Here is a 72,089-nt window from a genome sequence, read left to right as displayed (position 1 = left end):
GCAACTCTACAGAGATTGTTAGGTTTCCTGGGGAAGCACTTGCTGATATTTAAGGCTGAAGGGTATGTTGCCAAGGGGTCTATTATGGAACAGATTCCTGGAATATCTGCCGCAGCTCACCCTGGAAGTTTTCTCAGTGCTGTACCTTCTCTTAAAATTAGGATATATCTTTAGTCTCAAGTCACCTCCAGCAATTATTCCACATTGTACAACCTCAAAAATATAGGCTTTAGTTTTAAAAATGAGGTGCAGCAGCAGTATAGAGGTCATAAAGATTAGAAAAATAATTTGTATTTTCCAAATCTTTTTGTAGAAGTTATTAAAAATAGCCTAGATTTATATTACAAGTTTATTCTGTGGATTTAAAAATGTTATATTTGATGTCAGTAAATACAGCAAATATACAAACAATGGAGCTCAGTATATGAGAGGCTTCTCCAAACAAATCAGCAAAAAAATTCAGAAGTGCAGCTACAAAATTATGTCATACAAGCAATGATTTGATAATTGGGTCAAATGTGAATTGATCCTTGACTACAAAGGGACATGAGAAGTTAAATATAATTACAGCAAGAGATTCACTCTTGCTGCTGTAGGCAGTTAACGCATTATTATTTTTTTTGTGTGTGTGGTAATTATTTCTTACATGATAGTTGACATGGAAGTATGCAGGGATTGCAAAAACAACATTCTGACAGTCTGCTATTACAAAGCATTCAAAATACTAATGATAAAGCAAATTCTAAAAGGTCATGAACAATAACTAGAATGTGAATTGTCAATTTTGCCAGTAAATTAGTTTAAAATGATTTAGAGGTCAAACTTCTCCTTTTCACTAATCTGTGATTTTTACACACTTTGAATATAGAATCATAGAATATCCCAAGTTGGAAGGGACCTACAAGGATCATCAAGTCCAACTCCTGTCTCCACACAGGTCCACATAGGAGGAGCAGCTGAGGTCAGTCACTTGGTTTGTTCAGCCTGGAGAAGAGAAGACTGAGGGGAGCTCCCTCACGAGGGGAGGGGAGGGGCAGGTGCTGAGCTCTGCTCTCTGGGGACAGCAACAGGACCTGAGGGAACGGCATGGAGCTGGGACAGAGGAGGGTCAGGCTGGGTGCTAGGGAAAGGGTCTGCACCAAGAGGGTGGTTGCACTCCCCAGGGAAGGGGTCACAGCACTGAGCATGCCAGAGTTCAAGAAGCATTTGGACAATGCTCTCAGACATGCAGTTTGACTTTTGGGTGCTGCTACGTGGAGCCAGGAGTTACTCGATAATCCTTGTGGGTCCCTTCCAACTCGGGATATTGCATAATCTTAACTATATGCTAATAATTACTGTATACTGTGCTCATGCAACAGGTATTTAGCACACTTCAGTATGCCATGGACAAATCAGGGCTTGAGAGTATACCCAATTTGTCAGTGCTATGGTAAATTCCTGTTTTAGAGTGTTTTTATATTAAGTTAAAGCCCTTTCCATCACTTATAAACCAGTTTTGAGTATATACCAAATCTGCCAGTGCTAGGGCAAGTTCTAGGACTGTAGCACTTATATCAAACCTAAAATGTATCTCATCAGTCACAGACTAGACATATTCTCAAAGCAGAATTTATCACTTATATAACCATCAGTTTCAGTGGCTTTACTGACCGTGAATGAATTTGGTCCAATGTTCTTACTAAATTCAAATGTTAACAAATAAATGCTATTTGAGAGGTAGAGCTGAGAAAGTGACCTCTTATTCTCTCAGACTGATAGTGCATGATATCAGTGAAGAGGGATCAACTATTGTCCTCATCCAAACTCAGATAAACTTCTTGGATTAAAATAACTCCAATCCAACAACTCCAATTTAAGTAATATGTAATTTTTTTTTTCCAATACCTCTCACTGAACTCCAGTTTAAGACATTTTAAAAAATTAAATCTGATTATTTATAAGTCCAAGTAAAAGTAAGCATATATTTTATTACTATGATTGACAAAAATAATAATAACAGTAAAAAGGTATCAACAATTTAAGCCTTGTTCTAATGGGCTCAGCTATTTTCTCAGCAAAGAGCAAGGCAAGCAAATGAATGAATGATTTACTCCTGAAATAACTAGATGTTCTCAATTTAAGCAATACAGCAGTTTTCTAAGTTTAGAAACATTTAGAAGTCACCTTCTTGATATGCCTTATATAGCAGAACCAGCTAACACCCCGGTACCTTTTCTTGTTCCTTCCCCTTTATTACCTGCATTTTTTGTTTGTTTCTTTGTTTTTGCTCTCCATTTAAGAACCTTGTCAATACTGCTTGTATGTGGCTTCACAGTCAGATGTAGCATGCAAGATGCTGCCCTACTTGGATTGTGCCACATTTTGCTTATGGACATGAAATGCTCTTCTGTGGAAAAAAAAAAAAGAAAAAAAAGAAAAAAAAAGTCTTCCCAAAACAGGCACCACCACCTCCTACTCAATGAAGATCAGTTCAGATCAGCCTCTTCCTCTTCACTCCTTCTCTTTTTGTTAACACACTTCCTCCCCTCCATTCTCCCAACCATTCAAAGAGCATTTGTGGTCCCATCCAGCCCAGCCCTGACTCCCGTCTTTCCCTCTCCACTTTTCTACTGTTACCTGCTACCATGCAGTTCCCACTTCTGTAATACCAAACATGGGAGTGTCTATTGGGCAATGATGGCTGAAGCTGCAGAAATAGAAATACAAAGACCATTGCTTATTTGGGAGATAAGGACAAAAAGGCATAGGATGAACCATCTCCCTTCCAGGAAAATGAAAAAGGTATATGTACGGATCTAAATCTTAAACTCTACAGAAGTTGAATCATGCCAAGTCTGCTGTGAGTATTGACAATATGTTACCTGGCTTCTCAGGGAAATAAGAAATATATGATTATTCTGGATGGCCCTGCTCATAACTTTTGAATCTATTTTCCAATTTTATAAAAACTTGGCAAGGGGTGAAAGATCTGAACAGTTATGTATTTTTTTATAGACATTGTGAAAGCAAATGGCCAGATACATAAATTCAGCTCATTTCTTATGGCCAACCTCTTTTCATTGGTCTGTGGGGACAGGACAAGAAGCAATGGCCACAAAATGGAGCACAGGAAGTTCCAAACCAATATGCGAAAGAACCTCTTCGCAGTGAGGGTGACGGAGCACTGGAACAGGCTGCCCACGGAGGTTGTGGAGTCTCCTTCTCTGGAGATATTCAAGGCCCGTCTGGACACCTACCTGGGCAACCTGCTCTAGTGAACCTGCTTTGGCAGGGGGGTTGGACCCGATGATCTCTTGAGGTCCCTTCCAACCCCAACAATTCTGTGATTCTGTGATTCTTGGAGTGACTATATGTGCATGTTGGCACAGTATTAGATATTGGAGAGTCTACCTGTATGAGAGAGAGACTGCATGATTTGTTAAAGATCTATCTTTATTAATTCTGGTTCCTACAGAAAAATAAATAAATAAATAAATAAATTATATATATATATATATTTTCCTTTGGACATACAGCTTATGATTTTGCAAGCAACAGCTATAATACAGAAAAGATATGCCAACAAAGCATATAATGTGTCATGTGTAAGAGCTTGTTCTAGAGCAATTTGGAAAATCACAGCTATTGCACTCCGTGTTGTCATGTCGCTTTTCATTCCTCAGACTGGACATGAAGAATTGTAAATTAAATGGAGGCAAGACCATTTATGCAGAAAGACTGAGCTACAAATCTAAGATGGTTGTTTATCTATTCTCTCTACAACAACTTATTCTTTTTATTTGGAAGGAGTAATATAGTTTACAGTATAAACAACAGCATAAATGCAACAAGTAATGTGACACAACACAACTTTCATAGGTAGGCATTACATTTGGTTCTTTCTATAATAAATGTTGAGGTTAACGTCCTTGATTCTGGAAAACTTTCTGATTTCCCATTTTTGTTTCCAAAGAGGATTTCCTAGATCAGCCCTTGTTGTCTGAATTCAGTGGGAAAATAAAAGTATATAATAAGATTTTCTCTTCCTTTATTTAACCTCTACTTCTTAGATAGGACCTATATTAAGATAGGCTCTTTTTTTTTGTTTGTTTTGTTTTTTTTTTTTACTTTTTCCCCCAAAGTTGAATGGAAGTAGTGAACAAGTAAATAACATCAGAGACACTAGAATGCACCAGCATGACAGAGAAGTTCACAGGGTGTGCAAAAACAGTATGACAGGAGGCAAGTCTCACTCATTCAGAACTTTGGGGCATAACTTGAGGATATTTTTTTCCTATAAACTACCATTATGTTTATTTAATTTTAGTTCATTCCATAAATACACAGAATGTGTCACAGTAGATAAGCATATTTCAAGAATGCAATCTTGAAGATAATTACAGGTATATCTTAAAGACACAAATATCAGAAATTGAGCTCCCATGGATTTCTCCAAGTAGGATTGGAGATGTATAACAAACACACTTCGCTTGCAATGAATATCTAAGTAGTTGTAATTGAAGTTCAAGATCCTTTAATTGTTTTGATGTGGGAAAGCAAGGAGTTGAATAACATAAGAAACAAAATATGGCTGATATATTTAATGAGAGACCTCAGTCATCTGAGAGACTAATATGTAAAGGAAGAAGTCAGTAAAGAATCACTGACTCATTTAAAGATTTTTTATAAGAAACAAAGTCTGGGAACAAATGAAAAAGGGAAAATAGAAATACTTGGGGAAAAAAAAAAAGAGAGAGGAAGGAATGCTAACTGGGGAGAGCTAGAGTTATGTAGGTACAGAGAATATTTTTTATTTGTGCAAATTATCTAGCTTTTGAGCTTACAAATCCTGTAAGCTGAGAAGTCAAAAGCTGAAATGAGGCAATAAACTACAAACTGCATGCAACCCAGAGAATTTCTCTGCATTTTCAATTAAGTGTGTATCAATACAGCAGTATAAGTGGGTTAATCAGATAAGCCAGGTATATATTACGTCACATTCTTCCTGTACAACTTCTCATATCTTGGACCCTGAGAAAAAGGACAACCGTACTGGGTCTGGCTGGGATGCAGTAAACTTTCCCCATAGCATCCCGTATTATGCTATGTTTTTGTAGCTAAAACAGTATGGACAACACACCGTGTTCCGACTACTGCTGAGCACTGCTTGCACTGCTTCAAAGTTTTCTCTCCAACCACCGCACATACCCTTACTGCAAGGCCAGTAGGCTGGGGGTGGGCAAGAGTCTGGGAGGGAGCATAGCCAGAACAGCCTATCCAAGCCAATGGATCCAAGCCTCCTTACTATATGCTGTGCTCAGCAATAAAAGCTGAGGAGTATGAAAGGAGGAGGGGACGTTTTCAATTTGTCTTCCCAAGCATCTGCTACAGGTACTGAGGCCCTGCTTCCCAGGAAGTGACTGAACATGTAATTGTGGATAGAAATTAGTTTTTACTGTACTTCTGCACGCAGCTTTTGCTTTTCTTACTAAACTGACTTTATCTCAACGCACAAGCTTTTCTGTCGTATTTCTTCCCCATCGTGTTGTGGAGGGGAGTGAGAGAAGAGCTGAGTAGGTGTCTGGCAGCCAGCCAAGGTCAACCAACCACAACAACTTTTCCACTTCAATTCATGGAGCGATTAAAATGGATGCGTGTAACAAGAAAATAAATACTGATCAGCTAATATTTTAATTACTAAATAAGAAAAAGCTCAAAATTGATGCATGTAAATGGATAACAAAGTCTGGAAAAAGCTCAAAATTGATGCATGTAAATGGATGACAAAGTTTGGGACATTAATTAGGCCATGAAGCATGAACAGTATATACATAACAAGTTAGGGCAGATTAAGAAATATTTGAAAAATCTGAACAGATAAAAATACATCCCAGGAAATATAAATAATTAGCAGAATAGTTAATAAAACACTCATTTATTGTTGATGGCTACTTTAAATTGAAGGGATATCACAATAAATGAAAGACATGATAAGTAAATTAGTAAAAAAAATCTTTCTAATAAAGATTATTACATAAAACAAAGATTATTCGAGGTCAGTAAAAATGTTCTACCCATGTTATTAAGCACATGTGTTTTAACAATATCAGTAATATATAACTACATTTATATACTAGACTATATAACTACACTGTTTTGAAAACTTTCCTGAAGAACTTTCAAATTTATTTATTAGGAAAAAAAGTGTTTGACTATAGTCAAAAAGAAACCATTGGTTACAATGAGAAGTTACAATTAACACCACTTTGCATCAAATATGACATTTCTGCTTGTGATTTGATGTTCAATGAGTTATTTACTCAAGATGCACTTATGAAAATAAAATAGTATATATCAACAGTAAAGCAATTATTTGCTCCTTCCCCCCCTTCCCCCCCAAAAAAATAAAACATCATAACCATCATATAGCATCATAGCAGGACTAGGGAAGTGCTTGTCCCTCTGTACTTGACTCCGTAGAGGCCGCACCTTGAATACCTCACTACAAGAAGGACATTGAGGTGCTGGATCATGTACAAAGGGCAACAAAGCTGGTGAAGGGTCTAGAGTACAACTCACTAGGAACGGCTGAGGGAGCTGGTTGTTTAACCTAGAGAAAAGGAGGCTCGAGGAGACCTTATCGTGCTTACGATACCTTAGAGGAGGCTATAGCAAGGTGGGTATTGGTCTCTTCTCCCAGGCACCAAGTGATAAGACAAGGGGAAATAGCCTCAACTTGCACCAAGGGAGGTTTAGCTTGAATATTAGGAGAAATTTCTTTACTGAAAGGTTGTGTGGCATTGGAATAAGCCGTCCAGGGAAGTGGTTGAGTCACCATTCCCAGAGGTCTTCAAGAAACATGTAGATGTAAACTTAGTAGCATGGCTTAGTGTTGAACTTGTCAGTACTAGGTTGAAGGTTGAACTAGATGTTCTTAGAGGTCTTTTCCAACAAGAATGATTCGATGATTCTATATTTTTCCATCCATTTTGAAAAGTACTAGAGACGATGATGCCTACTAATGTGTACAGTGCAATGAAAATCACTTGTAGATAAAGGAGCCACTTCTGATAAAAACTCACAAGTTTCAATGTCTGTGAACTAGCATGGAAGCCAGAAGACAGTATATTATCCTGCTGGAAAACTCCAGGAGCAAAAAGAGTATAGTCAGCATTCTTCATTTTAAGTTAAATATAACCTCAGGGTAACATGCAGGGATTACCGTTTGCCTGAGAGAGGAAAAAAAAAAAAAAAAATACTCTTTCTCCAATTATAAGACAGCATTGAAAATATCACTGCAAGCTGGAGAAGAAGTTGTGGTTCTAGCTGTTGAACTTTAGGAGAAGAAACTAAGCAAGTTCTTGTGCTTTTTCCCGTATGTATGAGGAAGCAGTAGAAATAGAACCCCAGAAGTAAACGTTAGTACATATAAGGAGTTTGATTTCCACAGTAAGATGTGAAAAGTTGAGTCTGGAAAAAAAAAAAAAAAAGTGGAAATGAAAAGTATTCATAGTTATTAAGTACAATTTTTTTTTGTTTTTGTTTTTGTCTTTTTAATCTGTGTACAGTCATGTCTGAAACTCAGCGAATGAATGAAGGTGGGAAAAAAAAATTAAAAATTGCCTCCAGCCTTATTGAAATGTTTGCATTCAGACAACATTTACAGAAAAAATTGAACTTCCTCTGTTGCTACAAAGGCAATATGTAAATATACTCGCTTAAGTTTAGTCTCACTTTTAACACATAGCATACTGCATGAAATAACTGGGAGATCAGTTTGCTTAGAAGTATTCTGAATAAGATAGAAGCCAATTTTCCAGGTTAAACACAGGTGAATAAAAGGGTTCTGATTTCTCAACCCTGCCACCTTTATCCACAAAGTGGAGTGTGTATGTCTGCTTGTCTGCACGTATGAATATCTGTATATATACGTATATATATATAAGTATATATTTATATGTAACTGTATTTGTATGGGTTTCTGTCATATTGAATATCTTTCTAGGGATGTATAAACATGAAGGTGTTCAAGACTAACTGCTTCTTGTAGTTTTTTGTTTCTTAACATAGGAGGAGGTTCTTTCCTTTCTGTTTTAGACTGGCTTAGGTGAGTTATTAAAGAGAATCAGCAACTCATAACCACTGCAATGCACGCAGCTAGATACTATTGTTTATGGAAGTTGAGTGGACTCCTGATTTAATGCACTAAGTCAAGCAAACAAATGGAAAAAGTGAATCAGCATCACTGCCACTCTCAGTGTGACCAGTCAAAATTACTTTACAGTAACAGAATCTTCCACAGTTTTTAAAAATAATACATAACTACAGATACAACAGGTTTTAGGTACACAACTGTTGTCTTCAAAGCACATAGTTCTCATTACATATAAAGATGCAAACAAAAATATGATATAAAGTATTACATCCTATACATTATATATTTTATCCTGTGTCATTTTAATTTATTTCCATACCTGCAAAGATGCACTGTGGATGAAAGATAGATAGGGAATTTTCAGCAGAGCTTCAAGCATGGGTTAATTTACTGCAAGATTTAATAACACAGGCAATATTTTTATTTTTTTTTAATACAACACTTTTTTTTTCCCCCTGCTGACATAAATTGTTCAAGCTAAGGTGTTTCTACAAGGTCACAGAAGTAAAAGCTTGCTTTATTCGAGCCTTCATATATCTAAAGAGAAAATTCCAAGAAATTCCCTAAAGGAAATAATTACTTTGATAAACAACCTTTATTGAATATAGTTGGAGGAGTATTTCTTCAGGGTGCGTTGCATTTGAGGTATTTTTCAATGGAATTAATTAAAGCCCTCTTCAAACCACCTTTCTCGTTGCTAACCAAGTCATTTGCTGTCTAGCAGAAAATCAAATTGAGTGTAAAACAGAATCAATTTATCTGACAGTAAAATCATGAAAACTTGTAATTAATTGAGAAACTTTAGTTTTATTTACCTTAAGTAAAGGACAAACAGTGAGCATGATGCACTAAATTAGGCAGGTAGCAAATTTCATGAAACACTGGTTTATATTTGAGCTAAATCACAATGAAAAAGTTGTTCTTAATGTCCTTGTACGTTGTTCAGAAATATTTGTGTCCTTTTCATGCATCCAGGGACAGAATTACAACTGGTTTTAGGTGCTGTCTGGGGAGCCAGATCCTTGTATCCACATTAAATGAAACTTAACTAAAAACACCTGAAGACCACTACAGTGACTAGACAGGACAATTAACACAATTCTACAAATAACTTGTCTCTAGAGCTGAACAATGGAGATTTTCCAGTATGGGCAGCTTGGGATTTCATAGTGAGTGTAGTTCCCTGTATGCGTGTATGTGTGTATATATATATATGCATGCACACATATGAATGTCATGTAATATAAAAGTATCTCATATAATATTAATTTACATGCATATAAATGCAATTTTAATTCATATGTGTAAATATTAATCAACTATTATTACTTAGATATAATATTTTCATGTATTTTTCTAGTTTAAATGTATGCAAAATAAGCATAAAATATAGTGATAAATATTTAGAGATTAATAATTTGTAAATTTAAAGGCAATCAATTCAAAATGTAGAATCGACTATTGAGCTCTCTAAACTTGTTGAAAGAATAAAATACTTAGACATCTAGTGTAGTCTGTGTGTACTAACATTATATATAAATACAACAAATACATAAACAAATCTTTACAATTTCCTGAAAATATCACAGACTCACAAAATAGTTGGAAGGAACCTCTGGAGGTCATGTGGTCCAACCCTCCTGCTTGAGCAGGGCCTGCTTGAACAGGTTGCCCAGGACCGTGTTAGTTCTCTATTCTTGGTAAAGTCAGGAGGAGGATCAGTAAAACTACCACCTTGGACTTCCGGAGGGCAGAACTTGAATTGTTCGGGGCACTGGTAGGGAGGGTCGCTTGGGAGTCAGTCCTGAAGGGCAGAGGGGTCCAGGAGGGCCTGATGCTCCTCAAGAAGGAAGTCCTAAAGGCACAGGAGCAGGTTGTCCCCGCGTGCCATAAGACAAGCCGCCAGGGAAGAAGACCGGCGTGGCTGAACAGCGAACTTTTCCTGTGTATTCGGGAGAAAAAGAGAGTTTATGTCTGGTGGGAGAAGGGGCAGGCAACTTGGTCAGAGTACAAGGAAGCTGCCAGCATATGCAGAGAGAAAAAATCAGGAAGACCAAAGCCCAGCACGAGCTCAACCTGGCCACTATGGTCAAGGATAACAAAAAAATGTTTTTATAAATATATTCATGGCAAGAGGAGGGCCAAAGAGAATCTCCATTCTTTACTGGATGCAGGGGGGAACATGACTACAGAGGATAAGGAAAAGGCTGAGGTTCTTAACGCCTTCCTTGCATTTGTCCTTACTAGCCAGACCACTTATGAGGGGTACTCATCCTCCCGACCTGGAAGTCTGGGACGAGGAGCAGAAGAAACCCCCCCCATAGCTCAGGTGGAAACAGTTAGAGACCTGCTGCTCCACCTGGACTGTCACAAGTCCATGGGGCTAGATGAGATCCACCCAAGGGTGCTGGGGGAGTTGGTCGGTGTGATTGCTGGGCCTCTTTCCATCATCTATCAGCAGTCATGGCCATCTGTAGAGGTCCCGGATGACTGAGGATTTGCTAATGTGACGCCTATCTATAAGAAGGGTCATAAGGAGGATCCAGGGAACTACAGGCCTGTCAGCCTGACCTCGGTGCCAGGAAAGGTGATGAAACAGGGCATCTTGAATGTAATCACACATTCAAGATCACGCAATTCACATATATTCACAATCATGCAATGTATGTGGGACAACTGGGGGATCAGGCCCGGTCAGCATGGGTTCATGAAAGGCAAGTCCTGCCTGACCAACCTCATCTCCTTCTATGACCAGGTGACCCGACTGGTGGATGAGGGAAAGGCTGTTGATGTAGTCTACCTAGACTTCAGTAAGGCCTTTGACACGGTCTCCCACAGTATTCTCCTGGAGAAGCTGGCAGCCCATGGCTTGGACAAATACTCTCTTTGCTGGGTTAAAAACTGTCTGGATGGCCAGGCCCTGGGGAGTAGTGTCGAACGGAGTGAAATCCAGATGGCGACTGGTCACCAGTGGTGTTCCCCAGCGGTCGGTGTCGGGGCCCATCCTCTTTAATACCTTTATTGATGACTTGAATGAGGGAATTGAGTGCAACCTCAGTAAGTATGTAGACAAAACCAAGTTGGGGGGGAGGTATTGATCTGCTGGAGGGTAGGAAGGCCTTGCAGAGGGACCTGTACAGGTTGGATCGATGGGCAGAGGCCAGTGGGATGAGGTTTAACATGGCTAACTGCCGGGTCCTGCACTTTGGCCACAACAAACCCATGCAGTGTTACAGGCTTGTGGGAGAGTGGCTGGAAAGCTGTGCAGAGGAAAAGGATCTGGGGGTGCTGACTGATTCTCACCTGAACATGAGCTGGCAGTGTGCCCAGGTGTCCAAGAAGGACAAAGACATCCTGGCTTGTGTCAGAAATCGTGTTGCCATCGGGACCAGGGAAGCGATTGTCCCCCTGTACTCAGCTCTGGTGACGTCACACCTCGAGTACTGTGTTCAGCTTTGGGTCCCTCAGTACAAGATGGACATCGAGGCCCTGGAGCTTGTCCATAGAAGGGCTACGAAGCTGGTGAAGGGCCTGGAACACAAGTCCTATGAGGAGTGGCTGAGGGCCTTGGGGTTGTTTAGTCTGGAGAAGAGGAGGCTCAGGGGAGACTGTATTGCTCTCTACAACTACCTGAAAGGAAGGTGTGGGGAGCTGGGGGTCGGCCTCTTCTCGCAGATAACCAGTGCTAGGATCAGAGGGAATGGCCTCAAGTTGTGCCAGGGATGGTTCAGGTTGGAAATTAGGATACATTTCTTCTCAGAAAGAGTATTCAGACATTGGAATGGGTTGCCCAGGGAGGCGGTGCAGTCACCGTCCCTGGGGCTGTTTAAGGAAATGTTGGATGTGGTGCTTAGGGACATGGTTTAGTGGCTAATATTGGTGGTAGGGGGATGGTTGGACCAGATGATCTTGGAGGTCTTTTCCAACCTTAATGATTCCATGATTCTACATTCATTTCCTGCGACTTGGCACCACTGAAAGTAGTGTGTCTTGGTCCTTTGCACCCTCCCTTCAGGCATGCACCAAATGCTCCTAATCACATGATCTAGAGTTATTGTTGGTTATATTCTGAAATAGTTTCTATCACAACAGCATTTAGCATTTCATTTTGTAAAATGTTTCCAGTCTCCGAGCTGTAGGATTTTGATAAGGGTTAGAAGCAAAATGCTGGAGAAGGAACATTGTTGTGGCCAGTCATGTTAAAAAATCAGTAGCTCTCACAGAATCATAGAATCACAGAATAGTTTGGGTTGGAAAGGACCTTAAAGATCATATAATTCCACCCCCCTGCAATAGGCAGGGACACCTTCCACTACACCAGGTTGCTCAAAGCCCCATACAAACTGGCCTTGAAAAAATCCAGGGATGGGTTACTGTATCTTGATTGTGTATTTAAGGTCAAGAGTCTGAGCCAGGTGTGGGATGAGGAAGGAATTTTCCCCAGTTCACATTGCCAGGGCCCCCATTTTTCCCTGTTGAGCCTGAGATTAGCCTATTTTGTAAGAGTATATATTTGCCCAAGAGTCTTCTGGCTGGAGTATGAAGGGATTTTCCCCAATATGCAGATAATTAATACATATTAAATCTTTTACCCGAAATTCAGAATCAGGAAAGAATCCCTTTGTGACGTATATATATATACTTTTAATCTTGGGAAATTCTGCCAAAAATTAGATAATTTAAATGCTTTTGAAAAATCCCTGCTCATCAGATGTGCTGAGAATTGTTGTTATACATTTCAGCAACTGTAACCTCTTAAGAACTACGTATATTACACATGATAAAAAAGAGATGTGGATCTGTTCAGTTCAGGGTTTCTGGGGCTATTTGAAACATAGAGATTATGAACAGGGAGCTTATATTATGGCATGAGAGAGCTGCTGAAGGAATGGCTCTTTTTTATTACCATAAGATAAGGTGATGTGGAAGACAAATTAGATTAGGACCCTCAGGTTGGTTTCCCAGAACCACTGGGAAACATTGGCAAGCTTTAGTGGGCAGAAGTGGTAAGAGGAAAATGTAGATACAGTATGGACTTTAAAGAGAGAATCAAGGACTTGAAATATATGAGAAAAGCCTGTCTGTCAAGAACATAGGCCAAGAATGGAAATACAATTACAGAATGGTAAAAAATAAACATTTCTGGAATGAAAAGCCTGAAGTGAGGTGTTTAGAATTGTTGAGGCAGGAAAAACGGACAGAACAAATTTCTTAGAAGTCACTTTCTGATTTTTTGAAAGTGAAATCCATAGTTCCTGAGTCTGGTTCTTTCTTATGTATTATAGGAAACTCATTAAAACGTGTACCTCAGGAAAGTGTCTTTGATTTCATTAGTTTTATCACTTCATTTATTCATTGTATATGGTATAAAGTTGTTTGATATTGGCTAATCCATTAGCTTCAGGGATCCAGAAAACATGTATTCTGTGGTGATACTTGTAGGGACCACCATGATAGAATTTCAATTTTCAAGATACAATTTTGGTCTTTTGTATTTTATTTTTTTTCCTACCTAGGGAAATTACAGCCATGGCAGCATGTACAGCTGCATTTATACCTATGCAAAATATTTGTAAAAATCGATGTCTTTACAGTTGAAACGTCAAGCACTTTAAAATTAGAAAATATCTGACTGTGAGATGTCCATATGTGTGCATATGACTTGACCTCCCTTCCACATTTTGGGTGGTATGGTTTCTAGTTTCTATGGTTTCTAATGACAACCCAGGCTCTTGTGATTTCAGAGAAAGCTTCAGAGATACAAAAACAAAAGCAACTGTAACCTCAGTTCCATAGTATGTACACTGTTTACCAAAAGCCTTAAAATTTGTGCCACACAGACCAATACAAAATACTCCAGATGAAACAAGGAATAATAATTACAGATGTAAAAAATGCAGGTCTTAAAATTAGGCGTGCAGAACAGTCAGTAACCTCTCTCTCCTCTGTAATGTTGCCACCAGCTTTGTGTCCCTGACTACAGCATATGAACAGCCACCACAGCTTGGAGAGCAAGGAAAGTGGCTACAATAGTAATGAAAGAGACTGCATTCAGTCCCTAGCACTAATTGAAACCTGTGTTCAGTAATGGTTCTGCTGTATTTCCATACCCAAACTTTTGAACCATACCCAAACTAATGAAACTTTTGTTTCATTAAGACGGCCATACTATAAACCTTTTAAAACCTGATGAGAGAAAAGTCTGAAAGTGCTTAAACATGAACTAATTTTGAGTACATGGTAAAGTTCCCTGAATTTAAATTCCTGCCCTGTGGAACTGAATCTTAATAAGAGATACAAGGTAGCTGAGAATGGAGGTACTGACTTTTCCACACATTTCAAGGGCAATCAGACAACATATACAGGTTATATTTAGGCAGACTAAACCAATCATTCCAAGTAAAAAAAATTACCAACACTTTCTTAAATGAAACAAAACAAAGCACTCCTTACTTGCAGTGGTATTCATCTCTTTTCATTTTAGACACATACAATCTAGGCATTTAGTAGAAACGATTCAAAAATTCAGCAGAGAAAGGTACCTTCTCAACTGTGTTGAGAAATGTATAAACATCTTTATCACTCTGGTGACTAAAAAGCAGCCCAGAAGATGGGCCTTGACAGGACAACTAGCTTAGATAGTTAAAACAAATTGTCATGAACCTCATTCTTGATGTCCAGTCATCAATGTGGAACTATATTCTAAGAATAGATTCTCAACATTAACATCAAATCTGTCAAATCGACCTGTAAATGTAGACATTGACATTCATATTGTCTGAATAAATTCACCCCAGCTCTAGATTATAAACTGTGTATGCAGGATAAAATAATTCAGAATTTGTAATTAATAAATGCTATCTGAGTGGTACAACTTGATATCTGAGTGAAATACAGATAATCCCGATCACCATAGGAGTTACTGACTTTGGTCAGCACATACAGCAATGTGTGTCCTGACAACAGCTCAGTGATTCCTACCACTGCATGTAGGGACATACTAGAAGTCTGTCCTCTTTCTTCAGTTTTGTTGATTCAAAGATTGAACTGTACACAAAGTGTATAACTGCTTACAAAATAAATAAATAAATAAACAAACAAATAAATAAATAAATGATTTAGTACCTTCCCTAATTTCCTTTTTTTTTTTTTCCCCCTTTTTTGTTTCTTGTGATTCCTGAACTTCCTCATTATTGCATCACTTTGCTGCTGCCTGTTTATTTTATCACTTGCTAAACCATGAATTACAGCTTTAAAAGAACCTGATAATGACTGCTTTGGTTGCATGAAACATATGATATGCTTAATATCAGCAGATAATAACACTGGAAAACCTGTGAAAGTGCCTACCTAACTTGATCCCAAAGTGAAAATGAAGAGAAAAACAGGTATTTAAAGGTAAAAATGAGTAGTACAGAAACATATGGGTGATATACTTTTTTTTTTTTAGTTACTCAGCTTTTAAAAACAAACAAACAACAACAACAACAAAAAAATATATATATGCCTATCACGTAAATGAATTAGTCACTGAAAACAATGTCACATGGTTAGTCTGAAAAATCCAAATGTTCAAAACAGCCCTTTCTGCCTGTTTTGGTCCTTGTTGTTATAACTTAAATTGATCAGTCATAACTAGATATCAACTTCTTTTATGTGAAAAATAGGAAACATGAAGAGAGAAAACCTAAATCAAGCCAACAGATATGGATATAATACAGATTTTAATTTATTCCATCTTTTCTCTCACTTTGCCATCAAATGGCTATCAGAAAAACAGTAAAAACCTTCATTTACAGAAAAGCTAATGGATTGGGTAAAATTATATGGCAAGGTTTTGGTAGCAGGGGCTGCAGGGGTGCCTTCTGTGAGCAGAGCCCAACAGCTGCCCCATGTCAGATCAGAGCCAGCTCCAGCTGGCTCCAAAAGGAACCCACCACTGGCCAGAGCCAAGCCAGTGAGCAACTCTGGTTGGGCCTGTGTGAGAGCATATGTAAGAAAAGGAGAAACAAAACAAAATAAAACAAACAACAACAACAAAACTGCTGCATAAAAGCAGCTGGGAGAGAGGAGTGAGAACCAGCCCTGCAGACACCAAGGTCAGTGCAGGAGAGCAGGAGATGCTCCAAGCACGCAGCAGCAGTTCGCCTGCAGCCTGTGGAGAGGCCCCTGGTGGAGCAGGCTGTCCCCCTGCAGCCCATGGGTCCCACATGGAGCAGATCTCCACGCTGCAGCCCGTGGAGGAGCCCCCGGTGGAGCAGGTGGATGTGGCCTGGAGGAGGCTGCGGTCCATGGAGAGCCCCCGCAGGAGCAGGCCCCGGGCTGGAGCTGCAGCCCATGGAGAGGAGCCCACGCAGGAGCAGGGGGTCTGGGGGGAGCTGCCGCCCGTGGGGGACCTGTGCTGGAGCAGTTTGCTCCTGGGGGATGGACCCCGTGGTACGGAGCCATGTGGGAGCAGTTCTTGAAGAGCTGCTGCCTGTGGGCAGCCCCCGCAGGCTCAGTTCGGGAAGGATGGCATCCCGTGGGAGGGACCCCATGTGGAGCAGGGGCAGACAGTGACCATGAAGGAGCGGCAGAGACGAAAAGTTAGGGACTGACCACAGCCCCCATTCCCCATTCTCCTGTGCCACCTGGGGGGAGGAGGTAGGAGAGGGTGAATGGAGGAGAGGTGGTTTTAGTTTGTTTTTTAGTTTCTCACTTCTCTACTTTGTTAGTAATAGGTAATAAATTACTTAAGTGAATTCTGTTTTGCCTTTGATGATAATTGTTGAAACATCTCCCTGTCCTTATCACAACCCTTGAGATTTTTTTATTTTTTTTTCCTTTGAGGAGGGGGAGTGAAAGAGCTGTTGTGGTGGAGTTCAGCTGCCCAGCTGGGTAAAACCACCACAACTGGCATTTATGAGCCTTTTTTAGCAACTGATAATGGAAGAAATACAGGGTAAAATACTTGTGTGTCTTCAATTTAGCTCGAAGGAGTGGGGTTTTACCTTGTTAACTGATTTTGATATTATTAATAATTAATACTTTCTGTGACTACTTATCTATGAAGGGAGCCAAATGGCTTCCCCTTACTTGCAAGGATTTTTTTTTCTTTTGCTTCTTACTGACTGATTGAGTCTCTCTTTCAAATAGCCCTTTCTGCTGTACTTAATTATTCTTGTTTTCTGCCATTCTGACCGTATTATGACGATCAATCTTCCTGTGGTCACTTACCCTCAAAATCACCTACGTGAGCTATCTGATAGCTAGCGTACAATCACAGACATTCTGCAATACGATTCCTCATCAGCGTAGTGACTAAGAAACAAACTCTTTGCAAGAGCTGTTGGCTACATACATTAAATATGTCTGGGGTTATCATTTTGCAAAGAGCCCATCTGACAAGGATGAGCTGCATCCATAATACAAAACTCTCTTATTTCTAAAAATAAATAAATAATTAAAAGTGGCTTCACAAGGATCTCTAAACAGGCAGATCATGAAAAGCTGTACAGGAAACAAGTGTCTCCTTACTTCTCATCTGTTAGAAATATGTTAAGAATTATTGTAACACTTCATCATTGTAGTTCATATTTTCAGTTGTCCAGCTGAGTAAAACCACCACAGCTAACAAAAACAACAAATGTGTATGTGTGTACATTTAAGTACCTAATCATATTTATAATGCTTAGAGAGCAGTTTGAATAAAACTTTAAGTGCTGCTTAGTTTTGGATTAGTTTTTGTAAGTCAGGATTCTTATATATTAAATGCTGTGTAGAGTTATATAAAGTTAGTTGCTATTTAAAACAGTTAATGATCTCTGTTTAATATGAGAGATAGCAGACAACATACAAAGTAAGGAAGAAAGTAGAATGGGATAGTTATTGTGGTAATGGTCACAGAGAGAGGTAATCATCAGCTACTATCTAAAAATACCTATTGAGACATCACACCCTTTCAGAAACTGTAGTTCAGTTGTTCCAGTAATTGAAGATGAAAAATATGAGCTTAGGGTGGTAGTAAGTATCAAATTCTATATACGCACATATGTGATTGCATCTCTCAGTTCCTTTCTCCTTGCTTCTTGTGTATCTGGGAGAAACATTCTTTTTTTTTCTTTTCTTTTTTCTTTTTTTTTTTCCAAAGTATCTTCATCTGCCTAGATCTGTTTCTATGTAGGTATGAGGTGGTTGAAATATGACAAAAGAGTTACTGATAGACTTCAGTTTTAGTTTGTAGGTTTTAGGGTTGCTGATCTTCAAGAGTGCTTTTAGGACTGCCGATCTCAATTACTGAAGAAAGCAAAGGAAAACATTCATGGGATGTACTACTTTTTCTAAAATTTAACACTTAGTCTGTTATTGGGAAAAAAAGTTTTAACTTTAAAATATATTCAAATCATAATCTTTTTATTGGCCCAGATGGACAGTGATCATAATAGCAAATATTCAGTAATCGGGAGAACACTTAAGTGACCTGATTAGAAGCAGTTGTTTCTGAAAGTTGTTTTGCTCATATAAAATGGGGTTACAATGTTTGTGGGAATATGCCAGTCCACTACCAATTTCTGATGAGGTAATGCAATGATGTGAAGCATAAGAAATCGTTCAGGTCTGGAGATGATCTCTCTGAGAAGCAGTTAATGGTTGCATGTTTTATTTAGTTCCATGTACACTAGTGTGCACTACATTGTCAAAAATGCAGTCCAAGTGATGACTGTCACAGAGACTTGAGAAAAAATGATGAATGAGCCTCATTTAGACATCAACATAAATTTTCATGTCACTTTTTTTCTCTCTTTTAATTTCCCCTGAGTTTTCTACTCTGTAAAGCAATAAGCTAATTTTCTTTTGATATGCAACTCTGCAAATTCATTCAGGAAACCAAAAATATATCTATGGATAGTGTTCTGGTAAAAAAAATATATATATATATATATATATAGTTTCTGGAAACTTTTGTGAACATCATTTGTATTATTTATCCCCTCTCCTTATTTATATGGAATTTTACATTAAGAGCTGCTATTGGAATTGCTTTAACTTTACATTTTTCTCCAAAAATTCAGAGTTCGTAGTCATAATTCTCTGAAATCCAGAATTTTGAGATTGCAGAACTTCATATGATAACTTAATGTTAACATAGGGAAAAAAATAAAAGTGGATATATAAATCTATAATACCATGAAGGCAAATAGTGTGCTAAATCAAATTTATTTTGTACTATTTAGTCTTTGGCTTAAACAAAGTAATTGATATTCTTGTATTTCTTACACTTAATTAAATCAAGTCTATTAAGCCAAGTTTAATCAGTAGAATTCAATGCTTATGTAATTCAGATAGTCAGAGGCAAATGAGAAGCTACTCATTTATCTTCTGCCATTATTAGCAAGTTTATTTTTCTTTTAAAACTACCAATACTTTATTGACAACAGATTGTTGTACTTAGACTTCATTGGACTATTATTATCCAAATTATGAAGAGATAAAATGAAAACCCTCCATTCTGGAGGACTATGAAATCCACAAGGTTAAGGTGCTGACAGCAGTTCAAGCTTTCCATTTTCTGCATTAAATAAATCTAAAGTTTGTACTGTCTCATAGTTGATGCATATTTGCAAGCAGTCAGACCTCCCCAGCAATTTGGATCTACAAAATTTGGAGCTTACATAAAGCATGAGAAATGGTCAGCTTGTATTTTTGGGGCTTCAGGTATCTACTTGCAGAAAGCATGTTTGTGCTGGAAAAAAAAAAAAAAGGAAAGAAAAAAAAAAAGTAAAAGCACCACCACCACCAAAAACACAAAGAAAAGCCCCACCTCTTCAATGCTTTGTGTGTCCAGTTCTTTCCCAATCCTTATATTCAAGGAAGTGTTCCTTGAAACCAAGGAAGTAGGGAAAAGACTAAACTTCTGACACCTGGGATATACTTGGATATACTCCCCTAGAAATATCTAAGAAACTTGTTTTTAACTCTTATAATTGTAAGAAACTTGTTTCTTGTTTTTTAAAAGAGTCGAGTACATGAGTCATGATTATTTATCATAACTGAAAAAAAATATTATTCTGAAGAAAAAATAATTTTACTAAGCTTATCCTGTGCCTTTTAATTTTCATTTACATATATATATATGCGTATATATGTAAATGAAATATATATATATATAACTTGTTAATGAGGCTGCAGGTGTGGTTGGCAAGTCAGCCTGTGCACTACAATTTTTCTGCTGTCATCCAAACAGACAGTTGTATTGCTGTTACTTGGTGTGCACCCTTTGGACAGGTGTCCCAACTTCATTATTGATGGCTGTATTTTAAACTTGCATTTTGTTTGCCTGACTTTTGAGCATTATCCCAGTGGAAGATGTGTTGTAAATCTGTGAATATGATCAGTTTAGGGAATGATTATGACATTCAGATCTGTATTTATTATTTGTATTTATTAAATTTGAAGAGAAATTGGTATTAGAGGCTTACCTCTAAAATCAGAAAATTGAATTGCCAGAAGTAGACTGAGCCTAGGTAAAATGTAGTAACGCTCTCAAAGAAATAATCTCAGTAGTTTAAAAGTACAATAATATACAAAGTACCCAAATGAGTAAGAAGAAAAAATAATACACTAAGATTCTGTTTGCACAATAGATTGCACAATAGGTTTTGGTTTGTTGTTGTTGTTGGTTGTCTTTTTCACATAAAACATTAAATATAACCTGAAAGTTTATATTGCAGCACTATATAATATATGAAGCAAATTCTGTCCCAATCAATTAGGTTGCCTTCACAGGTCCATAATATTCTAGCAGGTGATACAGGCAATGGGTTCTAATGAGGCAGTGAGGTAGGGAAACTTACAACTCCTCCTAAGCAACCAAAGAAACTTTCTAATAAGCAGTTTAGACAAAGGCTGGCTCATGATCAAGAAGCGATGCTTAGAACAGCTATATTTTAGAAGACTGAGTTAATGTTTTCCTCACATTTTCTTAACTAATAATACTAAAGCTATGATAGCGCAGACTTAGTGATAAATATAACAGAAGATAAAAGAAATATGTGGTATTTTTCTCAGAACTAGTTAAGAGAAACACATTTTAGTTTAGAGCACTAGCATTATGTACTTCGGGTCTGTTAGGAACGTAGCTCCCAGCCTTTGACTTGGACTGTTGTGGTTTAACCCCGAAGGCAGCTAAGCTCCACACAGCCATTCTCTCACTACCCCCACCAGTAAGAGGGAGGAGGAAACTAAAAAGAAAACTGCAAAAACTCATGGGTTGAGATGAGGAGAGTTTAGTAAGAAAGAAAGAAACAGCAATAACAATATAAGGGCAGGTATAAGGTCTGCCTGGAGCCTTCTCTTCTCCAGGCTGAACAACCCCAACTCTCTCAGCCTGTCTTCATAGGAGAGGTGCTCCAGCCCTTTGACCATCTTCATGACCCTCCTCTGGACTCATTCTAACAGTTTCACATCCCTCTTGTGCTGGGAGCTCCAGAGTTGAAGGTATTCTGGGGAAGGTCTCACGAGAGCAGAGAGGAGTGGGGGGGTGGGGGAGAGAAAGGGAGAGGGAAAGGAAAGGGGAAAGGGAAAATAGAATAGAATAATATATTTGTTAAAAAAACTATGTTCATTATTTTACTAGTTCTATTTTTTATTGTCAAATCTGGTGGGAGAAAGAAGGGAATGATGGAAAGAAAACATTCTGGGAAACATGATTGACATAAACATCATATTTTAGTTAACTACTACTAAGACTTACAGCTTAAGCACTCATACTCCTTGAAACAAAAATAAATAAAAGTGGACCAGATTAAGTGTCATGATTATATTGGAAAACATTATTTTATTCCTTATATTGTCTCCTTAGGCAATGAAATACTGGTGTTATTGTTCGGGTTATCTATAGAGGCCCACAGGTAAAGATTGCAGGAACGATGATGTCAGTCTGAACGTCTGAACATCGACAAAACTCGTATTCCCAGATATTTGCTGGGAAAGCCATGTGGCAGGCAGTAAGCAATCCAGGAGACTCCTGGAGTCCGTTGCAACTTCTGTAAGGCCTTTGACACAGTCCCGCATGACATCCTAATCTCTAAACTGGGGATATATGGATTTGAAGGGGGGACCATTCAGTGGAGAAGAAACTGGCTTGATGGCTGCACTCAGAGAGCAGTGGTCAATGGTTCTATGTCCAGGTAGAGGCTAGTGATGGGCAGTGTCCCTCAGGGGTCTGTCTTGGAACTGGTGCTTTTCGATATCTTCATCAATGACATAGATGATGGGATTGAGTGCACCCTCAACAAGCTTGCAGATGACACCTAGCTGGGTGGTGCAGTTGATACCAAAGAAGGAAGAGATGCCATTCAAAGGGACCTGGACAGGCTGGAGAAGTGGGCCCATGTGATCCGCATGAGGTTCAACAAGTCCAAGTGCAAGGTGCTGCACCTGGATCGGGGCAATTCTTGACAGGAGGACAGACTGGGAGAAGAACTCATTGAGAGCAGCCCTACAAAGAAGGACTTGTGGGTTCTGATGGACGAAAGGCTCGACATGAGCTGGCAGTGCACGCTTGCAGCCCAGAAGGCCACCTGCAGCCTGGGCTGCATCAAAAGAGGTGTGACTAGCAAGTCGAAGGAGGGGATTGTCCCCCTCTACTCTGCCCTCGTGAGGCCCCACCTGGAGTACTGTGTCCAGGTTTAGGGACCCCGGCACAAGATAGATGTGGACCTGTTCGTGCAAGTCCAACGGAGGGCTATAAAGATGATCAGAGGTCTGGAGCACCTTTCCTATGATAAAAGGCTGAGAGAGCTGGGGATTTTCAGCCTGAAGAAGAGAAGGCTTCAGGGAGACCTCATTGTGACCTTTCATTACTTAAAGGGGGCCTATAAAAAAGATGGAGAAGGACTCTTTACTCAGGTAGATAATGACAGGACAAGGGGGAATGATCTCAAACTAAAAGAGGATAGATTTAGACTAGACGTTAGGAGGAAAATCTTCACTGTAGGGGTATTGAGGCACTGGAACAAGTTGCCAAGAGGAGCTGTGGATGCCCCATCCACATCCTGGAGGTGTTCAAGGTCAGGCTGACCTTGAACCAAGGTCAGATTGACCTTGGCCAACCTGATCTAGTTGTTGGCATCCCTGCCTATGGCAGGGGGTTGGATTAGATGATCTTTAAGGACCCTTCCAACCCAGGCTGTTCTATGGTTCTATCATGCTAGATTTCTATTGATCTTGTTAATCAGAGAGGTCTTGTTTGTGAGCCTCATTATTACAAAAGAAGAAAGGTGTGGTCAGTTAGTGAGGAAATACAACTATGACAACAGAACAACTTCGCCTTTCACAATGCACTCTGAAAGAGGTGTGTAGTGGGTTTATGTGGCAAGGTTTTGGTAGCAGGGGGCCATAGGGGTGGCTTCTGTGGGAAGGATCTAGAAGCTGCCCCATGTTTGGTAAGGGCCCCACTGCTGACCAGAGCTGAGCCAATAAGTGATGTTGTTTTGCACCTCTGTGAGAGCATATTTAAGACAGGGAAAAAAAAAAAAACACACTGTGCCACACAGCAGCTGGGAGAGTGAGAGGAGTGAGGAACAGCCTTGCAGGTGCCAAGGTCAGTGAATAAGGAGGGGGAGAGGTGATCCAGGCGCCGGAGCAGAAGTCCCCTGCGGCCTGTGGTGAGGACCATGGTGAAGCAGGCTGTCCCCCTGCAGCCCATGGAGTACCATGGTGGAGCAGGGTTCCACCCTGCAGCCTGTGGAGGAGACCACAGTGGAGCAGGTGGACCTGCACCAACCGAGACTGTGGCCTGTGGAAGACCCCCGCCGGAGCAGATTCCGGGCCGGACCTGTATCCTGTGGAGAGGAGACCACGCAGGAGCAGGTGACCTGGCAGGAGCTGCTGCCCATGGGGGATCCAGGTTGGAGCAGTTTGCTCCTGAGGGATGGACCCCGTGGTACGGACCCATATCTGGAGCAGTTCTTGAAGAGCTGCTGCCTGTGGGCAGCCCACGCCGGATCAGTTCAGCAAGGACTGCATCCCGTGGGAGGGACCCCACAGCACCGGGGACGAGAGTGATCGAGAAGGAGTGGCGGAGAAGAAGCGCTATAGACTGACCATAACCCCCATTCCCCCGTTCCCCCGCGCTGCTCGGGTGGAGGAGGTGGAAGAGGGTGGATGGGGGGGAAGGTGCTTTTGGTTTCTTTCCTTTGTTTCTCACTTCTCTAGCTTGTTAGTAATAGCTAATAAATCTTACTTTCTCCCTACGCTGAGTCTGTTTTGCCTGTCACGATAACTACTGTGCGATCTCCTCGTCCTTATCTCAACCCTTGAGCCCTTTTCATCGTATTTTCTCCCCGTTCCTCTTTGAGGAGGGGGAGTGAGAGAGCGGTTGTGGTGGAGCTCGGCCACCCACCTGAGTAAAACTACCACAAGGTGGTATTGCTGACATTGTTCGGCAAACCATGCCAGAGTGGCAGAAACTCTGACCTGCACTGTGGTGTGTGATGGTTAAAAATTTCAATCATCAGAAAGATTTTTGATGATTCTTACCAATGTCATGAATAATAGAATCTAAACAAAGAAAGAAAAGAAAGAATCTAAAGAATAAGTGTTAGAATAGGAACAAATTCTGCATTTAAAATGCTAGCACGTATTAAAATTTAATTTCATAACTATATAGTTAACAATTTAAAGAGTGTGAAGTGTCTTACTAGGAACTGAAGGTCAGCAGCTTGGAATAAATACAAAACAATACAGAAATCATGATTAAAAGATTAATATTTGTAATTGTGGAAAATATAATATAAATTATTTCCCTTTATTTAGAGCAGCAATAATTCATTCAGATGGAAAACAAACAATAAAAACAAGAGGTTTTTTTTTATGTCTAGCATCAGTATGCTCTACTACTAAGCAATAAAAGTATCAGTCAGAAGACAGTACTGTTTTGTATTGCTGTGCTTTGTCAACAAAATCATTCTTTTACTTCTGACAATATGGCTTTAAGGATTAAAAATAAAAAGAAAGAAGAATTTGTGATGAACACTTAAGAATGAAAAGACGATTAAATGTTCCTTATTCATTCCTGTAGTTTTAACTTATCTCCACCTTATTCAGCCTTTTATTGTATTTTTTAAGAAGTATCCCCATTGGGATAAACATTCAATGCAAGCAATTTAAACAGTTATTGAGTTAGAGCAGGTTTCTTGGGAAGATTTAAGAGGCACAGCATTTTTTTCTAGGATGCTTAGGAGTAAGTTTGTTGTACAAAACTTGAGCAGGGCACATTTTTAGCTTTCATTTTTTTCCTTGTCTGTGAAACAATACCCAGATATATGTTCACCCACCACTTTTCCTTTAGTATATCTCAGGAAATATTAAACATATCTTAGGATATTTTAAAACAGTAATCATAAGAGTAATCTCAAGAATAATATAAATAGACTGTCTATCAATATCTAATTTAGAATTTACATTTTCTTCCTAAGGGGAAGCAAGCTAATTACATCAAAAACAGGGCATTCACAAAGTCACTTGATTGTATGAATGAAGTTCCTTAAAAATCTGTACAGACAAACTAGATTTCATTGTGAAGGCAAACTAGATTTCATTTCTTTTGTGTGAGGCTGCCAACAGTAATTTATTTTTTATTTTCTCTTCATTAAAATCTATGTAATATTTACTCCATCAGGATTCAAAATTATTTTCTCGTGACATTTTATAATTTAAAATGTTAAAACTTTCTGTGGAAATCTGCAGTAATATTAAAAATTGGAAAAATACAATTTTGGATTTTATTTACTTTTTTTTTTTTTCTAAAAAGCTTTAAATAAGCATCTATTTCCCATTTCATTATGGAGGCAAGCAATAGTAATTTGCTATTTTAAAAAAAGTGCATAGTAAACAAAGTTAAAAAAATTAGAACACAAAATGGTGACATAAAAGTGATTAATAAAAGCACAACATTTCTTAAAAAAAAAGGCAATTAAGTAATTTAATAGAAGTAAAAAGGGGATTTATTATTTGCATGCTAATTAATTTCTATCTGTAATAATGTAAGACTTCTGAAATCAGAATAACTGAGGTCAGACGAACAGTCTTCCAAAAATGTTGTAGCTGAACTGAATTTATTTGGGTTAAATTGGTGTCAAGCATCCTAATAAGAACTGGTCCGCATAAAATTCTCTTATTTTTGTGCAGTGGGGACTGAGCATTTGACATAACTCCATGAAAACGTAAGAGCATAATTTATCAATTTCCATAGAATAGTCTTCTTGAAGGGTCTCATTACAGCACTTGGTTTAAGAGCATTTTAAGCAGTGTAATTGAAGGTGCCAGGTGTCAGTGCCATTAGTGATGATCATTCAGAGGGTCAAGAAAAGATATTAGAACTAAGCCAAATGGGTATATAGAAAAACATCAAATTAAGTGGAATAGTGAAATAAAGAGCACTGAAGTAGAGGCTTAGCTTCCTCTGGTCAGGACCAGCATAGCAGGAATACACTCAGGCTGGATTTTGAAGGCCATGTGCATGTCATTTATTACTGCACCTGGACTGAGCCATTTGGCTACTGACTCTGCTCCCCGGAGAAATAAGCTTTTCTAATGCAAGAAGTCTGGAAGCTGTAGCTGCAGTTCAACAGTCCCAGAACTGTGCTTCAGTGTATTACAGTCCTTGATGGGATTTTCTACTTAAACATTTCTGCCAAACTATAACTAGAATTGAATATCACAATCTGTCCCTTTCTCTTTTTAAAGAACCTATTGCTACCAAGAAGGTATGGCTTCCTGACCTGAGATGGGTAATAGGTGAAACTTAAACATGGCTCCTTCTGGCAAACCTAATATTAAGGACTATTTGTCTTGAGAGTGTATTTTAGCATCCCATCTTAAACTAAATGCATTAGATTAATAAACTGAATTTGATTCAATTTTATTAACTTTAATGCAGAAGAGACCACAGTTATGATTTACCCTGCCCTTAGTCAAGAATCGAGGTCAAACGACTCCTCTATACCAGTTCATCCTCTAAATTTAATAGGTATTCTTGGCCTAGATGTTTGTTGTTGTTGTTGTTTAATCTTCATCATAACTGTAATTGAAAAGATTATTATGATTTTACATACATTTACAGTTTATGAGCATTATGAGGCTTGTCTTCATGAACACACTCAGATTAAAATAAAATTATAATTTTTTAATGCCACGGATGTCATCACCCTAGGCTTTGAGATGATACTATTAGTTACATGGAGTTTCAACATATCAGAGTTTTGAAGGAAAAAATATTCAAGAGTTTGTAAAGTAAGCTGCACTGCTGCTAGCTATGGTGACATAGTGACTTGGATGAAGGTTCTGGAATCTTTAAGGGGCTAAATGCCTCAGGGAAAGAATTGTTTTTTGTTTCCTGAAATATCTGCTACTGGCTACTATGGTCTGTTGAATTGAATAGATTCAGTCAAGTTGGTCAACATGGGAAGAAAGTGTTTTGTTTTGTCTGATACAAATCTCTGGTAGTCTTTCTTATTCAGATATGTAGTAGGCACTTGCTAAGTATCATATCTTATGGAGGATTTGGCATCTTGGGGCAAGAAATGGATAATGAAAGTAGACATCTTGAAATCCTCTTCATGGCATATCCATGAAGTTGGGTCTTGTTAGGATTATCAAAATTATGGCTAATATTCTCATGGGAAAACTAGAAAACAAGCAAAAAAAAAAATAGAAGAAGAGGAAAGAAGAAGAAGGAGAAGGAGAAGAAGGAGAAGGAGAAGGAGAAGGAGAAGAAGAAGAAAGAAATTAATGCAAACCTGGTGTTAAAGAATCATAGAACGGTTTATGTTGGAAGGGATCTTTAAAGACCATTTACTTCCAACTCCCTTGCTATGGGCAGGGACAACTCCCACTAGATCAAGCTATCCAAAGCCCTTTCCAGCCTGCCCTCAAACACTTCCAGAGATGGGACATCCACACTCTTGCCAACCTCATGGTAAAGAATTTCTTCCTGATATCTAATCTAAATCTACCCTCTTTCAGTTTAAATGTTAGCCCTTGTCTGATCACTATACTCCCTGGTGAAGAGTCCCTCTGCAGCTTTTTCCTAGTCCCCCATTAAGTACTAGAAGGCCCCTATAGGGTCTCCCTGGAGCCTTCTCTTCTCCAGGCTGAAAAACCCCAACTTTCTCAGCCTTTCTTCATAAGAGGGTTGGTCCAGCCTTTCTCAGAACTCATTCCAACAGGTCCATATCTTTCTCATGGTGGGGGCCTCAGAGGTGAAAGAAGGTACACCAGGTAGTGTCTCATGAAAGCAAAGAAGATGGGGAGAAACCCCTCCCTCGATCCGTTGGCAATGCTTCTTTTGATACAGCCCAGGATACAGTTGGATTTCTGAGCTGCATGTGCACATTGCTGGCTCATGTTGAGCTTCTCATCCACCAAAACCCTCAAATCCTTCTCCTCAGGGCTGCTCTCAATCCATTCTCCACCCAGCCTATATATGTGCTTGGCATTGTCCCAGCCCAGTCATAGGACCTTGCATTTGGCCTTGTTGGACTTCATGAAGTTCACACAGCCCACCTTTCAAGCCTGTCAAGGTCCTTTTGGATGACATCCCTTCCCTGCAGTGTGTCAACTGCAGCACTGCTGGTTTTAGCCAAAAAAAAAAAAAAAAAGAAAAAAAAAAAAGATCAAGTTCAAGACCATCTAAGGAACCTGAAGATGCAAAAACTGTGGGACCTGATGAGATTCCATGCAGGGTTCCTGAGGGAACTGGCAGATGAAGTTGCTAAGCCACTATCCATTACATTTGAGAAGTTGTGACATTCTGGTGAAGTTCCACTGACTGGAAGAGGGGAAATATAACCCCAATTTTTAAAAAGGGAAAAAAGAAAAACCTGGGGCCAGTCACAATCTCACCTCTGTGCCTGGCAAGATCATGGAGCAGTTCCTCCTGAAAACTTAGGTAAGGCACACAGAAAATAAGATGTTTGGAGAGAGCCAACATGGCTTCACTAAGGACAACTCATGTCTGACAAACTTGGTGACCTTCTACAATGGAGTTACAGCATTGGTGGATAAGGGATGAGGAACTGATGTCAACTACCGGGACTTGTGCAAAGCATTTAACATTGTCTCTCATGATATTCTTGTCTCTAAATTGGAGAGACATGGATTTGACGGATGAATCAAACCCTTACTCGGTGGGTAAGGAATTGGCTGGATAGTCACACTCAAAGAGGTGCAGTCAATGACTTGAAATCCAGATGGAGATCAGTGGTGAGTGGTGTTCCTCAGGGATCAGTACTGGGACCAATGCTGTTTAAGATCTTTCTTTGTGACATGGACAGTGGGAGCGAGTACATCCTCAGCAAGTTTGTGGATGACACCAGGTGCGATGAGTCTTTGAGCAACCTTATCTAGTGGGACTTGTCCTTACCCATGGCAGGAGGGTTGGAACTAGATGATATTTAAGGTCCCTTCCAATCCAAAGTATTCTATGATTCTCCGATTCTCCTCCAGTGGGCAGTTCTTCATTCTCATAGTACCTGTCTTTGCCTTTTGCGACTTGAATGGTGTGGCTAGAGCACTTGCTGGTGAAGACTGAGGCAAAAAAGTCATTGAGTACCACAGCTTTCTCCATATCCCAGGTAACCAGGTCTCCCATTTCCTTCTGGAGAGGGCCCACCATTTCCCTTAGTCTTCCTTTTATCACTGGCATACTTACAGAAGCCCTTCTTGTTGCCCTTGTTGCCCTTGGCCAGATTCAATTCTAACAGGGCTTTAGCTTTCCTAACTTGAATCCCTGTCTGCTTACATCTTTGTGTTCCTCTCGTGTTGCCCATCTTTGATTCCACCCTCTGTAGGTTTCTTTTTTGTGTTTGACTTTGGCCAGGAGCACCTTGTTTATCCATGCAGACCTCCTGGCATTTTTGCCTGACTTCCTCTTTGTTGGGATGCATTACTCCTGAGCTTGGAGAAGGTGATCCTTGAATATTAACCAGGTTTCTCAGGCCCCTCTTCCCTCCAGGGCTTTGTCCAACAGGACTTTACCAAGCAGATCCTTTTAAAGGACAAATTCTGCTCTTCTGAAGTCCAAGGTTGTAAGCTTGCTGTGCTTCTTCTTCACTGTCCTATGGATCTTTAACTCCACCATTTCATGGACACTGCAAGGCTGTCTTTGAGTTTCACATTCCTCACTAGCCCCTCCTTGTAGGTTAGAACGAAGTCCAGCATAGCACCTCTCCCTGTTGGCTCCTCTATCATTTGGAGAAGGAATTTATCATCAATACATTCCAGGAACCTCCTGGATTGCCTATGCCTTGCTGTGCTGTCCCTCCAACAGATGGTGGTGTGGTTGAAGTCCCCCATGAGGACCAGGGCTTGTGTATGTGAGGCTGTTCTTATCTGTAGAGGGCCTCATCTCCTTGGTCTTCCTGGTCAGGTAGCCTGTAGCAGACACCACTAAAATATCATCTGTCCCTGGCCTCCCTTTAATCCTAACCCATAAACTCTCAGTCGTATCATCATCAGTCCCAAGGTAGAGCTCCATGCAATCCAACTGGTCATTGGCATAGAATTTGACATCCTCTCCTTGTATCCCCCTGCCTGTCCATCCTAAAGAGTCATTACAACATTCCAGTCATGGAAGCCATACCACCACATCTCCATGATACCAATAAGATCATAGCCCTGCAGGTGTGTGCACATCTCTAACTCCTTCTGTTTATTCCTCATGCTGTTTGCATTTGTGTAGAGGCATTTAAATTGGGCCCCTGATGAAACTGTTTTATTGTCTGGAGTGGCTGGTATTCCTTTGTGCTACTCTTCAAGTGCTCTCCTATTGACTTCTGATACATTTTTTGTTTGTCCAACCCCTCCTACAAATACAAGTATACTTTTTTTTTTTTTAAGTCTATAATAGTAATAGTAATAGTGCTTAGTATATAATAGTATTTTTTCTTCAAAAACATTGATAGAAATTATTTTCAAATTTTGCTGTATTGAGACAAAGGTTCTTCTGCAGAAAACCAGCAATCTGAAAGCCTATATATTAAATTTTAGAAGGACTTGGGAAAAAAAAAAAAAAAAAAAGGTTTAGTAGGCTGCCTTTATATTAGCCGCTTGACATTAGTGTTAATGTTAATGAAGTTGGCTTGCTACTAAAATTCAGGCACATGCCTATTTGGTTTGTGATAAACGCTAACATTATATCAGTGTTCATTTAATTCTATCTTTATTTTTTTTAAGTCCGTAGCTAAAAAGAGAAGCCTACGCTAAAAGATTAAGCTAATCTTTTTTTTTTTTTTCCTCCTCCATCTCACCCCCAGTTTTAATGTACTTCCAGTTAGAATATTCTAACCACAGTGTATTTTGCTATTGGAAAGTTAATGGTTGGAGAACATTCTGTCTTGCACAGTTAAGAAAATATCACCTGGCCTGAGAGATTAGAGAAATTTCATCAACACAGTCAAAAGAAAAGGTCCACCACATGTAGGTGATAGATTACTCTTCCAACGCCAGGCAGAGTTCATTAGTTCTTGTGCCTTCAGGGTTTCATTCCAGGTTTGAGCTCTCACGTGACAATACAAATTAGGGATATGCAGGGTTGTAATGACATATGCAGTCCTTGCTGTGCACAATAGCCATGCATCTGCAGCAAATGGCAGAGCATTTGTCAGTTTGAGGAGGCTCTGTGACACACAGAAGGCATCCTGCTGCTAAGTCATTTGGCTGAACTGACAGCTACTGGTGACTGCATTGCTCTAACGCATGTTTGATTCTTCCAAACACAGTCTTCCAAACACAATCTCCCATTAAGATACAAGGCAGTTTTAATTTTTCATTCAAGCATTTATTGAATATACTTGGCCAAATTCAGTGACGATTTACGTGCGTCGTTGTTTGTTACTGCAGTTTGCTTCTTTTATTTTTCTCTTTCTTTCTCTTGCTTTCTTGCTTTCTTGCTTTCTTGCTTTCTTTTTCTTTTTCTTTTGCTTTCTTGCTTTCTTGCTTTCTTGCTTTCTTTTTCTTTCTTGCTTTCTTGCTTTCTTGCTTTCTAGCTTTCTAGCTTTCTTTCTAGCTTTCTAGTTTTCCCTTTCTTTCTAGCTTTCCTTTTCTTTATTTTTCCCTCTCTCATTCTTGATTTTATTTGTGCTGTGAGAGAGTAGAGTTATTTTTGGAATTTCACTTAGGAAGAAAAAAGACACTTGGAGGTTTAATGGTGTGTAATACACCTGCCTTTGCTAAGGTTTTCAGAGCTTATATACATATTTCATTTCAAGGATTGATTGTAGAAAGTCATTTTATGCATCTTTTTCATGGATTATATCAGGAATATTTCATATAAGCAATAATATGAATAAGAGTAATTTTTAAAGTACAGGTCAGAGACATTGTGTTTTCTACATCTTTGTGATCTCAGTACTAAAACCAAAAAGTTGTTCTCAAATAGGCCAATTTAAATAACTATAGAGTTTTATCACATTTCTTGAGAAATATATTTTCTTGTTCTTCAAGGACGTATCTTTTCAGTGATGTGGATGTTCTTACCCATTCACTTACAGAAATTACATTGAAAAAAGAACTAACTAACAAATCAAGGGTGGTTGCTTTTCAGCAAAAATAGAATATTAAAGAGTTAGAAAATGGCTGATAGATGTAACTAATAAATAGATGAGGTATTTTTAAAACCTGTAATGCAAAAATGTTGATTGTAAGGTGAATATGATCCCTTTTTGCACATGTATGCATGCAAGCAAGTAAAATTATTTGGTTCAGAAATATTTCATTAACTGTTTTTTTTTTCAGTTGCAAAGATCTAGGAAAAACAAATATGGAAGGTAATCATGAGCACTAAAAAGTAAGAATTGATGTTTTTCTCCCATTCTTTTCATCTCTCCTGAAAATAACCAAAGCATCTTTAAAAGATCCTTTGTAATTTATATTTTATACTTGGAGTCTTGAAGAAAAGTTATATTTCCATATTTTTTGCAACTATGAAATGTAGAAATATTTCTAAATGAAAATTAAGATATGAAGTCCAAAGCATGGGAATAAATGTTTTAACTGAAAATGTTGAGATTAAATTACATACAAAATTTTCTGATATAGACAAGCAGGATTGTGTTAAAATTGTTGTATAGAGGGGACCACTTGAAATAATGTGAAGCTAGTATTAAGACAGAATATAGGAACTATCAAGAAGGTGCTATTTTTAAGTGTAGTTTATATACTAACATATTATTATGCCATATCTGTCAGAATATAAGGCATTCAGTTGCTTTTAATTCTACATTTATACTGCTAGTAATTGGTGCCTCATGTTCTTTTTCCTGACACCCACCCAGTATACTGTATAAGTTACACAATTTTTCTCAAGTGTTGCAATGATTTCCCAGGAATCTCTAGGAAAGCTCCCTCCAACACTGATAAAATTCTACATTTTCTGTCATGAGGATAAAACGATAATGTAAACAGAGGATTCAGACCTTCATATATATGTATATATATATATTAATTTATCAGGAATTATCCTTACACATAGAATCATAGAATCATAGAACCTTTTGGGTTGTAAGGGACCTTAAAGATCATCTAATTCCAACCCCCATACCATGGACAGGGAACGCTACCCACTAAATCATTTGCCCAGGGCTTCATTCAACCTGGTCTTGAACGCCTCCAGGGAAGTGGCATCTGCAACTTTTCTGGGCAACCTGTTCCAGTGCCTCACCACCCTCTGAGAAAAGACTTTCTTCCTTATATCTAATCTAAATCTACTATTTTAAAGCCACTGCTCCTTGTCCTATAGGCCCCCTATAAGGTCTCCCTAGAGCCTTCTCTTCTTCAAGCTGAACAGCTCCAACTCTTTCAGCCTGTCTTCATTGCAGAGGTGATCCACCCCCTTGGTCGCCTTTGTGGCCCTTCTCTGGACTTGTTCAAATACAGCCATGTCCTTCTTATACTGGGGGCCCCTGAGCACTCTAGGTGGGGTCTTACAAGAGCAGAGCAGAGGGGGAGAATCACCTCGCTCAACCTGCTGGCCATGCTTCTTTTGATGCAGATATCTGCCTAAATCTTCTATCTTTGTATGGTCCAAATCTCAGTCATTAAAAACACTACAATTTTTACAGATTAGAACTTGTATAAGTTTTCTTTCAGTCCATAGCCAAGCAAAATCTTGAAAAAAAACTTGAGAGTTTAACATTACATTCCAATACAACTTCCCTTACTTATAGTAATCCTTTCAATGTCTTTCTAAACCAACCCTTCCTAATCTCTGAATCAAGGCCTGAAAGGGGGTGTAGGAAAACTGCAATTAATACAGCAGCTGCACTCCATGTAATCATTCCCAAATTAGCCACTCAAGCACTACCTAGTTTAAGACCACCCTAGCAAAGAACTGCATGTAGAACAATCACCTGGGCGTTTATTTGTTTTTTTAGCTGTGTTTTCCGTCCAGTGCTAGGTTTGGTACCAGTACAGTTGCAGTTTATTTTGCATAAAATTGAATTGTCTACTCAGAAGTGAAATGTGGTAAGGAAAGATGGAGAAACTGGGTAATAGCAGCAGGTTCCCATCTGTAAATGCAAATTGCAGCAGTCAAGCAATGGTCACTACAAGTGGGCAACCTTGTGAAGCAAGTAAAAATGGTTTTAGAGATAGAAAACAAAAATAGAATAAATGAGTATGAATGAGAAGACAACACAAAAGCAGACTATGCTAAGAATATGATTTTGAATGGTACAGAGACACTTTGAGCCAACAGTATCAAAAAAAAAAAAAAAAAAAGTGATTGGAGGTTTGAGAAGGACAGGTTCAGAGAAGGCCCTCACTGGCTCCTGGACCTGGGTTACACACAACAGAGTTCTGGGCAGGTTAAAATTATCATATCTACAGGATTTGCTTTTAGTTTCTCCTCTTTTCATCAATGCAAGTTTGAAATCTAGATTTAAAATACAGAATTTTAAAAGGAAGGCAAAGTAGAGTAAGGAAAGTGAAGAAAGACTGATATCCTCTTAGACCAAACTCCATGATGTCTCACAAAATAATTATGCCAACATGTCCTAACTGCTCAAATTGCCAGTTTAGTAATGCTTAGTCACTACTAACCTGCCATGGTTTGTTCCTGAGGAAGTATTAGATTTTTGTCTGTGGTACTACATGTGTGTTCTCTCTTACCAACAGGTTTTTATTGAATGGTAAGAAATTGTTAGTAGGATTGCAATCATTCAGTTTCTTTCTTCCTTTGCCTTTAACTTTATCCTTGTGGTTGGTAGGTTTTTGTTGTTGTTGTTCATTTGTTTGTTTATTTTTCATTGCTTTCATTGTTCTGACTGGCCTTGCCATTATTCATATTTGCTTGATTACAGTGTTCAGGATATCCTTACTTCTCAGCTGAAATACACATTCGTTCCTTTCTGATACTTTGTGTGTCTTTTTAAAGACTTATTTTCATAGTTGTAAATTACTGGTAGACACAGTTCAGACCTTGACTTAAATTCTCTCAAAGATCAGTATTAATTTTGGTTTCAACCTAGTTCTAATTAAGTGAAATGTTGAACAATATTTTTTGCTGAAATGAAATATTCAGGAACTGATCAAAATTTTCAGAGTCAGGGTATCCACTGGGATTAAAATGATACTCACTTATAATTATTTCTTAGTTATGGACAACCAGCCCAGTGAAAAGTTGTCCATTATTTAAAATTGGGAATATGTCATGATTTCTGCTTCAGTTCATGAAACAAGCAGAATATCTTAGGTAACCATACAACATATACAAAGCTATACACCTTCTCACACACACTTTCTAAAAATAAATTATTCATTATTTTACACACATATTTTATTCACACCTAAATCTATCGATATTTTGTGCATCACTTCTTGGCCCAGCATCTCTCAGTCTTTTATTGATTCTCTCTGTGATAACTTCTACACCAGCAATCTGTGGCTTGCCTGTGATACATGCTAGCTGAGTTGCTGGAAAGCAAGACAATTTGAAGTTTCTGGTGCTTCATCCTACAGTATCATATCCCATACTACCCAGGTCAGCCCTTGTGGAATAGTTCAGTTTCCGAAATAATGAAATTGAAATTTAGTGGTTTTGTTTTGCTTTGTTTTGTTTTTCAGTTGCTGATTTAGTAGGTCTGTTTGAACTCTCCAGCTGCTGGAATTGCCTGGCCAGAGGAGACAAACAGGAACCTTTACAGAGTTTGGAGTTGCAGTGGGGAGATAGATCAATAAAGACCTCTCTGTGTCCCTTTATCACACAGAAACAGAGGTTTCCTCCCAATATTTGCTCTTTAAAAAATTATTGTACAGAAAAAATTCTAATACAGAAACTGACCAAAAGCAAAAGGTGAGCTGCAGCAGTTACAAATTCCATTCATTACAGTAATACAACAAATCATTTCCTTTTTATTTGGCAAAAAACAACCGACAAAAGGATCTAGGGAAAGGAAAGATGCATTTCATGTGCAAGGAAAAGGAATGCAGATACGAATACGCCCTTATGGGATATAGCAGATATTCACTAGCAGGAAGAGATTTCTCATGTGCTCATGGAGTACAGGTAGATACAATTTGCAACAGAACTGCCTTTAGTGTGCTTCACAGTTTACTTTCTACAACTCTTGCTCATGGTTGTCTTGAGGACATACAGAGCAAGCTTTAAGATTCTGGTGTTTTTAGGAGTGTACTTTATACTGTATTTAGCCTTACATCATTTTGTGCCCTTTGACATTTGTGCAAAGCCCAAATATCACATGAATAACCATTTTGTTAAGTAATTTCCTTGTCTTCCTTAAAAGTGAGGAGAGAAAAACTGATGGCAGAAGGCTTTTTTTATCTTTGCCTCTTGGTCATTGTCGGTATCATAAAAAATAACTTGGGTTCCTATGTACAGCATTCATTTAATTTTATGGTAATTTCGAGAAAGTCAGGCACTAGTTCCTTCATATTCTTAAAGTAGTTGTAATTTTTCTTAAGAAAAAAAAAAAAAAGAAAAAGAAGGGCAATATAGTCAATATATTTAAGAAAATATCTCTCCATAGTAGTGGTATTTTCACATAGTGAAAAACATTTTTCATCTTGCAAACAGCAACAATATTTTCTTCTACGTAAACTGTTGTAATGATAGTGATGCTATTGTGAATCAGCTACAGAAGTATTTCAATAGCATGTGACTTTCAGAAATTTTTTCTTCTTGCTCAGTTTTGTGGGATATGGGAGATAGAGAGGTATCATGCACTGAAGAACTCCCCTTTGAAGTGTATAAGATATAAATATATAAAAGAAAATGTATATATATGAAATCAGAGTTATGTATTTTGACAAAACGACTACATGTATTGCTCAAGTGAAAGAAAAGAACATATTTAACAAAATATGTATTTAGAATCCAGAATATGCACGCTGTATAGAGGTCTTGGAGGGGAAAAGAGACTCTTTTGCCCAGCAGTCATGTACCATGAACATCCAGCCTGGGACTTTTACAATTGGTACCAAATGATTAAAAAACACATTGCATTAGACATTCATTACAAGACAGATAATTTAGTCCTGTAGTTCTGATATTCAAGAGAATAGAAGAGAACTGAATGCACAGTTGCTTATCAGATTGTTTGACAAATGTTGAAATTGTAAGACAAATATTCACAAATATTCTAGAATAACTATCAATATTATGGTCACAGCATACTGGAGACTCCACATTCAATGTGCATTCCAAATTGAATTTCAACAACTTTTTTTTTTTTTTTTTTTAAGTGACATGCCTGAAAGGAAGTTGTGGGGAGCTGGGGGTCGGCCTCTTCTCGCAGATAACTTGTGATAGGACTAGAGGGAAAGGCCTCAGGTTGTGCCAGGGGAGGTTTAGGTTAGAAATTAGGAGACATTTCTTCTCAGAAATAGTAGTCAGGCATTGGAACTGGTTGCCCAGGGAAGTGGTGGCATCAATGTCCCGGGGGATGTTCAAGGAAAGGCTGGACCTGGAGCTCAGGGACATGGTTTAGTGGGTGATATTGGTAGTAGGGTGATGGTTCGACCAGATGATATTGGAGGTCTTTTCCAACCTTAATAATTCTATAATTTTGTGATGATTCAAAATAGTAGTGTGTAAACAATTACAGATGGCTAATTTCTTATATTAGGACTGAGTTTCTGTATCTTAGTAATTTTCTGTTATTACAAATAGCATTGTGTGGTAGGTACCATCCTATTCTTTATTATTTTTATTGTAAAACAGCCATTTTGGTACACGATAACTTCCTTGTGCATCTACCTGCTTACACCAGAAAGTACATGTGCAAAGCACACATGGGAATTTGGGCTGAAGATGCATCTTACTTCTTTGCTTTTCCATAAAGAATAGAATGAAATTACCTCAAAACCAGTGTTAAAAATAAACCCAGGGCACAGGATGGGATGTGCAGGGCAGTCCCTGTGGCCGAGGGGCAGCCTTTCTCTCTGGCAAGCCAAATGGCCCGGGCGAGCCAGCCCCAGAAAAGGGGCCCTAAGCCCCCCTGACCCTCCTCCTTCTTCCACGTGAGGGCATCTTCCAGGCTGCTCCCAACACAGCCGCCTTTGGCCACGCGTGGGCCACTCACGTTGGGCATGGGCATCACAGAGGCTTGCTGAGGTCACAGTGCCCACCATTGCCCCGCCTTTGCTCTGGGCCCTATAAAAAAGGACCCTCTGCAGCTGGCCCACCACTCGATGAGCTTCTAGGCCATCTGACAGCCAGCTTGTGTGGCAGCAGTTAGTCCAGAAGCAGGAAGGCAAGCGGCAGCCCTCCTCAGTGTGGGAGGACAGAGATGCAGTCCAAGCAAGCACCGAGAAGGAAGGCACCTGATGGGAAGGGGAAGTGGCATGGACAGAGGGATAGCGCCTGTGGCACAAGAACAGACACCAGCGCTCCAGGGACCTCTGGTGTGCAGCCCACAGACACGTATGGCAAAGACACAAGGCCCTGGCGTTCCCATTGGCACTGCAACGGCATGAGGCACAGGCTGTCCCCTCAACCATGCAGCGCCTGGCAGCCTGGGCCTTCCCACTGGCACAATGGTGGCATGGGGCGAAGACAGGAGTGTCAGCCAGACAGCCATGTGGAGCAGAGGCATGCCTATCGTCCAGAACGCAATGTGGGACCCAGGTATGGCCGTAAACAGGCGGACATCCTGGTGGGGACTGTTATAGACCGCCAAACCAGAATGAAGAGACAGATGAGGTGTTCTATAAGCAGCTGGCAGAAGTCGCTCAGTCGCCAGCGCTTGTCCTCATGGGAACTTTAACTTCCCAGACATATGCTGGAAATACAATACAGCTCTGAGGAAGCAGTCTAGAAGGTTCCTGGAGTGCATGGAAGACAGCTTCCTTACTCAGCTGGTCAGTGGGCCTGCCAGAAGGGGTGCCCCACTACACCTATGAACAGGAACAGAGAAGGACTGGTGGGAGATGTGGTGGTAGGGAGTTGTCTTGGACAGAGTGACCATGACATGGTAGAGTTCTCCATTCTTGGTGAAGTCAGGAGGGGGGTCAGTAACACTGCTACCTTGGACTTCCGGAGGGCAGACTTTGAATTGTTCAGGACACTGGTAGGGAGCGTCCCTTGGGAGTCAGCCCTGAAGGGCAGAGGGGTCCAGGAGGGCCTGATGCTCCTCAAGAAGGAAGTCCTAAAGGCACAGGAGCAGTCTGTCCCTGCATGCCATAAGATGAGCTGTTGGGGAAGACCGGTGTGGCTGAACAGGGAACTCTTCCTGTGTATTCAGGAGAAAAAGAGTTTAGGAAAGGTGGGAGAAGGGGCAGGCAACTCGAGGAGAGTACAAGGAAGTTGCCAGCATATGCAGAGAGAAAAAATCAGGAAGGCAAAGCTCAGCACGAGCTCAACCTGGCCACTGTGGCCAAGGATAACAAAAAATGTTTTTTATAAATATATTAATGGAAAGAGGAGGGCCAAAGAGAATCTCCATTCTTTACTGGATGCAGGGGGGAACATGACTACAGAGGATAAGGAAAAGGCTGAGGTTCTTAATGCCTTCCTTGCATTTGTACTTACTAGCCAGACCATTTATGAGGGGTACTCATCCTCCCGACCTGGAAGTCTGGGACGAGGAGCAGAAGAAACCCCCCCCCCATAGCTTAGGTGGAAACAGTTAGAGACCTGCTGCTCCACCTGGACTGTCACAAGTCCATGGGGCTAGATGAGATCCACCCAAGGGTGCTGGGGGAGTTGGTCGGTGTGATTGCTGGGCCTCTTTCCATCATCTATCAGCAGTCATGGCCATCTGTAAAGGTCCCGGATGACTGAGGATTTGCTAATGTGACGCCTATCTATAAGAAGGGTCATAAGGAGGATCCAGGGAACTACAGGCCTGTCAGCCTGACCTCGGTGCCAGGAAAGGTGATGAAACAGGGCATCTTGAATGCAATCACACAATGTATGTGGGACAGCTGGGGGATCAGGCCCGGTCAGCATGGGATCATGAAAGGCAAGTTCTGCCTGACCAAGTTCATCTCCTTCTATGACCGAGTGACCCGACTGGTGGATGAGGGAAAGGCTGTTTATGTAGTCTGCCTAGATTTAAGTAAGGCCTTTGACATAGTATTCTCCTGGAGAAGCTGGCAGCCCATGGCTTGGACAGGTACACTCTGCTGGGCCGCCGGACCCAGAGAGTGGTGGTGAAGGGAGTGAAATCTAGCTGGTGATCGGTCACCAGTGGTGTTCCCACAGGGATTGGTGTTGGGGCCCATCCTCATTAATATCTTTATTCATGATTTGGGTGAGGGAATTGAGTGCAACTTCAGTAAGTTTGCAGACAACTCCAAGTTGGGGGGAAGTGTCTATCTGCCGGAAAGTAGGAAGGCCACTGCAGAGGGACCTGGACAGGATGGGTTGTTGGGCAGAGGCCAGTGGGATGAGGTTCAACATGGCTAACTGCCGGGTCCTGCACTTTGGCCACAAAAACCCCATGCAGTGTTACAGGCTTGTGGGAGAGTGGCTGGAAAGCTGTGCAGAGGAAAAGGATCTGGAGGTGCTGGTCGATGCTCACCTGAACGTGAGCTGGCAGTGTGCCCAGCTGGCCAAGAAGGCCAAAGGCATCCTGGCTTGTATCAGGAATAGTGTAGCCAGCAGGACCAGGGAGGTGATTGTCATAAAATCATGGAATCATAGAATATCCCAAGTTGGAAGGGACCCATAAGGATCATCAAGTCCAACTCCTGGCACTGCACAGGTCTGCCCAAAAGTTTAGACCATGTGAATAAGTGCACAGTCCAGTCTCTTCTTAAATTCAGACAGGGTTGGTGCAGTGACTACTTCACTGGGGAGCCTGTTCCAGCGTGCAACCACCCTCTCGGTGAAGAACCTCTTCCTGATGTCTAGCCTAAACTTCCCATGCCTCAGCTTAACACCGTTCCCACGGGTCCTATCACTGGTGATAACGGAGAATAGGTCACCTGCCTCTCCACTCCCCCTCCTGAGGAAGTTGTAGACTGCGATGAGGTCCCCCCTCAGCCTCCTCTTCTCCAGGCTGAACAGGCCCAATGACCTCAGCCACTCCTCATATGTCTTCCCCTCTAGGCTCTTCACCATCTTCGTCGCCCTCCTCTGGACACTCTCCAACAGTTTAATGTCCTTTTTGTACTGTGGTGCCCAGAACTGCACACAGTACCCAAGGTGAGGCCGCACCAGCGCACAGTAGAGCGGCCCTTGGCTGACTAGCAATGCCTTATTTCCCTTGACTGACTAGCAATGCCATGCTTGATGCATCCCAGGATACGGTTGGCCCTCCTAGCTGCCAGGGCACACTGCTGGCTCATATTCAACTTGCTGTCAACCACAACCCCCAGATCCCTCTCTGCAGGGCTGCTCTCCAGCATCTCGTCGCCCAGTCTGTACTTATAGCCAGGGTTGCCCTGTCCCAGGTACAGGACCCGGCACTTGCTTTTGTTAAACTTCATGTGGTTGGATGTCCCCCTGTAGTCTGCTCTGGTGAGGCCACGTCTTGAGTACTGTGTTCAGCTTTGAGCCCCTCAGTACAAGAAGGAGATTGAGGCCCTAGAACGTGTCCAGAGAAGGGCTACAAAGCTGATGAAGGGCCTGGAACACAAGTCCTGGAGCAGCTGAGGGCACTGGGGTTGTTTAGTTTGGAGAAGAAGAAGCTCAGGGGAGACCTCATTGCTTTCTATAACTACCTGAAAGAAAGCTGTGGGGAACTGGGGGTCGGCCTGTTCTCACAGATAACTAGTGATCGGACTAGAGGGAATGGCCAGGGATGGTTCAGGTTGGAAATTAGGATACATTTCTTCTCAGAAAGAGTAGTCAGGCATTGGAATGGTTTGCCCAGGGAAGTGGTGGAGTCACCGTCCCTGGGGATGTTTAAAGAAAGTTTGGACGTGGTGCTTAGGGCCATTGTTTAGTGATTAATATTGGTGGTAAGAGTATGGTTTGACCAAATGATCTTGGAGGTCTTTTCTAACCCTAATGATTTTATGATTCTATGATATTCTCTTGTTCCTGGATATCTACTGAATATTTGAACAGAATATTTTCACCAAAGTTCATCTTGATCTTGTACCCATTGTGCTAAGCAAAATGTCTTACAATAAGAGTTCCTCACTGTTCCTATTTATTTTTAGATATATGTGCAAATATTCAGTCCATAGATAAGACATTTTCCCTTAACATTATAAAAATATAACTGTCAGAATAATGCAGAACGACAATTTATAACATTCAATTCATATTCTGTTTGTGTGTTTTGTCTTTTAATGTATCCACAAAGACAGCAACTTTATTTCTTAAAGTAGGGCTTGCCTCTGCCTTCCTTTGATAAGAAAAATAGAAGGAACTATTCTGATGGCATTTTGCCATTTCAGGATCCCCCTTACGTTGGAGAAAAATCCCACGGGCAAGTTACTATTGGGTACTATTATACCCATTTTGTGTCAACAGATAAACACAGTACTCCACAAATGTGAGGTCCAGGACACCGTGTTATCTACTGCTATTCTTTTAAGTTGGTTAAAAGGAATATTTTTTACAATTCTGGCATTGTGTCAAGGTAAATTTCTAAATAAGATATATGGATTTCTTTGTTTAAAACCATTGAAAATCAAGATCATGTTCATTATAGTACTAAAAGAGAACGACTTTTAACCAGTACTTTCTTGCCTTTTCGTTTGGTTTTGATGTACAAATAAACAGAGGAAAATAGCATTCTGACAGTGGGTATACAATTCCTCTTTACACTATTTTATAATAAAATTATTATTGTTATTATTTTGGACGAAAGGGACAACGTTGTATTTTTCTACCCACTTATCCCTTTATAAATCAAACTTTTTTTAAAAACAAAATTATTAGTCTCTTGGTATTTGTATTCACAGCAGAAGTGCCTCAAAGTCTCTATAAAGCTATTGTTAGCTGCATGATTTAAAATGCAATAACAAGAAAACACTGGAATTCAGAATGTGTTGTGCATGCATTACAGAGAAGCAGATGACATTGGGTATAGCCCAATCACACCCACAGTAATAGAACTGACTGATTGCTTATTGTCGTGCTCACAGAATGCAATTATCTATACAAAGATTTTGGGATTTGAAGGTGCAATTGAAACAAATAATATTTTTATAGGAACAAGTCATAGAGTTAACTGACTAAAAGTTTTAGGACCTAGTTTTTCAGAACACTTAAAATTCACTTTCTGTGAGAAAAAAAAAACAAATTACTTCCTTGCTTTCTAACCTATATAACAGGAAAGGTGGGAAGGAAAAGTTTCTTTAACTAAACGCACAAATATTATTGTTCACTGATTTTGGTATAGAGGGTAATAGAGGGTATTTAAAAAGAAAAAAAAAAGAGCAAACCTTACGTAGACTTTTGGTTTATTAATTCAGTGTATGTTATAAAGGGTACTGAAGTTACTGATTTATTTCCATTGACTTAAGTCATACAATGGAAACTAAGTGCCAGTAGAGACATAACCAGTTAAAATCTTCCATACTAGAATGCAGATGAGCAATAATTAAATCTTTAAATACAATATTTCCAACAAGGAATATATTCCAACCTGTAAGTAAAATTAATAAATATTCTTCAGTCTGAGAAATTTCAAACCAACAAATCTGATATCTCACTCCATTACAATGTAATGGAAATTTTATAGACATTGCTAGATGCACAATTTTGAGCATTGAAAGGTAGGCACACTGAATCCAGTTGCTACAGGTACTGTTGCTGCCAAAACGTAAAACTTTAGAATACAATTAAAAAATATTTCTTTTCCAGTAGAAAATTTTTATCAACTTGAAAGTTTTAGTTTTGCTTTGTTATGTTTTCCTCTGAGATGACCACTCCTTGTAGTAGCCATATATTTAAAATATCAGTGCATTTTTTTTTTTGTATGTTTATTTATTTGGTTTGCTTCATTGTCTTTTTTTTTTTTTTTTTTTTATTTCAGCACAGCTTCTTATTCTCATCTGGCATGGAGAATTTACAATAACTAGACAATCAGATTATATGCTCTTAATGTATAGTTTTATTTATTTGTTTGTTTATTTATTTACTGATACATTCTCTTTCCATTTTAATAATTTACCCAGGGTAAATTTTTTTTTTTTAATCTGAATTTTATTTCCCCAAAACATTTTTTTGTATTAACTGAAATAATTAGTCTATTCATATAATAATAATTCTATGAATTCCCAGTTCTGTGAATTGGGAAAACAAATATTCAAGGAAACAAACAAGTTCAAACAAAAAATCTTTTATACGGTGAAAAATATGAATTTACACATTCGGTAAATGTATATTTCTGTTTGATGAATAGATGTAACTTTTTTCATTGCAGAGGAAAGACCAAAAAATAAATATATAAGTTTGATATCTACTTGATAATATCTCTTGTTGTCCCCCGTTTCCCCCTCCCCCCATTTCTTTATGATATTTTTAGGTAGGTCAGGAAATAATCAGTGCTCTGATTTATACAGGAATGGGTAAGCACACTGATATGATGGTGTTAGTCCTGCAAATAAACTGTTAAACTGTTACCTATGTTTCCTCTCAGCTACATCATTATATTGCAAAAGAAGTAGATATCTATTAAATGAGTACTTTCAAATACTGAGTGAATGATGAATTATTGACATTTCCCTGTGTCACAGATGTTTCTACTGTTCAACAGCACCTTCTTAGGTTATAAACTCTGGTCCAACTACTAGTGCCAATGCCAAGTATCAAAGGAGTGGCATATTCTAAAGCTCTTTTGATAAATATCATTAAATAGATTTATATATTTTTAAAAGTCCAACATTTAATGAGTAGCATTTGTGTGTGTCATGAATGCAAAAATTGCTACTGAAAACAGCTTTGGGATACCTTTCTTTTATTCATTTCTGAAATAGCTAGTAATGCTGAAGAGCTGTGTACCTTTCTAGATGTCCAACAATCTGGTGAATAATTCAGTTTTGGATTCTACTCTATCATTGAATTTAAATCCTTGTCAAAACTCAGTTCTGAACAGGGCTGCTGTCTATTCCTATGCTATAGCATTGCCCATTAAGGTCCACGGAGGCTACTGTGGAGCAGGAAGGTCACCAAGAGTTTTTCATCCCTGTCCCTGGCACAGTTTTACATTTTATCATTTAGAGTTTGGCCTTGTCACAACAAATACCTGGGTAAAGCATGGCATAGCCTGGTGTGAAGAGCTGTGGTAGAGACACCGTGGTACAACTTAATTACACCAGAACAACACTGTTTTCTGCAAACACAATTCTGCATATCTATAGTACATAACCAGCTAAAAGCAGTTATTTATAGGTCTCAAGATTTTTTGACCATACGTAACTGGAAGCCTGCTAAATAGTGCTCTGGAGTGGAAGTGCCAAAAGCTGAAACAGCCAAATACCTTGGACTTTTTCAGACATGCTAGTACAATTTCAAATAACAGTAAGCATCAAAAATGTGTCTATTATTATTATTATTATTATTATTATTAAATTATATTTAACAATTTATTTGCTATATTTAATTATATATATTATATATTATATATTATATTATCATTATATATTTAATTATATATTGATTATATTTATTAATATTGATATCTATTAATATATAATAATTAATAATAATAAGAAGAATAGGAATATTATCCACAATACTCTGTCCAGAGTATTATGGATTCTTTTATGGATTTGATTTGATTTAAATTTTCCTTTCTCTTCCCCTGTAACATTGACGATGCTATTTTGAACAGAGAAAAATAAAAGATTAAGATAAGATAAGATAAAATTAGATAAAGCTTCAAGGTTGGTTTTCATATGAAACAGTTGTAATTTTATAAGCACCATTTACAAACACTATTCCCTCAGCAACATGGTATATACATAATCATTTTATAATAATTTTAATTGCATACATTTGTGTGTAGCTATTTGGCAATGCAAAGATTCTGAAATGCATAGTTACACTCAAAATGATAAAACAGAAAAATTACATATTAGTTTTTAGGAATATACATTTTTACAGGGATCCTCAGTAGATAAAATAAAACAAAATAAAAATAAAATAAATAAAATAAAATAACAAAATAAAATCCGTAAGTGGAAGATTTATTTTCTCATTTTGTATGGCAGAAATCACTGGAAGATAGTACTGCTATGAAGAACATTAGAGTACTGCATTATCAACAGGTGTTTAAAGAGGGTTACTAAGTTAAATGTTACTTTCTTTGAGGGTGGAGAAAATAAGAAAGAGAGTTGTCTGAATTAAAGGAAGAAAGAAGGGTCACTGTGGTCCAATAACAAGAACATTATTTCTATCTGGATAGTATCAGTTCAAATAAGTTATTATACTGTCTTTCACATTCTGATTTTTTATTTTTTTATAAGATTCTAGTGAAAGCCAAAACTTTCTCAAATTCTTTACTGAAAAAAGTTTTTTTCATGACATTTGTGGCCAGGAGAAGTAAAAAGTCAATGATTTTTTTTGTGTGAAATGTCATTTATTATTGCTGATCCAAAAGTTCAGAAAATCTTCAGATAAAGACAATTTTTTACTATATATTCTCAGAGACCTTTTAAAACTTCTCACAGAAAAGTTCTACTCTTAACCCTGCAAAATCTGGGTGTACAGTGCTGTGGAAATCTACAGTCAAACTGTAATGAGAAACATACTTTTAAGCTTTTTACATTATTTTTTGGGTATTTGATATTAATTGGACAACAAGTCTTTTTAGATTTTTTTTTTTTGAGAAGAAGATATTCAATTAAAACTATATCTACAGAGAAGTTTTAGTGGTTATGTAGTGTGTAGATATTGTCCAGATTAATTATTTCAATGTAAGAACTACTGGAAAGTTTGTACAGTAGTAATTCTTTAATTGGATTTAGTTAAATGGTTTGATAATGTCATCCTGTTTACTTTGCATCCAAAACTGTCACTGCAGGTTTGCAGCTGAGAATAGGTATAAAGGAATCCATCCAGCAACATCAGCCAATGTAGTGCTTTGCCATCTGTTTGTTTGCTACTTTACAAATGAGATCAATACTGCCTGTTTCAGGGAGGACAATCATATTCTTCTATATCTCATGAACACATGCTAAGCAAATCTATATTATGTATATATATATATATTTAAATAATGTAAACTATTGGATTTTAGAATTAAATATCTCCAGAATATATATATTTATTTATTTTTCTTCACAGTTTCTTCTGGCTGAAAACCTGGTATTGCCATACTGTTAACCAAGCCGCAAGGGTGTTTCAGAAAGGTTTGATATTTTAATATGTAGGGTTTTGTTTGTTTGTTTGTTTCCAAATGTTTTATTGTAGTGTTCAGAAGGTCATGTTACCTGTGGCTTTTTCTACATATGTCAGAATAGAGTTTCAGTCTGTCTGGTGGACTTTCTCATGTATGAGTCCAAGATTCGAATGTAATACAGCTCAGTGTGGAAAGTCAGACATATCCTAGAGCCACCTGGACCTGTATTTCTCCAAGGAGAAAGAAGAGTTCAAAGCCTGGTGACTGTGCAGTCTGCAAACTGAAAGAGTGGAACATGGATTAATGTTCCTTTTTATAGTCTATGTTGTTCAATTGTTGTAGTCTGGTTTTCAATAATTAATCATAGCTTTTCTATCAGCTTGTCTATTTATTTATTTATTTATTATTTTTTAATTCTGAAGACTGAACAATCAAAGATGGAATTACAGCAAGTGAAGCACCATAGTGAAAGATCATATTATTTGATACCATCTCTCACAGTAGCCTTCTGGACAAAATGTCCACAATACAGTTAGACAAGTACATAATACAATGAATTGGTTGACGGGTCAGGCTCAAAGTGTTATAGTAAATGGAATTATATCAAGCTGGCAGCCAGTCACTACTGGGGCTCCCCAGGGCTCCATTTTAGGGACAGTTCTCTTCAATGCTTTTATAAATGATCTGAACTCAGGACTCAAATGCATGCTAAATAAGTTTGCAGATGACAATAAATTAGGAAGAGCTGTTGACTCCCTCAAGGGCAGAGAGGCCTCGCCGAGAGACTTTGACAAATTGCAGTCTGAACAATCACCTACAGCATGAAATTTAACAAGAGTAAGTGCTGGATTTTGCAGCTGGGCTGGAGAAATACACACCAATGGGGGGTATGTATGTCCATATTACATGGGGAGTGAGAGGCTGGAGAGCAGCCCTGTGGAAAGGGATCTGCAAGTTCTGTTTGATGGCATGTTGAATATGAGCCAGCAGTGTGCCCTGGCACCCATGTGGGCCAACCGTACCCTGGACTACATCAGACACGGCATTGCTAGCCGGTCAAGAGAAGTGATTGTCCCATTCTGCTCTGTGCTGGTGAGGCCTCACCTTGAGTACTGTGTGCAATTTGGGGCAACACAGTATAAGAAGGACATAAAACTATTAGAGTGTGTCCAAAGGAGGGCTACAAAGATGATGAAGGGTCTAGAGGGGAGGAAGTATGAGGAGTGTCTGAAGTCACTTGTTCAGCCTAGGTAAGACGAGACTGAGGGAAAGCCTCAGTCGGCTTCCTCACATGGAAATTAATGAAAAATGAATGTTGATGGAACCGAGCGAAGTGCAGCAGCAATAGAACCAGAGCTGGCCTCAGCATGCCACTGTTCAACACCACTTACCATCTCTCCTGTCTTGAAGGACTGTTATGACAGATGGAGCCCAAAGTCATGGACCTTAAACAAACTCAACAGACATCTTAAAGGGATGGCCCATAGACTAAGGGAATGGTATCTCTGTGTGTGTGTGTAGATAACAAAAGGCAGAAAAGGTGGTGATTAACTGGGATGTATTGGAAAGTGTGGGACCTTGTGCATGACGTAGATAGTATGGCATAAGGGGTGGATATTGTCCTGGCTTTGGCTGGGACAGAGTTAATTTTCTTCCTATTAGCTGGTATGGTGCTGTGTTTTGGATTTAGGATGAAAATTATGTTGACAACCCACTGATGTTTTAGTTGTTGAGCAATATTTACGCAGTCAAGGACTTTTCAGCTCCTCATACTGCCCTGCCAGGAGTAGTCCGGGGGTTCAGAAGAATCTGGGAGGTGAGAGAGCCAGGGCAGCTAGCCCAAACTGGCCAAAGGATATTCCATACCATGTGACATCATACCGCTCAATAAAACTAGGGTGGTTAGCTGGGGCTGTTGTGGGATGCTGGTTGGGGACTGGCTGGGCATTGGTTGGCAGATGGTGAGTAATTGCATTGTGCATCACTTGCTTTGTATAGTCTTTTATTATTGTTTATTCTTATTATTCCTCCCTTTTCTGTCCTATTAAACTGTCTTTATCTCAACCCACACATTTTTGCTCTTTTTTTTTCAATCCTCTCTCCCTTTCGACTGGGTATGTATCGGGTAAGAGTGATCAAATGGCTGTGTATTGCTTAGCGGCCTGCCGGGTTAAACCACAACAGTTTCGATAGATTACTGTTCACTCTCAGTTTTATATCTGAGCAACCTTAAGTCTGAGACATATGTTAAGCCACCCATTTTTAATAGTTTTTAATAGGATACTGCAAGTAATAACTACCATAATTTAATAGATATATAGTCATTGTCATTTATTCAGTGTGGCTGAGACACCTTGCCCATTTTTCAAAGGCAAATTTGAGTAAAAAAATAAATCCATGATACAAACTTAACAAAAATATCTATATTAGGCAATAATCACAATATAAAGAAAATCAACACTCACACATTTTTTTTTGTTACTCCTGGGAAAAAAAAAAAAAAAAAAAAGTGGGCTTTGCAAAATGTCCTAAAGAGATACAAATTGTGGAGGCTAATGACTAAATGAAAGCATCTCCCAAAAAGGAGATCATCTCATGAACTCTTAAATAAAACAAGCAATTTACCAAACAAAGTCATAACTTTAATATACTTGAGAGTAATTACTTTTAGGAAAATCATGTTAAAACATTAAGGAAGAGACTTCAAAAGGGTCAAAGGACAAGCTCGTAGTTTCTGTTGAAAGGCAACAGGTTCTTTATTTCATATGTGAAGATTCAAAAATCAACACTTCTGGGAAAATTGGGTCAAAAACAATTAACTTGTAAAAGCTATGTGGAAACCAAATTAAATCATTGTGGATGAAAGATTAGAAGTATAATTCCCTTAATAAAAAACTGCAGTTAATAACCAACGTTTCTGAATTTGAACAACTGTATTTTCTGAAAAGATTTAAGCTCCATCCCCTGCAGGTCATTAACCTAGAAATAAAGTAGGCAAACATGACTGTAGCAAGATTTGTATCATAAAGGAACTTTCATAATTTGCAGGCAGGGTTAAATTAAAAAGGAAAAGAAAAAGGGAATAAAAAAATGGAGAAGGACAAGAGGAAGAAAAAGAAAAGTTCACTTATCTTGATCAGTACTTCTATACAGTTTTCCAAACACTAGATGGAAATTTAACCAGACATCTACATTTCATTCTTAAGTAACTTTGCACACCCTCATTCACTATTGTGGCAGATTTGCTCATCCCTTACAGTCTTTTCTACCACCTACTGTATCTAACTCTTAAATAGCTCTTGCTATCAGTTATGCTTTAATTTCTACTAAACAATGAGTGAGAAGTTCAAAAACATTAAATATAATTGATAAAAGAGAGACAGTCAGTGTAAATGCCCCAGTCATTCTAAGTGTTTTGGTCCCTGATGTGACTGAGAGCCAAGACGGGGAGGAAGAAGGATGAGAAGGATTTTTTGGGTTCCCCAAGTGAAGAAAACCAGTCATCAACTTATGTATCATGAAAACTTCTGTCTTCTAGAATTAATGAATGTACAGTAAAACATTTGAGAATCTTTTTATGCAGAAGTGAAAATGAATAAAGACTATGTCCACTGTAATATGCACTGCTGAATCATTCTGATTGTAAGTTGCTATGTCAGAAGCTATGTCCATGTAGGGACAGTACAAGTATTTTTCTCCATTGTCCCAAGCTTCTGAAATCTGAGGAGTCATCTGCAATGAATTTTTACTATTATTGATGTCAAAGGACCAAAATTCAAATAATCATTTAATGTTGACTGATATGAGAGAAAAAATAATTGAATTCTAAACAAGTAACGTCGCATTCTGTGAAAATTATTGCTGCCTGGATGGCAGCAATAACCCCAAAAAGAGATGCTGCATTTCACACAGAAAAAAAAAAAATATATAGATTAAAGACAAAACAATGCAAAACAAAATAAACAAAATATATATTTTTTTCCATAACAAAATATTATTATTTTTGTTATTATTACATTTGGACAGGGGAATGGAAGAGAAGATGTCTGTAGCCTTTCTGAAATATTTAAAAATGAAGAACAAATCAAGAGATCGAGAGGACTTCTCATTTACAGGAGGCTTCTCTAAAACATTAGTAAGAGCTTGGCTCACGTTGCACCATGTTATGAAAGCGTATGACAATGTTCTGACCAAATAAATACAGGAAAAGACGCCATACTGGTTAAGGGCTTTGGTGTAAACTGAGCACCAGCACATAATTGTACTGTGCATTAGAGTATAATTATGCTGAAGTCTTGTTGCTAATGATCTCATTGTTTATATGTAAGCAGTACACTAATTTTGAAACTGATAATTGCTAGGTAACAAAGATAACACAGGTCATATTTAAATCCATGAATACCCAGCACAACAAAGCCTGAAGGAAGAAGTAGGAAACCTTGCTTGAAAAAAAATACAAATATTCGAACGTGCCAGATTTCACAGGAAATAATGTATTTGTTCCATCAACTGAAAATATTATTACGAAATATTATTTTATTTGTTATTGCACTCTTTTATAAAATTGATTTTGTTCATTCCTTTGATAATATTCCTTGAAATTATTTTCATTATCATGGACAAAAAGCAATAATTTGGGGTTAATGTAACAGAATAATTTAGAAGGTTATGCTTATATTTTAGATGAATGCAGATATAACTGCTTACATGTCAGCAGATAATAAAAACAGATTTTCTTGTGTCTCCAACACAACTTTTTGACTGTTGAAGCTGTGCATCAGCACTTGAGTTCAATGAATCTTAATGATGACCTCAAAGTTAATGTGTCCTCATTATGTTTAGAACAAAGCTGTCACAAACAGTTTCTGGTATAGCAAGACTAAATTCATTTAAGCATTTTGCCTTATCTGGAAACTATTAAACACCTATGAAAAACAGGACATTGTGTTTTCAGCCAAAGTTCATGCTAATAAAAAGAATTTTCCTCAAGATATAAAAATATTATAGCCTTGAGTAGGGAAAGAATCTGGAAAACACATAAATCCACATGTACTCAAATATTTGTTCTTTTTTTTGTTTTGTTTTGTTGTTGTTTTCTTCCCTAAAGAACCATTAAGAACAAGTAATAAAGACAGCAAATACTAAATATAGATTTCAATGTCTGTATCTTCTAGAGAAACCCAATCCAAAACACATTCTTAGAACTGCATGAAACTGCATGAAAAAGGAAGACTGAAATACATATGCAGAAGAAGGAATTGTACCTTTTACACAGCAATCTATTGGTTGGAATATGATGGTGTGGTTTTCACAGAAAAGAAGTTTCTTCAGGCAGAATATGACAGCTACTAGCTCCTCTGCTTGTTTTTGTCAGGTAAGCAATGGTCTAAGAACCATTTCTGGGTGACTTACCCACTTAACAAATTATTATAGCTAAAAAAAAAATAAATCACAATCATTTTACTTAAAAATAATAATAATAAAACAAAACAAACAAACAAACAAGAACAACAAAAGCCACAACAAGCAAGCAAAGAAACAAAAACCCTGAGTACACCTTTAAAATAAATATTGCAGGTAGTTGGAATGCTTCAGGAAATTATTCAGGGCTGTGGTGCATTAGAGATAAGTCTTCCCCAGCCTACAGTATTCATATATTGATCCACACAAAGTATGTATTACTGCATGGATAGCCAGCTCTGGGGCTGGGTTCAGCCCTGTGAACAGTGACATCCCCAGGTGTTCAGCTAAGTCCTGGATTGCACTCCAGGATGAAATTTTGTGGGACTAACTCCAAGGCATTTGTATCTTCATCAGATAATGATAGAGGGATGATTTTGTCCTGTACTGAATGTAGAACCTTTCCTAAACAAGGAAAATATCTCCCCCAATGTATTATGGAAGAATATATATATTGACTTATTAGTTTAATAAGAAGCTTCCACAGATAAGCAAGGAAAATAAGAAATTCATTTCTACAGTTGTCTTCCTTGACTTATGTATTACCAGTCACTTTCATAAAATTAATCACATTCATAAGTGCCTTCAGAGGTGCATCTATTTGTCTTTAATTCTGACAGCATTTGCAACAAAAACACCGTAATTTGAGACCATGGCTCACAACAGAAGAGTAGTCAGATTCTTTCTAAAAATTATTACTGAATATGTCATTGCTATGGAATCTATAACTCGGCGTAGAATCTTTTTGTTGCCTTTCACACTTTCCTGACTTGAAATATTCATTGTCTTCAAATTTTATTAATTTATCCCTGAGTACTTGCTTATGATTTGTTTATTTCCAAGCTAATTTTGCATGTATTCATCCCAATGTATTTTAATCAAAACCCAAGTCTCATACATATAAAGACTGTCTCCTATGCCAAGCTATCTGTAAATCAGAAAGCAACTATATATTTTTTATGGAAATGATTTATGCAAAACAGTCATTTGATCCAAAATAATAGTCACATGAGAAAGAAATAACAGAGAAAGAGGCCTGAGAACACGTGGCTGGAACACAAATGTAATTACAATCAGCTTTTATTTGTCAGACTTAGAAACACAAAACATACATTCACAAAAATAATCATAAAATATAATGTCCCAAGGTTCCACTCAATTTTATCCCATTCCTTTCTGAGGAACACGTAGATGTGAAGAAAAAAATAATTCAAGACCAGAAAAAATGTGAAAGAATGTGTAAAATATAAATCATTTATTTGAAACATTCAATTGCTGACCCAGTCAGATTTATTTAAAGCAAAACACCACCTCCTGCATATCCAATTAATGGTTGCCATGGAAAATAAGAGTTCCCACTACACTGCCTTATTGCAATATGCATGGCAATTGAAAGTATATCACTCAGAATATTTCCATAATGATATTAGCTGGTCTATCCAGCATCAGACAATTAATTTTGTGAAGCATCAGGTGTTCAATATTTATACTCATAAAAATTAAATACAAATAACACACAGAAATAGCTTTCTTTATACAGCAACATCATGCTTCCTCTCATTAAATATTTTCTTAGCAATTTGATTGGGATGAGAGACAGATTTTTGATAAGATTTCTGTATGAAATGGCCACGATCTCTACAATATTATAATTTTTGAATAACAGCTAGTTTTAAAATGTGTTCAGGTAAAGAGAACCTTTCATTAAAAAAAAAAAAATTTTATTAATAAGCCTATATTGGCTTGTAAATATGGTCCTCAGCAAAATGCAGCTTTACTTCATTCTGTGTTTTTTAAAGGTTTTTCTACAGAAGGACCACTGGGTTAGGCAGCCTTAGCACTGCCAGATTTAGACTGAAATGAATGGGAATAGTTTTCTACCTCAAAAGAATCACGTTAATGAAAGAGCCATCTACAGTGAATCAACAGGAAAAGTAAGGGCCATTCTGAACTTCTTCCTCCTCTTTCAGCACCAGTATATTTAAACTGTTGTGATCCAGAGCTCAAAACTTTCCCCTGAAAAAGGTTTTAACAGTACCCTTTTAAGTAGCACATAGTGGTCTTTGCTGTAATCACTGGCTGACTCACAGTAGAGTTCAACCTGGAGAGATAACTACCTCTAGGACAGAGCTCTCTTTTCCAGGCTATAAGCTAATCTTTTAGTGGGACTCATTTTCTGTCTCTGTGAAGCTGGGTTGTGTGCTGAAATGAATGCTGAAAATAATCCACTCTGAAGAAACCCAAAGAAAAAGAGCAATCAAAACTAACTGGTTCTCTTCAGAGAGAAACCCTTCAGAGAGGCTGGGATCATAGAGATCGACGTTATGCCCTTAGAACTGTTTCTGGGTTTCTGGACAGTAATAGTTTAAATCCATGAGTAATTTTGCAAGAAGGTACTGGATCTCTAGGCAATTTATTCTCTTTGAAGTGAGGAGTTTACTTATTACATTACGGAATCATGCTCCTTCTTCAGCTTGACCTTTCAATGGAAATGCCTTTTCATAAGAAACCTTAGTCTTTGAAATGATGTCAATCTCCATCAGCCTAATAAGGAATCTAATCAAGAGGAAAAAATAGTAGAGTGATTTTGCTGAAGAGCTAAGTGTAGAGAAGAACTCTGCTGAAGGACCAATAGCGAAACTGAGGAACCGGTAAAGTGGGCAAAATTAATTATTAATAGCAGCAGCAGTAGTGGCAGTAATCCTGCTTTTCTTCCATTTGATAAATTTTTAAGAAAAGCTGTCATGTATGTGTATGACAAACAGAAACCATTTAGTCTCTGCATCCAGACTTCAGAGTTGGTCATTTTATATATATATATATATATTTTTTTTTTTTTCTTCCTGAAAGTGTTCCTATGTCTAGATTGTTTCCTTTGTTTATTTGTTTTGTTTTGTTTTTTCCTTATCCATGGGATCACTTTGATAGACAGCTTGTAGTATAGTTTTACATGAGAAAATATGATCATAATCTTTTTTTTTTTTTTACATATCTAAGGACAATCCTGTGAAAAAAAAATGAAAATTAGGGCAGAAGCATTGAAAGGTTTCTCCTTGGTATGAAATACAACTAGTAGCATAAAATAGTAGCACAACAAGCTCATTAAACAATCATAATCTATTTACAGGAAAATAAAACACAGACAATGTAATATAATTTGATTTTTAGATTTCTGACTATGCTTGGTTTTTGTAAAAAAAAAAAAAGAATATGTCAGCAGTCAAAATTAAGGCTCAGTGCAAAAAACTTCATCTCATAACACTGTGCTTGGATGTAAAAAAAGCTGAAGCTGGCTCTAGGCAAGAGAAAAAGCTGAAATATATGGAGTCATTCTCAACATTTTCAGCATAAAATTTTGCAATGTTTTTGCTTCAGTCTTTTGGCATATACTGTAACCAATATCTTCATTCAGCAATATCCAGCAGTTTGATGGATCAGATTATTCTTTAAATGAAACTAATTTTGCTTGCAGTATCTTCTACCACACCAGCTGTTATTGTTATCACCATCATCATCATCATGATCATTATCAACATAACTATAATTACATTTAGAAAGATAAATCAAGGGAATGCAGCAGTGGAAAGATGTAGTGCCAAGACACGGAGCTGTCCTTTGTTTCTGAGCCTTACCCCTGTTCCTGTATTGCTGTCTGTGTTGTGGCAGTTCACTGCATCATGTTATTTAGTGTCTTTTGATTATGTTTACTAGATTTAATGGTGATTTATTTTGTTTCTCTTATGAAAGGTATAAATAAACAACATGAAATTATTTATTTTCTACATGAAGCTGAGAATCTGTTTTGATTGTATGATTAATGCTCTTTTTGAATTTGCTTCTTTCTTTAAAAAGGGAACACCTGCAACTCAGTAGATCCTCCTATTATTTCCATGTAATTTGTCTAGGTAAATACATGTTAAAAGCCAAATATAGAAATAGAAAAAGACACTCTATTCCACTGAGTACTAATTGGGTATTTCTGAAATAGTAGATTCAGTAATTTGGTCTGATGACCTTTTGAGGCTAAGTATCCAGCTAAATTAACATTAACATAATATGCTAGTTTGGGAAGAAACTGTAGAAAGAGAAAGGAAGGGAAAAATGTTTTTAATACTATAATCTGCTCTTCACCTCACATCCAGTAACTATACACATATAATCATTTGTCCATTTATAGGTAGGTAATGTGAAAGTAGCTACAAAACTAGAGCACCATTGAAATTCACATTTCTGAATTCATAGTTTTAAATGTCATTGCAAATGTGAGTTTAGTAAAACTTACAGTCTGAATCCCTGATTCTCATTATCTCCAAAGGAAACATGAATATGAACATGAATGTCTGCCAGTTAATAAATAAATAAATTAATTAATGCACATAAAATATAAACCACCCAATCTCCTGTCTAGTCTTCCCTGTCGGTTTTCTATTCTGAATATTAAATGATTTTGTTGAGGCAAAACAATTGTAATTCTGAAGGAAATTATTAGAACATATACTAGTTTTGTAAACTTCAAAAAATTCAAGAGTTGCTATCTTTTTGATCATACAAAGTTCTATATTAATGAAAAAAATTACTAATGATTATTTTTTAAATATTTCCCCTCACCACTTTATTTTATTATTATTAATAGTAATAGTAGTAGTAAAAATTAAAATAGTTTTTATAAACTGAACAACAACAACAAAACAAAAAAAAAGTCAAACCTCTAACCTTCAACTAGTATTTCTTAAATACAACAGCCAGGTAAGTGTCCAGTCAAAGCACCAAAATGCTTTGGAAATACAGGCTTGTTTCCAGAGGCAAGACTAAGTCTTAAATCTTAATATGTCATGAGTCTGAAGACCCAATCACGTATTTAGACTGTGTTTAGACCTCAGGCTTGTAAAGTGGCAGGCTATCCTCTAACAGTTATCTTACATTCCCAGATTCAGACAGTCCAGACAACAGGAAAATTAAAAGAGTAAGTCTTTGGGGTCGAGAACAATTGCTAGTTTTCTTCACGATCTCCAAGAACAAAGCAGAACTTAAAGACAAACTTTTTCATAAGTGGAAATAGAAGTGGAACTCCTGCTAGTCTTCTGTTCCTGTGATAACTTTGAGACAAAACATATTCCTTAGCTAGCACTCTGCAGTTCTGTAACTTCAACTTTAGATATAAATATATATAATATTATTTATTTTTTGTTTTTACGTTTTAATGACTGTTTAATACTTACCTCCATTTAATACTTACCTCCAGTGCAAATGCTGACTAATCATGCACATCAGATCTTCATCTGAGAAACAGAAAATATTTCTTATTTAATACCTAGGCTTTAATTCAATAATGTGTTTAATGTAAATTTAACATACAAAGTTGTCAAGTGCTGAGGAGATTGAATTTATGTTTACACATTTTCTTGAAAAAGGATTAATTTATGTAAGTAATTGTTCTTAAATGTTGGCCCTAATTCTCCAGAAAGTGTAGATAATGATTCACCGGCACATTTCTACTCTTCTCTTACTCAGCCATGAAGAAATAACATTAAAAGCTGTCTTACGTCTGTTCACAGAAGGGTATCACAGTGATAGGATGTACTTGGGTTGTAAGCTGTTACAGTAGGGATCGTAGCGCTATCTATTACTATCTGTAGAGTAATAGATGAAAAATGCAAAAGGTTTCTCTCATTGACTATAAGAAAGGCCTCCTCCTGCTCATTTTAATTTCTTCCTTGCCCTTTTTTATTATCTTCTTACAGCCTTTAGGGCTTTTCCTGCTGTCAAAAATTAAAAAATACCATTATTTATAGCACCAGAATAAAAAAATAAAATAGGGATAGGAACTCCTGGGCATGCTAATGGATTTTTCTCTTTTTCATTTAAGCCTTTTCAAACCATTCCCTAAAATCAAATTTAGCTACATGAGTTAATGCCTCGCTAATATGAGGAATTGTCTTCTACATCACTACAGCCCCTTTGCTGTGTGAATTGTCTGGTCTTCAGAGAACTCTTTTAAAGACCCCTTTTTATCCCTTTCTTAGTTAATGAAGTTATTGTTAGTAGGCAGTTAAAAATCATTTAAATACTAATTACAAATAATGCTGGTAAATCTACTGAAAAGAACTAAAAGGTTTTCTTTAAAAATGAAAAAAAAAAAAATCAATAGGAAGGTGACTGGTCTGAGTGGATCATCCATCTATTAACATCTGGATAATACCCAAAATGGGGCCACAAATTGATTTGCCAGCAATGACTTTCCAAAGTAATCTGATTGAATTCAGAGAGGGAAAAATTAAAATGAAGGAAGGAAGAAGTGCACTATCTGTGTTTAATCTTCAGTTTCATCAGAAATCGATTAACTAGCTGACTTCAGGTCCAAAAGAATTAATTATACTCGGTCTCCGGTATAATTAACAACACTATGGCCATCTCCCAAAATATTCATTAAACAGTCAGCAACAATATGAAATTCAAATTAAAATTGGGAAAGAGATTAAATAGAAGTAGTCATCTTTAAAAAGAATCATACTACATCTGAGATGAAATCATTTAAGCAATACAAAATATGGAAATACATTTTGTGTTACATTTAATTATCATTAATTCCATCACTGCAAGCTGGCAGCTATTTCAGGCTCATTACAGAGACTAAAATGGGCTGGAATTTTATTAGAAATCAATCCTCATTGGAATAATGGGAATATGATTCACACTTTCAGCAAGTTCAGTTTTAAAATCCAAGTTTTATTTTTAATTTCTAAGTTTAATTGAAATTATTTGCATTCTGAAGCTTACAGGTCATTAATGTCTTGAAAAACTAAGAAATAAGCACCTAGCTGAGAATGGAAGGGGAAAGAACAGTGAGTAGAGAAGACATAACTTAAATACATGTTTTTGAATGCAAATTTTCCAAATTTCCCAAACCTTGAGCCTACATCCTGTTGAGCTGAATAATACTGCTATTAACCATATTGAATATATTAGTCAATTTCTGCATGTAAAATATACTCCCCCCCAGTAATTTTGCCTTGCTATATTTGTTATTATTCTGAATTTCAATACCATGTATCTAATAAATGGAATTAGTATAACTAGCATATAGATCCTGTATCCTCTTTGTAGTTGCCCTTAAAGTACAGTAGTACTGTGATGAAGTCTCCCCAAAGCTTCTTTTCTCCAGGGTGACAAAACAAAAACAACTCCTTCAGTCTTTCCTCATAGGGTGGGTTCTCCAGCACTTTGATCATCTTCATGGCCCGCCTTTGGACCCTCTCCAGTCTGGCCATGTCTTTTTTGAATTGTGGAGACCAGAACTGGACACGGTACTGACAAGCAATGAGTAGAGTGGGATGATTGCATTACTAGCTCTGCTAGTAATGCCCCTGTGGGTGCAGCCCAGGCTGTGATTTGCCTGCGCTGCTGCAACAATGCACTGCTGACTCATGTTCAGCTTATTGTCCACCAGGACCCCCAGGTCCCTTTCAGCAAGGATATTCCTCAGCCACACAGATCCTGGTCTGTACTGCACTCTCTGGTTATGTTGTCCCAGGTGCAGGAGCTTGCACTTGTCTTTCTTAAACTCCGTGCAGTTCTTGCTTGCCCACTCTTCCAGCCTGTCCAAGTCTCTCTGTAAGAGAGATCGCCCTTCTGACACGTCCATCTCACCACTCAGTTTAATGCCATCGGCAAACTTGGTGAGAGTGCCTTCAATCTCCTCATCCAGATCATTTGAAGATGTTGAACAACTTGAGTTGTTAATTCAGTATTGATCCCTGTGGGACCCCACTTAAGAAAGTAAAAACTGAGTCAAACAACTGATCACCACCCTCTGAGTGTCACTTGTTAGACAAATTCCTACGATCTTGCAGACCACCCATCCGATCTGTATCTTGGCCGTTTGCCTAGGAGAAAGCTGTGGGAAACAGTGTCAAATGCACTGCAGAAGCCCCAGTGAACAATCTCCATTGCTTTCCCTAAGTCAACAGAAAATGTTATTTTGTTGTAGGTGATCAGGTTAATCAGGCATAATTTACCTTTCTTAAATCCATGTTGACTTTTCCCAATCACCTACTTCATTTGGTTTGTAGTATTTTCTAGGACTCATTGAAATTGTTTTCACTCCCAATCTTAGTTCAAAATAATAGATCATAACAATTAAACTCCCCTGCTCTGAATTATTTTGATTCCTAATGCAGATCTGTCTTTTGTTTATTATTTCACCCTTCAATCAGGCTGTATCAAAAATAAGTTTGCAATCACAGGGGAAAAAAACAAAACAAAACAAAAACCCTTTTTATTACTGAGGGAACATAATCATCCTGGATGTCAGTTTTTCTCTTCTTCAACTCTCTAGCCAGCTTTACTAAAGACTAATCCACTGGCAGGATTTTGTGGATGCATGCAACACTGAACTTTAGTTTTGGGAAGTATTCGGCCATTTAAATTTGGCCTTGTACTAGTTTCTGAACCTTCAGAAATTTTTAAAAGACTGCATATATTATATTGTATATATTATATATTATATTATATTATGCATATAAAGATATTTTATATCTGCATATAAATTTAGAAAAAAAAATAAAACTCTTTAGGAACTCACTCTTTTATCACTCTTTTCTTGTAGAAGAGCATAGAAAATGTTCAGGATATTTCTGCCAACTACTCTGTATTTAGCATCCAACTATTTATTTATTTATTTATTTATTTAAAATAGGAAATGGTAATAATTTGAAGAAACAAGCAGGCAGAGGACACTGTGTAGGGCAAGCAAATGTTGCTATGGAGCTAGAGGACAAAACAGTTTGTCAGACTGTGCTTAAGTTCTTTTCACTGAAAGGTTTGTATCTACCAAGGCAGAACTTTTGTTTTAAGAAGGGTCATTTTTCCCTCTCTCATCACAGGTCACAGGGAAGAAAGAAAAAGGACTCCATCAGGCATTTTCAAGCAAGATCAGCTTACAAGACTGAGATGAAGAGCACAATCAAAAACAAATGTCATTTGAAGATAGGTAAAAGCCGAAGAGCTATCAGGGCAGGAAACACTCTATCAGAAAGGAACAAAAATACAACCAGGGCCACAGCCTTGAAGCTTGTAAGAACTTTACTCTCATTCTTCAGTTTGGAGCTAAAGCGAAAAGGCCTGTCTAAATGTTTGAGCATAGAAAATCATTATTTTCCTACACTCTGGTTAAAATCACAGTGCGAGCCAGCCAAGCATGAGCCAGTTCTGACTGAGATTTTTAGTGGGCCTGACTGAAGGTCCCTCAGGCTTTTTGGTCAGTGCAACATCCGAAAGAAACACAGAATAAACCATTATGCTTTATACAATCATGACATGTATGGGTGATTAACCAATATTGTCTCCAGCTTGAAGCAGTTTAGAGACAGACTAAAGACTCAGTGCTGCTTGCCTTTAGATTAAAGTCTGTTTTACTTAGGCATATGTGGATGCCACTGAGGCTTAGCAGCAGTGACTAACAAGGTGGGGGGGGTCTCACAGAGACATCTAAGTTCATCTTCTGTATCAGAAGGATTCCATGTTGGCTGCATCTATAGGCCTTTAGGGTCACTTTGAATTAATGATGAGGCTCACGGGCAGGTGCACAAATGACATAAGTCTTGAGGGTGGATAGGGATCTTTGCTTATGCTAGTGGAATTGTATTTTTTTGATTCATCGCCTTCTGGATACTGCTAAGACTGAAAAATTATATTCTGTTTGTAAATACAATCCTCTAACTTTCTGGAATAAATCTAGTGTCGTGGCATCCAATTGAGTTTATAAACAGAAAAAAATCACAGGGCAAGTTGTGGGCAATTACAGTATTTCCTTTTAAAATATATAGAAATATAATTATATTGTGAAATACTAATTGAGAAGCCTGGTTTTTAAGGCAATGTCAATTTTATGTGCTGTAGTAAGATAACTGAGATTTGTCAGTAGCAATATAATTCCAGCTTGTAGCAACTTGCTAAGGACAGCTTCAAACTATGAACAATGGGGAAGGGAGGCAGTCCAAAAATGTGAGAAAACAAAGCATATAATGCACCAGGAACAAGGGAGACCTCATAAAGAACAGAGTAGGGATGAAAGTAGCCCAACTCAAGTATATCTACATGTATCCAGGGAGCCAAACAGGAGAAACTAGAACTCTATGTGCAGTCACAAAACTGCAATATCACTGGGATAGTTTTGATATGGTGGGACAGTTCACACAACTTGAGCAATTTATTACAGACTACCTACTCAGGATGAAAAAGTGGACAAAGTCTTCTTTAAACAAACCATGAAATTCTTTGTACCACAGACCCTGATTGTCACAGAGATCTGTAATCTTCCTGCCAGTTCCTGGAAGGTTTACAAGGAGGAACCCACGTGCATTGGATATAGGTGGCAATGCACTGACAGCTGGGGAGTTGCAGGGAGGTCTCTATGAGAAGAGGCCAGCGTTGACCTGTTCCACACAGACAGATCCATCTGGCTACAATGGACACATAAAAGGACACAACTGAGCCCAGCAGCCATCTTTCTGGTGCCTCTGGTAAAACATATTTAATGAAGGTAAAAATGCAGCATAGGGCAAGAGCTTGCATCATTACACCTACAATAAAAGATTAAACAAGAAAAAAATGTAGGACCATAGCTGGATGGGGCAGGTGATTTAGTGACTACAGACACAGTTAAAGTTGAGGTTTCCAGTTTCTCTGTTTTCTCTTGCAAGGTCTCCAAGGCCTCTTTGATTGGTGAGAAGGTTCAAGGATGAAAACCAGCAGTGAACATAGATCAAGTGTGGGTCATAGATTATTGGAGAAACTTTACCCTTACAAGTTCATGAGACATGATGGACTGTATCCAAGAGTCATGAGAAAGCCGATTGTTCTCTATCATTTTTGAAAGGTCTTGGAGAGCAGAGGAAATCCCTGACAACTTGAAAAAAAGGCAAAGGTGTTGCACCTTTCTTCAAAGAAGGTCAAATGGGTGATCTGGGTAACTACAGGCCATACCTCATTTTCATCCCCAGAAAAAGTCATGTAGTGAGTATTCCTGGAGCATATTTCTGGGCATCCAAGGCAGAAGGTAACTGGAAACAGTCAGCATGAATTGACCATAGGTAAATCATGCCTAACAAACTTGACTTCATGATAAAATGACTAGATGTGTGGATGAGGGGAGAACAGTAAATGTCATTGCTTTCAACTTCAGAAACGTGTTCAACACTGTCTTCCACAAAACCCTGATATGTAAGTTGGGATGATTACAGTCTGGATGGGTGGACAATGAAATTATTAAAAAAATGGTTGGATGCTGGTGCTCTCAAGGTCACAGTTAGTGGGTTGTGCTCTACTTGGAGGCTGGTAGCAAAGGGAGTACTGTAGGGTTGTATCCATGGATATGTCTTTTTTAACATCCTCCTCAATTATCAATAAGAAGCAATGGGATCCTCGTTTCCCCTTCTGGTCAGCACTTGTTAGACTTCATTTGAAATGCTGTGTCCAGTTTGCAGCCTCCCAGTACAGAAAACACGTTGACAAACTGAAGAAAGTTCAGTGCAGTGCACTCAGGACTGTCAGCTCTGGAGTGCTTGCCTTGGGAGAAGAGGCTGGGAGACCAAGTTTAACTCAGGCTGGAAAAGATATGGGGCACCTAACAGCAACCTCCCATTGCCTACAGTAAAGTTATTGGGAAGATGGATGAAGCAGTGCATGCAGGCTTCAGAGAAGTGCATGGTAAGGAAACAAGAGACAAGGGGCATAAATGGAAAAATAAATAGTTTTGTATTGGATGTGAGGAGGATCTTTTTCCTCAAAAGGACATTTGGATAATGGAGCATGTTGCAACCTCTGCTGCCTCTGTCATTGGAGATTTTCAAGTTCTGAACAACCTGGCCTGACCATAGAGCTGACTGTCCTGTAAGCAGGAGGTTGGACAAGAGAACTCCTGAGGTCCTTTCCAACCTGAATTATCCTATGATCCTATCATATGAAATGCAGCACAATGTACTCAGCCAAGTAGAAGGAAGATCAAGTATGACCCTAAGAAAATAAACACAAAGACTACCATCCTTCTATACATCTGTTGTGTTTTAACCCATCGGGCAGCTAAGCACCACACAGACGTTTGCGCACTCCCCCTTCTTCCCCTGCCCCCCATTCCATTGGATGTCCTGTCCGAACCAGGACAAGATCTGAATTAATCTTTGTGAGAGATTTCTGTTTCTGGGAATGCAAATATTTTGTCTCAGCAATTATCCTGGAATGTGAATAAATTATGAGATTATACAGGGAGGTAGCCAAGAACTCAGTGAGATTCATCTGTGGCTCAGTCTTGAGAGCAAAAGTTTCTTGAGGTTCCCACATTGCACATACAACACAGAGACATTAGCCATATGATTTCTTGTATTCTTTCTTCAGAGATGTTTAAAACAGCTTTTTAGAGATGATTGCATTCCTTTAACAAACTATGAAAATGGTGATCAAGTGATAACTTCTTGTGGTTTTACCTAGCTGGGCAGCTGAACACCAAAAACACTCTTTCACTCCCCCTTCTTAAAGAGAAAGGGGGAGAAAATATGATGGAAAGGGCTCAGGTAGAGATACGGATGGGGAGATCGCTCAACAATTATCGTAACAGGCAAAACAGATTCAGAATATAGAGGTTAATATAATGTATTGCCTATCACTAGCAAACTAGAACAATGAAAACCTAAAAGCAAACTAAAAACATCTTCCCCCCATCCACCCTTTTCTACCTCCTCCCCCTGAGCAGCGTGGGGGAACAGCGAATGGGGGCTGTGGTCAGTCTGTGACACTTTCTCTCTGCCACTCCTTCACAGTCACGCCCTGCCCCTGCTCCACGTGGCATCCCATGGCTCTGTACCACGGGGTCCATCCCCCAGGAGCAAACTGCTCCAGCACGGGTCCCCCACGGGCGGCAGCTCCCCCCAGACCCCCTGCTCCTGCGTGGGCTCCTCTCCACGGGCTGCAGCTCCGGCCCGGGGCCTGCTCCTGCGGGGGCTCTCCATGGGCCGCAGCCTCCTCCAGGCCACATCCACCTGCTCCACCGGGGGCTCCTCCATGGGCTGCAGCGTGGAGATCTGCTCCATGTGGGGTCCGTGGGCTGCAGGGGGACAGCCTGCTCCACCAGGGGCCTCTCCACAGGCTGCAGGGGAACTTCTGCTGTGTGCCTGGAGCACCTCCTGCCCTCCTGCTGCACTGACCTTGGGGTCTGCAGGGCTGGTTCTCACTCCTCTCTCCCAGCTGCTGTTGTGCAGCATTTTTTTTTTTTTCCATTTCTTCAGTCTGCTCTCACAGAGGCCCAACCACCATTGCTCACTAGCCCGGCTCTGGCTAGCAGCGGGTCTCTTTTGGAGCTGGCTCTGATCTGACATGGGGCAGCTGCCAGGCTCTGCTCACAGAGGCCATCCCTGCAGCCCCCCTGCTACCAAAACCTTGCCATGTAAACACAATACATAACTATATTAATTGATGTGATTGTGATACATAGAAGTAGATCTCAGCTGAAACAATGTTTGGGAGTCTGGATGAAAGCTTTATTCTTTTAAGGAATTGTCAGGGCTGCAAGTTACAGCAAAATGAGTGGTTACCAAGATCACGGAATTGCACGTTCAGACATTTATACTATAAAGACTTCAGTGTAAATAGCAATTTCCTCCACTTTGCTTTTTGTTAGCATTAGAACTTCCTCTGCCTGTTAAAATAATCTGCTGACATTTACAAGAATCTTGTAATTTAAGCATTGGAAATTCAGGGGTCAGGAAATTACAGCAGCAAGCCTGTCCTCAAAAGGAAAGTATGCTCTACTATGCTACTGCAGTGGTTTTGTGCAAAGACTTTTCCATTCAAGTCTAATGCATAATTCATTGCAGCATTTGAGAAACCTTCCCAGGTTTAAGATAAAGTCTGTAACACTGAACAATAAACCAAACTTACTGGACCTCCAGAAGTCTTTTTAAAATGCTTGTTTCACAGAAATTTAATTAGATTGATTAGGATTACTGAGCTGTGCATCTGAGATTCCCCTAAAGGCCTTTCATTCTCATGAGAGTTTTCTACAATAATTAAACTCTAGCAGGACACTCAATTGGAACTTTTAATAGTCACCCTTACAAACTAACGAGGGAGAGGAGAATGTTGAAGATATAGGTTCTGAAAGCAATACAAGCAGAAAAATACATTCTTTGAAACAAGTAAATGACCCAGGAAAGGAGAAAAAGAACACTTTTTTTTTTTTTTTTTTTTTTAATATTGAAAAGGTTGTTGAAATATCCTTTAACAGGTAAGTTGTACATATATTAATTATTTGGCCAGACTCTCCTTCCTTGAACACTTATTTGATTTAATTAATATGTCACTAAAACAAACAAACAAACAAACAAAAATAATTAAACCCTTCCCCAGTGCATTTATGAATTTAACTAGAGAGATTAAAAAAAAATAAAATCATACTAAGGTCTTTGAAGAGCTCGTCACAGTTATCAAGAAATATTTCTGGGATGTCTCAAGCCAACCGCAGACCACATATTTTTGAAATTATTTCTGTCTTCAAAAGATTTACAAAGACGACTCTCTTATTAATTCAGTTTTCAGCTGTGCTCAGGTCTACAAGATTCTGAGAATACAAAACTCTCTGCAGAAAGTGTGAGAAAATAAGTTTCCATGAAGACTTTATTTAAATAATCTTTTCTAATGGTAATTTACATGTACATGTGTTTGTGTAGACATAACTACCAAGTTATTAATACACTCCTTCATCATGGGTTAATATTGGAATTAATGTATGGTTTAGGTAGTAGGACCTTTCAGTTTCCCAAGGGCATCTTTTAAAATGGATGTTCAAAAGGTGAAAATCTGACTCTATTTAATGCACTAGGAAAAATGATGAGGTGTTTTGACTGTCTACATTAACAGTTCCTAAAATGGAAGGATGAATCATAACACTGGAATTTTTTTTATTATTATTATTATTAATTATGAGAGAAAGAAAAAGAGAGAGAGAGATTGCTCAAACATTCTTACAATGCAATATACTTATACTTACACTTTTCTCACACTTTTCTGTAAGCATATATTAAAATTAACACTATGCAGAATCATAGAGTCATTAAGGTTGGAAATGACCTGCAAGATCATCTGGTCTAACCATCCCACTACTACCAACATTACCCACTAAATCATGTCCCTGAGTACCACATCCAACTTTTTCTTAAACACTTCAGGGACGGTGGCTCCACAACTTCCCTGGGAAATTCCAATGCCTAACTGCTCTTTCTGAGAAGAAACTTCTACACATTGTCTCTTTTTATTGTAAATTTACCTTGCTATAAGAAAAGATTATTGCAATTTGATTAATGTTGATAGCATGAAATAAAACTGCTGAATGAATAAGAATAATCTCTGTAATTCAGTCAACAGCCTAAAGCAGTAAACGTAGCTTGTGAAAACAATATTTTTGCAGTGTCATACATCTTACATAAAGACGTATCAACAACATACATCTTCTTTAATGTATGGTTTTGAATATATCCCCCTTAATCCTTTCCATTTCAGGCTTCTTTCAACACTAGGTAAAATCAGTCACATTTTCATGGACTTGGTAAGGAGGCTTGGATAAGGAGACATGGACTTGGACAAGGAGACATGGACCCGATAAGGAGAAAATCAGGACATCACAGATTTTCACTGTGTGACATTTGTTTTGTAGCATTGGTTATACTAGTTCCCAAATCTTAGTTAACCACAGAATGATTGCATTGAAGTGTCTGTAAAGCAACATAACAGATTTTATTTATTTATTTATTTTTCCGATGGGGTTTCATTCTGATGTAGCAGATGACTCTTTCCAATGTGGTACTATATATCTTGGGAGCCTGAAGTAATCCCAGCAAAAAAAAATATTTCTCTTATTTTCAGTCCAGCTTGGACAGAAAAGCACAGTTATGAAATTCCCTTGTGATTTTGTTTCAGTACTAATAAATCATTTCAAAAGTCATGTTAAAAGATAAATCATCAGGTGCATTGAACTTAAAGAATACACAATCAACTTTGTGCACTTCAAAGCATACAGGACAACAAATAATGAAGTGTGTGGAAAATATTTTAATTGTGCCAACTTTTATTTATTTATTTATTTTAGCAGATAGTTAAATATTTGCTTCATTTTTTTTTAATAATTTATTTCTGCATTTTAATAAATAACACCTCCAACAGGTTCATGTCAGTAGTGGCTATAATTCTCAGCTAAGCCAGCTCCATTTGTTACAGCTAGAAATGAGAGATCAAGAAGATTCCAAATAGCCTAGACAGCAGGAGCCTAGATGAGTGTTTCATGGTAGTATAGTCAGGCAGGCTAACCTTGCCAAGATCTTCAACCTCGGTAGGGCTGGAAATTTTATTAACGCTTTACATGGGCAAATCTCAGGCTCAGAAAGGATATGTGAAAGAAAACCCTGGAAGGTTCTCAAGCTCTGGAGGCTGTGTGTTTGAAGAGCAGCTAGCTACTTTATATAGTTAGCCCTGAATCTAGTTTAGCTGTATTAGCTCCCTTTTGTAAGAGCTGTTGTTCTTCCTCTTCTGCTATCTCATGTAGGATACAGAGTAGCTTACTGAAATCAAAATGCTGTTGATCTGACTAACCTTGATAATTATATCATGGCATGGTAACCTGAAAGTGTATTTTGCTTTGTCCTATCCTGCACTGACTGTGTGCATGTAGAAGGTGATGATGGGAGGACATAATACACACTGCCAACAGCACCACCACCTGCACACATCAGAGAGAGAAAATTCATTTTTCAGTATCACATCCTTGCCACTGAAGACTCAGAAGTCTGAGTCTTTTATCATGAGAAAAGGAGTGTAATAGTTATTTCCTAATCATTTAATTAAGCTAGTCAAAATGTTTACATCTTTTTCATATTCTTCCTAAGTTAATTCTTCTCTATCCAAACCAGGATCTATTCTGTATCTTTATTACCCACTGACCAACACCAACAACTCCTAGTCAATTCAATTGACTTTGCAAGCTGTGCATTAATCATCAATATGAGGCATTACACTACTTCTAAGTAGTTATGGTTGCCATACTTGTATATAATATATTCAAATTGACAGCAATTTCTGGTATACTTGCCATTGTCTCTGTGATTGTCTTCATCCTATAGAACAACAGCTGTTGTTGTAATGCAATAACAATCATCTTTACCTGCCTGCTTTATTCTGATGTTTAAAAGGCTGTTTCTTGTCTCCTTTCCCACCATCCTCAGCATGTTGATCATATTCAATGAAGTACACGCAACCTCTCCTGCTTACCAAAATATTCCACCTCATCTGCTCACTACTTTTTAAAGGGGCAACGCAGGACTTTTTTTTTTTTTTTTAACTAGTTTTGGGGGGCAGCCAGATACTATGCAGCACCTCTAGGGATCTGAAAACCCAAACTCCTGGAACATCCACAAGGTTGTTTGGCAATGAGTTACACATTTAATTAAATAAAAATCCCTTGTATTTGCTCTGTACCTGTAATCTAACTTCACTGGATGTCTCTAAGTCTTTTATTATGAGAAAAAGAGTGAAGTAGTTGTTTCCTAATGTTTCCTAATGATTTTTATTAAGCTAGTCTAGATTTTTAGATCTCTCATATCCTCCATAAGTCATATCTTCTCTATTCTAAACAGAAGCTATTCAGTATCTTTATTATCCACGTTGTCCTTCTCTGTACTTTGAGATTAAGGGGAGGGGGGACATAGAAAGGAAGGAGATCAGAACTTCATTCTTATTCAGGGTGTGAAGGCACCGATTAAACACAGATGAAAGGGAAATAATTACAATGGTTGATGATTAGGCAGACACTATAAGAACATTTGCTTAGGGGATAAGTGTTAAGGAACATTTATGTTGTGCAAAATCCAAATGTTAAATGGTCTATTTTTTAATGCTACAAAAATCTCACACAGAAAAAGTTGGAAATTTTATAATATTTCTGAAATGGCAATGCAATCACTTAAGAAAACACCCCCGCCCCCTTTTTTGAAGACATTGTTTCTAATTTCATTTACATAACTTAGTTTTCTACCTGCTGTTTAGCTTATTTGTGCATTTTTTTCTTGTTTTCTTTCTTTTTCTAAACTGAAGAAAAAAGAAAGAACAAAAAACAAACAAAAGTCCTACAAATTAACTAGAAATGTCTCAGTATTCATACTTATTATTGTGATGGTTTATACTAACATTTGGATATTATCAAAATGTTGGCCTCAGGGATTTTCTTTTTCCCCAGGGAATATCTAATATGAATGATATGATTAAATACTTGCTTATATTCCTGACCAATATTCATTTTTTTGAACCAGAGCCCTGTCAGATGCTATAAACTATAACCATGAGCTTGGTGATGCGGGACCTGCTATTCTAAAGGGCTCAATGCCATTTTTTTTACATTCAGTTGTTCTGCATCAACAAGATTTTCAATAGAGCTCAGCATATCATCATTCCCACCGTAATACTTGTGGCCAAACTTAGAAAAAAAAGCCCCACAGCTACTGCAGTGAAGCTTTTCAAAAATCTGGCAAACAGCAACATCCTGAAGAGCTGAAAATTGCAGCTGATGACTTTGCAGTTGTTCTATTTTACAGTTTATTGTTTGCAATGAAATGAAAAATGTCATCTTCTCCTACATTCTCCTTTTGTTTAGCAAAATAGTCACTTCTCTTATTCCCCTTCTGTTTCTAAAAGGGAATGATAAGGAGGAATAT

The 72,089-nt window shown here is 38.3% G+C and overlaps 1 long non-coding RNA gene across 1 annotated transcript; it reads left to right on the top strand.

Annotated features, from left to right (window-relative positions):
• Window positions 1–52,904: 52,904 nt before the first annotated feature.
• On the top strand, window positions 52,905–68,965 carry LOC310894771. The gene is made up of 3 exons (XR_014580153.1): window positions 52,905–53,257; window positions 62,226–62,415; window positions 64,044–68,965. It is a non-coding gene; the product is annotated as an uncharacterized lncRNA (long non-coding RNA).
• Window positions 68,966–72,089: the final 3,124 nt, after the last annotated feature.

The sequence above is a fragment of the Anser anser genome (genome assembly GCF_964211835.1).
Source record: "Anser anser genome assembly, chromosome: 2".
Taxonomy (NCBI): domain Eukaryota; kingdom Metazoa; phylum Chordata; class Aves; order Anseriformes; family Anatidae; genus Anser; species Anser anser.
Note: the sequence above shows the minus strand (reverse complement) of the source record. Positions and strands in the feature narration are given on the sequence as shown.